The sequence below is a fragment of the Balaenoptera borealis genome, assembly GCF_965194805.1.
Source record: "Balaenoptera borealis genome assembly, contig: HAP1_SCAFFOLD_1044, whole genome shotgun sequence".
In the NCBI taxonomy this organism is placed as follows: domain Eukaryota; kingdom Metazoa; phylum Chordata; class Mammalia; order Artiodactyla; family Balaenopteridae; genus Balaenoptera; species Balaenoptera borealis.
Window position 1 is genome coordinate 172,995 of NW_028123167.1, and position 72,089 is coordinate 245,083.

General features: G+C 47.5%; 1 pseudogene across 1 annotated transcript; it reads left to right on the plus strand.

The window, feature by feature from the left end:
- Positions 1-26,352: 26,352 nt before the first annotated feature.
- On the plus strand, positions 26,353-29,779 carry LOC309621839 (thimet oligopeptidase-like; annotated as a pseudogene). Its single transcript has 7 exons — positions 26,353-26,494; positions 26,695-27,070; positions 27,150-27,438; positions 28,349-28,400; positions 28,507-28,635; positions 29,272-29,410; positions 29,624-29,779. The product of its transcript is annotated as a thimet oligopeptidase-like (transcript).
- Positions 29,780-72,089: the final 42,310 nt, after the last annotated feature.

Here is a 72,089-nt window from a genome sequence, read left to right on the forward strand (position 1 = left end):
CAATCCAACGGGGGAAGAAAACGTTTTTATCTTCAAACAAAAAAACAAACATTTTTCAGACAACTAGATAGCCACATGCAAAAAAAGATGAATTTAGACCCTTACCTCACGTTATACATGACAACTCAAAAATCAAACAAAGACCTAAGAGCTAAAATGCTAAAACACTTCTAGAAGAAAAAGAGAAAAAAATCTTTGGGGAATTCAGTTAGGCAAAAAGTTCTTAGATAAGACACTAAAATTCATTCCAAAAAGTTGTAAACTGGACTTCAAAATTAAAACCTTCTGTACTTCAAAAGTCACTATGAAGAAAATGAAAAAGAAGCCACTGACTGGGAGGAAGTATTTGTGAATTATACACATGATAAATAACATAAATAAAGACAATCAATTTTTTAAATGGGCATAAGATTTAAATAGATATTTCACCAAAGAAGATATAAGAATGGCTAATCACCACAAACATGTCCAATATCACTAACTGTTAGGGAAATGCAAATCAAGACCCCAATGAAGCACCACTTCACACCCACTAGGAAGGCTAGAATCAAAGACAACAGCAAGTGTTGATGAGGCTATGGCAAACCTGGAACTCTCATAAAATGATGGTGAGAATGTAAATGTAGTATAATTTAGAAAGCAACTAGTGATTCCTTAGAAAGTTAAACATGAATTCACCATACAGCCCAGCAATTCCACTCCTAGTTACATACCCAGGAGAAATGAAAACATACATCCACACTTGTACGTGAATGTGAACACAGCAGCATCGTTTGTAATAGACCAAAAGTGGGAATAATTCAAATGTCCATCAACTGGCGAAGGGATAAACAAAATGTGGTCTATCCACGTAATGGAATATTATTCAGCAACAAAAGGGAACGAGAGACCGGAACACACAACGTGGATCAACCTCCAAAACCTGGTGTTAAATGAAAGAAGCCATGTGCAAAAGACAAACAGTCTACAACCTGTAAGATTCCACTCATATGAAATGTTCAGAAAAGGAAAATTACTATAGAGACAGAAAGCAGATTATTGGTTGCCTGGGGATGGGAGCAGGAAGTGACTACAAGTGGGCACAGGGGGTCTCTTTGACACATGGAAATGTTTTAAAATTAGACTGTGGTGCTGGCTGCACAACTCAGAGTTTACTAAAACTCATCAAATTTACACTCATAGTGAGTGAATTTTATAACATGTAATATCATGCCTCGATAAAGCTGTTTTTCAAAGAGTAAAAGTTGCAAAATTTTGTTTTGACCAAAACCATGTTTCAAAGACACCAATTCTCACACGAATTCAAAAAGATCAATATTCAGACTCTGGATTAAGCTCTGAAGTCAGTGTGAGAAAATGAAATGTCTTCCATGGCAATAATGATGTGACGTCATAGTACTTTAACCATGATGTTCTTTATATATGAGAGTAACATTTGCATACTTTATGAATTAAGCATCTATTTTGGAGTCTCCTTATAATCGGAAACATCCTTCTCTAACAGGAGAGGGTATGCAGTCAGAGAAGTGAGTAGATTGTCAACAGACAGATGGAATTTATCAAATGTTATGTGCCCCACTTGCATATGATGAAATTATTTCAGTATATCACAGAAGAAAATGGTAGCAAAACATCTTAACCATACAAATTGATTTTAACCGACAAATTGATTTTACTGTCTATTTGATAACCAGTATCCCTTTAAAACCATTCTTTCAATGAGCCAAACCCAGGACACTTGTCAATCTCTAAATGAGTAAGTTTTACTGACAGCAAATTAGGAATCCACTTCATTGATGTCCGTTAAGACGTATGGTTTCTATGTTAGGATGAGGAAGATAAAGGCAGCTGTCATTTACTTAACCTTTTTTATTCTGGAAACCGGCAATTAAAAACAAAGAAGTTAAGCATTGATCCTGCTCTATTAGTCTTCTATTGCTGTGTAACAAACACCCACAAACTCAGTGACTTAAAAACACCGCTAATAAATACCTCCCAGTTCTGGAGGTCAGAAGTCCTGGCTGGCTCTGCTGGGTTTTCTGCCTAGGGGCTCACAAAGCCAGAATCAAGGTGCTGGCAACCTGGGTTCTTATCTAGAGGCTCCAGGGAGGAATCTGCTCCCAAACTCATTCATGCTGTTGGCAGAATGCAGGTCCGAGGGCTGTAGGACTGAGGTCCCCGTTCCCTTGCTGCCTGCCAAGGAGGAGGGGTCACCCTCAGCTCCTCGACACACTCACAATCCTTCTCATGGGGCCCCCTCCACCTGCAAAGTTGCCAAGGGTGCGTCCCACCTTTCTCCTGCTTCAATCTCTCTGACTTCTGCTGCCGGCCTGAGGACATTCTCTGCTTTTAAAGGGCTGGTGTGAGCAAATTCAACCCACCCAGAACACAACCTTAATTATATCTGCAAAATCTCTTTCAGCGGGTTACCCCTGGGAGTAACCCCTGGAGGCTTTTAAAAGTCACGGGAGACGTCGCAGAAATCTGCCAACCGCACCTGACTGTCTTTACAGGCAAATATATAGCGCAAGTGGATGAGTAAAAAGCAGTCAACGTGGAAGGAATGGCATGATTAGCAAACTCACCGCTTCCTAACTTCCTAATAAAATAATCGATTTATGCAGAGATCGTCAGTGAAAATGAAACGAATGGCAGATGACAGCTGAGTGAGGAGCCGGAGAGCTGAGCGCACCTGAGCCCACTTTAGAGAAGTGACGGACGGCAGAGCGGCCCCTACGTGTCATGTGCCTCTTGCTACAAAGTCCGAACCTAACACGCTAATCCAGCTGTTGGAGCTGGCTTTCAGCTCATAGGAAATTTAGGAAGCAGAAGTGCAATTTAAATGACACCACGAAAAAGCAAACAGAGAAATCCAGAATGTGGAACACTCTACAGCCGGCCCAGTTTCTTCAATACGTCAATTACCTGGGGGTGGGGGTGGGGGTGGGGTGGGGGGCTGTTCTGGATTAATGGGATGTTATTACCAATTACAATACAAGAACAATATTTGGATCCTGATTCAAAAAACACAAGAGTAAAAGGACATTTTAAAGTTAATCAGAAAAACCTGAATATGGACTCAGTATTAAAGTAAGAATCATCATTTTCATTGGTTGGCATAAAGGTCTTAAGGTTGTATGAGAAAACATTCAGGTTTTTTAGAGACGCACATAGGGCTGAAATGCTACGAGGGGTTTGCTAATTGCTTTAAAATATTCCGGCAACCACAAGAAGAGGGGATGGACAAAGCAGGTACACAAAATGTTGAAACATACCGAATCTGGCTGATGTATATGCATGGGGGCTCATTGTTCTGGTCCACTTTTACCCCGGACTAAACATTTTTATAATAAACGATTTCATTTAAGAGATTTCATTCATTGAGCATCTGCTGAGAATCAATCACTGTGCTCAGGGCTTCGCATCCACTTCCTGCTGGATCCTCACTACGGCCTTATGAAGCAGGTACCATTTGTATCCCCACTTTTATAGCTAAGAATATGAAACAACGACCAGTGTGGGGTGTAGCCGACAGGCCTGCCAATTGCCCGCCACCCCAGCGAAGCCTCAGAGGCCAAGGAAATGAAAGATTTCTACATTTTTTGGTTTCACAAAGCAGTCTGACAAGTCGCCTGCAGCCCGCGTTGGAGGGCGATCCCCCAAACCATGCGCCAACCGCAGCACAGGGGATGCTGGAAGGTTCGGAAGGAGACAAAAGGCGGAGACAGGTAGAGGGTGAAAGAGAAACAGAGGGACCACAGAAAAGCAACAAGGTGGAAACACAGGGAGACAGTCACGGAAAGGGGCGGAGGGAAGAGATGGGGAGACAGTGGGGAAGAGGGATGTGCTTGAAGGGGGATGTCACAGACCTAGAGTCAGACAAAGCTACTGCAACCTTGGTCCACCTTCCACTCTGCCCCACCCCTCACACCAACCAGAAAACGGGAACGCCTCGGAGCAAAGGAGGGACCAGACACGTTCAGTATAGAGCTCTGTCCACGTGTAGTTACAGATCCGTGTCAGGCACGGTTACCTTGTCCCCTCTCCCCATCCCCCAGCCCCCATCCCGTGACCTTCTCCCCAGACAGCTCACCAGCTCCAAGCTCAGAGCCAGGAGGAAGGGAAGGAGGAGTTATTTATTTATCTAAACCATGTTTCAGTTTTTTAACGGCCTAACTGAGATAAAAGTCACAGACCCTCAGTGCCCAGCAAAGCTGTTCTCAGCGGGGAAAGTCTGTGAGGCTGAAGTTAATAGCACGAGGGCCACGTTAATGCCACTAGGGGGTTCAGATCAGAGGCTCCTGGAGGCGGCTTCAGGTGACGGTTTAATCACAACGGAAAAAACGGGTCTGGGGTTTGCAACGTGTGACTGGGGGGGTGGGGGGAGTGGGGATGGCAGAAAGGGGTTACAGGAGGGAGCGTGGGGAGCAGAAAACACAAAGGAAGACAGAATCCTCAAACAGAATCCTCAATGCCTTTCAGAGACTGGAACTAGACCTGCAGAGGAGGGCAGGCCTGTCACACCGACCCCCCACCCCGCCCCGGGCATGTTAATAACACGGAACCACTTGCTCAAATTACACGTTAAAAAACACCTTCTTGGCCTTCCCTGGTGGCGCAGTGGTTACGAATCCGCCTGCCAACGCAGGGGACACGGGTTCGAGCCCTGGTCCCGGAAGATCCCACATGCCGCGGAGCAACTAAGCCTGTGCGCCACAACTACTGAGACTGCGCTCTAGAGCCCGCGAGCCACAACTACTGAGCCCGCGTGCCACAACTACTGAAGCCCGCGCACCCTAGAGCCCGTGCTCCACAATAAGAGAAGCCACCACAATGAGAGGCCTGCGCACTGTAACAAAGAGTAGCCCCCGCTCACCGCAACTAGAGGAAGCCAGTGCGCAGCAATGAAGACCCAACACAGCCAAAAATAAAATAAAATAAAAAATAAAATAAATTAAATTTAAAAAAAAAACTGTAAATGACGCCTGCCCTCAAAAAATGCCCTGGGGTAGGGCATAGGCAAGGAAATTCAACACATGACAAATTTTTCAAGAACTCAATATGAAGAGGGAAGGTGTAGTCACTCTTTAAAAAAAAAGGAAAAGAAAAAAAAGGACATGCCTAAAGTTCACTATGAGGAATTCTTAGCCATATGCAAATCCAACGTCCAAAAAGGTTTCAGCTCACACCAGTCAAATGACCATCAGCAAAAAGTCTACAAACTATAAATGCTGAAGGGCTTGTAGAGAACTGTGTACCTTCTAGCTGCTGGTGGGATGTAAAGTGGTAACAGCACTAACACAAACTGAATGGAGCTGCTTTAAAAGGTAAAAATTCAGCTACCATATGATGCGGCAGGGCACCTTTTGGGCCTATAACCTAAGGCCACCAGAATCGGAAAGACAGAGGCAGGCAAATGTGCACTGCAGCAATATTGAAATAGCCAAGATATGGAAGCAAAAAAAAGGTCCATAAACAGATGAATGGACAAAAGAAGAAGTGGTATATAGACAGAATGGAATATAAGTCACGAAAAAAAGTAAAAGAATGGCATATGCAGCACCACACATGAGCCTAGAGATAATCACACAACGTGAAGTAAATCAGAATGCGAAAGACAAATGCCTTTTGATGTCACTTATGTTATCTGAAAATTCATAAAAATGAACATATTTCCACAGAGAAAGGCAATCTCAGATTGAGAAGACAAACTTATGGTTAAGCCAAAGAAAAGGTGTGAGGAATGGATAAATTAGGATATTGGGGTTAACACACATATACTAATACATATAAAATATATAATCCCCAAAGACCTATGGAATACCAAGAGTGGTCTACTCAACACTCTGTAATAACCTACATGGAAAAGAACCCAAAGATCAATAGATATATGTATATGTGTAAATGAACAAGATTCTGTACACCTAGAAAAAAAGACATTTTTCAATCAAGTTTGCTCTGATAAAAACTACAACTTAAAGACACAGACAAGAATTAAGGAGGCTAAAACTTATGGGGGTTTGTCCTGGCACATTCCACTCTAATCTGCAACCTAAAAGCACAACTTGCAGCAAGGTTCTGTTTCCCTAGCAAGCAGAGTTGGCAACGTAGAAGTCTTCCCACCCTAAGGCCGTTTCCTCAAACAGCAGCTCAAATCTACTGCTAATGGTCACTAATAGTCACAAGGACTGCAGGGCTGTAAATGACTCATGCCCTCAAAAAATATCCTGGGGCAGGGAATGGCCAAAAAATCCAAACGCGGCAAATTTTTCAAGAAGGCAATTAGAAGTTGTAAGTTTAGCTCAATCTTAAAAAAAAATGAAAAGGACATTGATAAACGCAAAACATCAGGAATTGTCAGACGCATGGAAACCCAATCTACACAAAGGTATCACCTCACACCAGTCAGAATGACCATCAGCAAAAAGTCAACAAACAATAGATGTTGAAGAAGTTGTGGAGAACAGCATAACCTCTCGGTCTAAGTGGGATGTAAAGTGGTAACAGCCAATAATAGGAACAGAATGGCAGTGTGTTTAAAGGTAAAAAGTGAGTCACCATATGATCTGGAAGGCCCACTATTGGGCCTGTCACCTGTGAAAGCCAGAATCCAAAAGACACGGGATGGAAAATCGTGTATTGCAGCAGTATTTACAATAGGCAAGACATGGAAGCAAACAAAATGCCCATCAACAGATACATGGACAAAGAAGAAGTGGTATACGTACCGAATGGAATAGTAGCCTCGGGAAAAAAATGAACAATGCCGTTTACAGGACTACAGATGAGCCTAGAAATAATCATATTAGGTTAAGTCAGTCAAAAGGGAATGACAAATATCCTATGATATCATTTATACATGTTATCCTAAGATTGCTACCAATGAACATATTTCCACAGAAAAAGACACTCACAGACTTATAAAACAAACTAATGGTTAACCAAAATGAAAGGTGGGAGGATGGATAATTTAGGACTAAGGGGCTAACATACATAGATTAATGTATGTTAAATGTATATAAACATATAACATATAAACTATATGAATTATATAATCACGAATACATAGAAAATATATAATGACAAAACACCTACCAAATACCAAGGGAGGTCTACTCAACATTCTGTAATAACATACATGGTAACAGGATCCGAAGATGAACAGACATATGCATGAATCATTGAGCAGATTCTGTACAGCCAAACAACCACAACACTCTAATCAAATTTACTCCGATAAGAAATAGAAATTAAATTTAAAAAACAAACATAAGTAAGGAGACATAAACTTCTGGGGGCTTGTCCCAGCACATTCCACTCTAATTTACAACCTTGGAACGCTACCTCCAGGAAGACTCTGTTGCCCTAGTAACAAGAGTTGAGAACGAAATAATGCTGCCACCTTGTGGCTCTTTCCCACAACAGCAGCTTTAAACCCAGTGCTAATGGTAGCTTAATAGTCACAAGGACTGCTGGGCTGTAAATGACGCCTGCCCTCAAAAAATGCCCTGGGGTAGGGAATAGGCAAGGAAATTCAACACATGACAAATTTTTCAAGACGTCAATATGAAGAGGGAAGTTGTAGTCACTCTTTAAAAAAAAAGGGAAAAGAAAAAAAAGGACATGCCTAAAGCTCAGTATAAGGAATTATTAGCCACATGCAAATTCAACGTCAAAAAGGTTTCAGCTCACACCAGTCAAATGACCATCAGCAAACACTGCAGGATTCCACTCCCTGTGCTTTGTGGCTGCTTCCCACTAGCTATCTAGTTTACATTTGGTAGTGTATATATGTCCATGCCACTCTCTGACTTCATCCCAGATTACCCTTCCCCCTCCCTGTGTCCTCAAGTCCATTCTCTATGGCTGAGTCTTTATTCCTGTCCTGCCCCTAGGTTCTTCATAACCATTTTTTTCTTTTTTTTTAGATTCCATATATATGTGTTAGCATACGGTATTTGTTTTTCTCTTTCTGACTTACTTCACTCTGTATGACAGTCTCTAGGTCAATCCACCTCACTACAAATAACTCAATTTCATTTCTTTTTATGGCTGAGTAATAGTCCATTGTATATATGTGCCACAGCTTTATCCATTCATCTGTCGATCCTGCCAACACTTTTACTTTACTCAACTGAGACCAATGTCAGACTTGTAAGGTAATAAATTTACGATGTTTTGAGTCACTCAATTTGCGGTAATTCGTATGAAAGCAATAAAAAACAAATACAGACGTCCTACAAGAGCCAGGCTATATATTTATATTTAAGTATTTCTAAAATGAATTTAACCCTGTGATTCACAGCAGCAGCAGCTTCCAAGGGATCCCACCACACACCTGAGGCGAAAGCAGCCTAATAAAGAAGCAGTGACAGCAGCAGGTCACTGCCCCACACTTGGGGTAGAGGGGGATTTGATCTACTGTAGCAGCAGCATAGCCTGAATGGGAATGCATCCTCCTGTGGCACTAGTCCCATCAGCATTAGTCTAATCTGCTAGCATCTGCTGTGCCAACAGGCCCAACGTATACAAACCCTCCAACTCAGTAGCATTAAGTGAGCCAGGCTCAGTGTTTCCTGAAACTCATATCCAATGGCACTGGAAAGCCCAGATATCACCTACTGTTATGAAAACATAAAAAACAATAACAGAAGACTGGCAACTTCAGAAAGAAAAGGCGAACAATGGAATGGGTGAAAACAAGTGGGATAAATATAAGAGACTATCATTAGTCTCATGAGTTTCTTAAATTCCCTATGATGGTCAAACAAAAATTATGACACCGTCTGATGTGGTTCTCAATGTATATAAAGGAAATACTACAGAAAATCATACTTTAAAACTGGGGACTATTAAGAGACCTAAATGGAAGTAAAATTTTGAAACTTCACTTGAAGTAATAAAAGACAGATTCCAGTAGGCTATGATAAGTTACATATGTATAGTGTAAGGCCAAAAGCAACCACTAAGAAAACTATACAAACAGTATACACAAATGATTATAAATAAATTAGATTAAAATGGACTTACCAAAAAATGTTTAAGTAACCCACAAGAAGGCAAAATAAGAGAAACACAGGATTGAGAAACTAAGGTAAAAGACAAAACAAAAAATAAAATGGTAGACCTAATCTTTAACATAGCAATAATTACATTAACTGTAAATGATCTAAATAACCAAGTCAAAGACAGAGATTGGAAGAGTAGATGAAAAAATCACAAGCATGATCCAACTCTATACTGTCTATAAGAAGCTTACTTTAAACATCATGATATAGGTAGTTCAAAGTAAAAGGATGAAAAAGGTATATCATGTGAACATTCATCAGAAAAAGCAGGAATGGCTATATTAATATCAGATAAAGTAGATTTCAGAGCAAAGGAAATTATTAGGGGCAAAGAGGGTCATTACATAAAGATAACAGGAATAATCCACCTAGATGACCTAGTGATACTAAATGTGTGTGCACCAAACAACAGAACTTCAAAACACATGAAGCAAACACTGAAAAAGGTAAAAGGAGAGAATTTCAAATCCACAATTATTATTTGAGACTTCAACACAGCAATTTATAGAACTCCCAGAGACAAAAATCAGCAAGGGTATGGAAGAACTGAAAACATCATCAATCAACAGGATATAACTGACATTTAAAGAACACACTCAATAAAAGCAGAATACATATTCAAGTGTCCATGGAACATTCACTCATATACCATACACTGGGTGATAAAAAAAAAACATTAGCAGATTTAAAAGAATTAAAATCATAGAGAGTATGTTCTCTAGCCATAATGGAACCAGACTAGAAATCAATAACAGAAAGACAACAGGAAAATCTTCAATCACATGAAAACTAAACATCACAATTCCAAATAACTCATGGGTAAAAAGTCAAGGAAAAATTTTTAAATGCATAGAATAAAAGAAAATGGAGATATAACAGATCAACGTTTGTGGAATGAAGTGAAAGCAATGCTGAAAGGGAAGTTTATAGCACTAAATTGGGAAAGAAAATATTTCAAAGAAATAGTCTAATTTTCTATATTAAAATAGTAAAAACGGAAGAGGAAAAAACACTAAACAAGCAGAAAGAAGGAAATAATAAAGATGAAACAAAAATCCATGAAACTGAAAACAGGAAAATGGGGGGGGGGAGGAAATCAATGAAACAAAAGGCTGGTTCTTCAAAATAAACAATCTCATCAAGAAAGATGTAGCAAGACTGATCAAGATAAAAAGAGAGATGGCACAAATCACAGATATCAGAAATGCAACCAGGGATACCATGACATATCCTGCAGGTTAATAAGGGACAAGTTATTATGAACAAGTCTACACTATAAATTCAAAAATGTGGATGAAATGGACCAATGCGTCTACACCCAAAACTACCAAAACTCAGCCAAGATGAAAGAGACAATCTCAATTTTCCTGTAACTATGAGAAACACTGATTTTTCATTTAAAAACTCCCAAAAGAAATATTCAGGCTTAGATGTTTCACTTTTACCCAAGACTTAAAGAATTAACACCAATTTTACATGACTTGATAAGAAACAGAAGTAGAGGGAACAGTTCCTAATTAATTTTATGAAGCCAGTATTACCTTGATACCAAAACCAGACTGGGATAGTATAGAAAGAAGAAAACTACAGGCCAGTATTTTTTATGAAATTGGCTGTAAAAATCCTCAGCCAAATATGAGCAAATTAACTCCAGAAATATATAAAAAGAATAATATACCATGACCAAGTGGTATTTATTCCAGTTATGCAAAGTTGGTTAAATATTTGAAAATCAAACAATGTAATCTACCATATCCAATAGATTAAGGGGGAAAAGTCATGTGATCCTAATCATTAATGCAGAGAAAGCATTTGACAAAATCCAATCCCATTCATGATTTTAAAAAGAGAAGAAAAGAAACTCCAAGCAAACTAGGAGTAGAAAAGGAACATACTGAAACTCATAAAGATGATCTACAAACAACCTATACCGACATTATATTTAACTGTGAAAGACTGAACGCTTTCTCTGTAAGATCAGAAACAAGGCACCGATATCTGCTCTCACCACTTTTATTAAATATATTACTGGAGGTTCTAGTAAGAAAATAAAGCAAAAATAAATAAACAGATACATTTAAAAGTTAAATTTTTAAAAAGTTTATTTAAAAGATGAAAGAACTATTCCTACTATGTTGAATAGGAAGGAATATATCCTCCTGAATGTTGAATAGTAATATATCCTATTATATTGAATAAGGAAAACTAAAACTGTCTGTATCTGAAGATGAGATGATAATCTAAATGGAGAAAATACCAAGGAATCCACAAAAAGCTTGAGAAATAATATTAGTTTGTAAATGTTTTAGAGTACAAGATCCACACAATTTTATCAAATTATATATTAATAACAAATGTGTAGAAGCTTAAATAAAAATATGTGATGCCATTTACAACTGACCTAAATAAATACTTAAATAGAAGCCCAATAAGACATTTATAGGACCTCTATACTGAAAATTACAAAATGCTGATGAAGAAAATTTTAAAAGTCCCAAACAAATAGGGAGACATACCTTGTTCATGGATTAGAAAACACAACATAATAAAGCTGTCAATTCTCCCCAAGTTAAGAGGCTTAACACAATTACTCTTAAAATGCCCTCAAGGTTTTTGTGGATGTAGACAAGCTTATTCTAAGATTTATATGGTAGGAAGAGGCTGAAGAATAGCTAAAACAATTTGTAAAGGAAGATTAAAATGGGAGGAATTAATCTACCCAATTTCAAGATTTCACAGTAATGATGGAGGGTAGATACATAGATCAATGGAATGGAACAGAGAACCCAGCAATAGACTGACACAAATACATTTAACTTGGTTTTGACAGCAGTGCAAAAGCTATCAAGGAAGAATAGACTTTTCAAAAAATGGTACTGAAACAGTTGGACATCCCTCGACAAAAACAAACAAACAAACAATGAACCTTAACCTAAACCTTACACATCTTACACAAAAATTAAATCAAAGTGGATCATAATCTTAAATGTAAAAGCAGGACATTTTTAGAAAAAAAAAATAGGAGAAAATCTTTGGCATCTAGAACTAGGTGAATAATTCTTAGACTTGACACCGAAAGTATGATCAATAAAAGCAAAAACTGATCAATTGGATCTCATCAAAATGAGTTAAAAATGCTTCATAGAAGATCCTTTTAAGTGGATGAAAACTCAAATTACACAGTGGGAAAACATATTTGAAAATCCCATAGGAGACAAATGACTTGTATCTATAATATACAAAGAACTCTCCAAACAACTTAAAAAAATCCAACTAGAGAATAGGCAGAAGACAGGAACAGACATTTCATGGAAGAGAATAAACACATGGCAAAGAAGCACATGAAAAGATGTTCAACATCGTTAGCCATCAGGGAAATGCAAATTAAGACCATAATGAGATATCAGAGAATAACTAAAATTAAAGTATAGTGACAACATCAAATGCTAGCGAGTACGTAGAAAAATTATATCACATCACTGGTGGGAAAATAAAATGGTTTAGCCACTCTGAGAAACAGCTTGACAGTCTCTTTTAATCCTAAAAGTAGATTCACCCTACAATGCAGTAATTGTACTCTTGAGCATTTATCCAAAAGAAACAAAAACTTAATGAAGTTCCCACAGAAACTTACACATAAATGTTCATAGCAGTTTTATTTCTAATAGCCACAAACTGGCAACTCCCCAAATGTCTTTCAATGGGTGAATGTTGAAACAGATTGTGATAAAATCTTATGATAGAATACTACCGAGCAACAACAAGGAACAAATTATTAATATATGCAAAAACTGAAATGAACTTCAAGGGAATGATGCCGAGGGAAAAGTTTTTAAAAGCCAATCTCCGAAGATTAAGTAATTCATGATTATGTTTACATATTATTCTTAAAATAACAAAACTGTGGAGATGGAGAACAGATTAGAAGTTGCCAAGGGTTAGAGATGGGGGTAGAAGGTACAGCGGGGGAACTCTGTGAGGTTTTTGTGGTCCCAGTACAAATAATACAGCAATCTTGGTTTTAATCCCTAAAGATTTTTAAAAGCAATTCCTAGTAAGAGGTGTCCAGATATTTAGCAATGGCAGCAGATTAGAGGTATAGCTCCCCAACATGACAACTTCGAAAGAGATCTATACTATCAATACTAATTTAATGCATATGTTAATTTTTAAAAGGCCAGTCACAATACTTAAATGGTACATATCTTAACGATATTACTCTGGGTATCCAGCTATACCAGATGGACTAGCAGGATTTTCTGTCCATTCAATCTTATTTAAGATAGTAATCTTATAATAAGACAGTTAAAAAAAGAAAAAGAAAAACAACAAACCTCAACTACAGTTGGATATTCTCACAGCAAGATGAGGTGAAAATACGTAGCAGCGGTTCAAAAGCTTAAGCAGTGGCACCTAAATTTGGCTGCACATTAGAATCCTCTGAAGCACTTTTTAAAAACCCTCACACCGACGGTTGGTCATGCTAGACCAATACAATCATTTTAACTCTCCTCAGACGATGCCAATGTCTAGCCAGAACGGAGAACCAGCGGACTAAGCAGAAGGGGATGTTTCTACAAAGATCTCTTAACAATAAGTCCTCTCACCCAATCAAGATTTACCTCCCCGCAAAGGGGTAAAGAAGGCTAGATGTTGTCCATACTTGCTTAGCTTTAATTAGCACTTGTGACTTGCCCAAAACCTAGATCATGTTTCCCCTAAATTTCATGTTATTCCCTAAGTTTATCAAACCCAAGGCTAAGGGGTTTGCCAGGATGAGATTTTAAGTGCTCACACAGGGGAAGTCCCTGGCAAACCAGGACAGCGGTCACTCTACACTGCAATGTAAAGCATCCTAAATAACCCTGCCACTGCTCCCAGATACTAGTCTGTGCCAACCAGTGGAGAAAAGGCATTCTCCATTACTACCATGGCAAATGCTACTGTACTTACCTTGGCTAGTCCCTATCTTTTCCAGGCGCCACTCCCCTTCACCTGCTGGTGGACGCTTCGGCCAGCTGACAATGCAGATATTTTCAAACTTTAAGGTGAATAAAAATCATCTGGAGGGCCTGTTGTAACAGAGATCACTGAGCCCCACCAGAGTTGCTGATTCCATAGGGCTGGGACCGGGCCCTAAAACTTGAATATCTAACACATTATCAGGGGATGCTGGGAAAGCTGGTCAGGTAATGGTAAAGCTGGCCAGGAAAAAGAAACCCGACGTGTCAGATCATAAAGTATGGAAGGGCAAGCCCGCCGGCAGTCCAGGCCGGGGGGAGGGGGCGGACCTGGGTCCCCAGCCCTACAGGGCCAACGGCAGACCGGCTCGGGCGCCCCTCGGAAGCGCGGGGTCCCCGCTGCCGAGTCTGTGCCCCCGGCCGGCCCCGGCTCCCCTCTGCCCACCCTGCGCGCGGGGGCTGCAAACAGCCGCGGAGAACCAGGCAGGGCGGGAAGGGGGGCTCCAAAGAGGGTCTGGCGACTTGAGTCGCTCCGTTACTCGGTGGGCTCAGCGCGCCGTGGGGGAAGAGAGGTGGAGGTCCGGGAAGAGGGGACGGGCGGCACTCACGTAGACCAGCAGCAGCCATGGGTAGACGGCGGGCTCGGCCACCACGGGCGACTCCAGCCTCAGCTTCTCCCCCACGTTTTCGCGCGCGGCCCCCGCACCAGGCTAGTCTGGCGGTTGGGGGAGGGGCGGGGCGCCGCCGGCGGGGGCGGGACAGGCGGGCGGGCGGGAGGCTGAGGGGAGGGAGCCTGGCCTGGGCCTCAGCCGGCGCCGCCGCCGCCGCCGCCGCCGCCGCCGGCCTGCTCCCGTCCGGCCCCCGGCTCCCTCTTTGTGGTCACAGGCCCGGGGCCTCCAGCGCTGCTGCCAACTGGGGCCGGCGTGAGGCAAGCACAATGAGCCGGGGCCCGGCTGAACCACTCACTCGCGGCGAGCGCCTCCCGCCCCGTGGACCCGCCCCCACGCACGCACGTACGCACGTACGCACGCACGCACGTACGCACGCAAGCACGCACGCACGTCTTCAGCTGCCCCCCCCCCCCCGGCCACACCCACCGGCCCGAAGTGGAGACCCGGGGAGACCCCTCGGGGCCTGGGGTGGCGGGTTCGACTCCCGCCCTTGACGTACCGTGACACCTCCCCCCCAATATGTTTCTAGGTATTATATGTATATATGAATATACTATTATATACACACTTGCGTATGAATTTATATGTGTATGTACATGCGCATATTTACATATAGGTGTGTGTGTGTACACATTGTATATATGTATGTGTATATATCTTATATATATGATATATGTATGTATATATACGATGAATTTCTATATACAGTACATATATATTTTTATGCTATATGCTTTTATATGTAGGTGTATATGTGTGTCTATATGTATGTACGTGTATGTATTGCATATATGTGTATGTATGTATACTGTCTATATGCACACCTAAATATCTTTGTATGTGTGTATATACGTATGCTATATATGTACCTAGGTGTGTATATTGCATATGTTATACGTATGTGTACATACTGTATACATACCAACTATGCATTTTATATGTGTGTATGTATAGTGTATATGTATGTGTGTATTGTCTATATTGTGTGTATATGTGTGTATACATACTGTATATATACAAACTGCATTTTATATGTGTGTATATATGTATGTGTGTATTGTATATACTATATGTGTATATGTGTGTACGCATACTGCATATGTACACAGCTGTATATTTTTGTATGCTTGTACATATGTACGTGTGTGTGTATATACACACACACCCCATATGGATTCTGTTTGTCTGGAGAACCCTCACTGATACGGACACTTATGACAATTGAGTACCTGCTCTTTGCCAGCCAGGGAGCCAAAGGCTTGTCTTTCGGTGTCTCCCTTAAGTATCACGAGTCCCAGGAGGGAAGGTGATGCTGCTCCTACCAGTTGAGGTGCCTCAGGGTCAGTTAGGTGGACAGGGCGGGGGGCTGGAGCCTGGTGGAGCCCAGGTGGAGTTCTAGCAGCAGTACAGCCTAGCAGTCCCACTTCCCCGGGTGCTTCTCACAAAGACGCCGAGGGAGAGTCGGGACCTGAAGGAGGGAATGAGGAAGCTTCCGTGGGTCCACAAGCCCAGACCAAGGCTGACTCGTCAAGAGTGTTAGAGGTCAGGACTGTGGTTACCCTGGGGGTGGGCTTACACAGAGCCATTCATATCCTGAAAAAGTATCCATTCTGCTCTTGTTTGTATGGTTACCCCCCTCCCCCAAATCTTTTAAAAACAGATTCTCTTGGTTGCTGGGAACACACACGGGGAAGTTGTGTGTGAGGGGGTATGATCCAGGGGACAGGGAGGATAAGCCCCCCACTCGTAGGGCAAGGAGTGGCTCAGCTTTGTGAGCTGAGGATGGCCCACGAGGTTCCAGAGAGAAGGGTCCCTGCTCCGTTCCTGCTCTGTGCACCCCATTCCCAGCCTGAGAAGCCCAGAGCCACCCACCCCCCCGCAACACACGCACACCAGGGAGGAGAGCCAGTCACCCTGGCTCCCAGCCTCCGGCTCCAAGGCTCCCGGCACTAGGAGCTATTTTCAGCTTTCATGCCCTAGGACACGGCCAGAGCTATTGTCTCCGGAAACTCTCTGTCTGTCTCTCCCCCGGCCTCCCTCCCTTCCTCCCTCCCTCCTCCGCTTCTTCCCCTCCAGCTCCATCTGTCCTCCCCTCCACCCTGCATTTCTACCCAGGATGGCTCACAGACAGCTGCTCCCCGTGCCCACCTGCCACCATTCCATGGATGTCAAAGCAAGCCCTGGGGACTTCCCTGGAGGTCCAGTGATTAAGACTCCGAGCTTCCACTGCAGGGGACGCGGGTTCGATCCCTGGTCAGGGACATAAGATCCCACATGCCACACAGCACGGCCAAAACAAAATGAATAAATAAAGTTATAGTGATGAAACAGCCCTAGTGGTGCAAGGATGGGACGTATAGCTCTATGGTATAGAAAAAAGGTCCAGAAACAGATATATGAGAACTTGATATGATAGAAAGTGGGGAAATTAAGGAGTTTTCAATAAATGGCATTAGGACAATTGCATATCCATGTGGGGAAAAGTAAATTAGAAAAAAAAAAAAAGCAAGCCCTGGTCAGGTGTGACCTTGGGCCCAGGGCCATTGGCACAGGTTGTCATGTGGGATGTTCTTCCTTAGACTCCTCCCTCCCTCCTGTGTCACTGTCACTTCCTCCAGAACCTTCCTGGACTCCCCTCCACAAGCCCGGGGTGTGCCCTCACCCGCCCTGGATCACCAGAATTCCAATCCCGGCCCACCCTTCCCCGCCAGGTAGAGAACTGTGCATGGTCAATAAGACCGTAGAGGTCATTGGCCATTGCTATTGCAGCTGGAATTGTTACTGTGTTTAGATAGGGTGACCAACACCCGCCCCCAGTTTGCCCAGGACCGCTCAGGTTTGAGCGCTGGAACTCTGGGGAAACTCTCAGTCCCGGGGAACCCCAGAAGGCTGGTCAGCCTATTTAGGACAGATCTTTCACTTGATCTCCCAACCCCCGAGAGCCAGAAAGGGAATCTCCCCCCTCCTTCCATTGTAACCTTCATTCATTCATCCACTCATCCCTTTATTCAACTCCTTTATTCAGCAAGTATTTATGAAGCATCTACTACACAGCAGACACTCTTCTAGGTGCTGGGGACATAACAGCATCCCTGTCCTCAAAGAGCTCACGTTCTAGCGAGGGCAGCAAACAGTAAACTGAGAAGGTGTGATTTATTACATGGGGATGATGTCTCGGAGACCACTGCAGGGCAGGGGAGGTGGGAGAGGAAAGGGGCAGTTCTAAATGCAGGCGCTGACGGGATTGGGGCAGACCTTGCCCTGGGCCAGGCTGGTTGCTTCAACACAGCTGTCCTCGCCCAGAGCCATCCTGCCCCCGCCTCACCCAGTTCTTCCGTGATGTGTGGGGAAAATCTGTGGTTGTCACAACTGGGAGGGAGGGCCCCTGGAATCAAATGGGTGAGGCCAGGGATGCTGCTAAACCCCACACAGTGCCCAGGAGGGGCCCTCAGCAGAGGATGACCCGCCCCGAATAACCCCAGTGCCACGGGGGAGACCCTGCACTAGTATTATTCAGACCCGCTGGTGCCCCGATTCCTGCACAGGCAGGGACTCTAACCGGCTCACCTCTGTATCCCGAGGTGACCTAGAGTGGGGCAGCCACGAGGGCTGAGATGAGTATCGGGGGTGAAATGACAAACCTCTGCACCCACTCTCCCCTCCGCACCCCAGGGGCGATGGTCTCTATCTCCTCCCCGTGCAGGTAGCTTTTCCCTGAGCCATTTCTTCTTGTCAAGGTCCCTGTCGCAGGTTGGGTTCCCCGAAGATGACGTTGAGAGCAAGGATTGGAGTGCAGGTGGTTGATGTGAGGCGTGCAGGAACAGATACAGCTGCCATAGGGTCCCACAATTCCACTCCCGGGCATAGATCCGGAGAAAACTCTAATTCAAAACTATACATACACCCCTGGCATTTCCCTGGTGGTCCAGTGGTTAAGAATCCATGCTTCCAGTGCAGGGGGCGTGGGTTCCATCTCTGGTCAGGGAACTAAGATCTCACATGCCGTGTGACAATAAAAGAAGAAAGAAAAAAGAAAGAAAGAAAGAGAGAGAAAGAAAGAAAGAAAGAAAGAGAAAGAGAGAGAAAGAAAGAAAGGAAGAAAGGAAGAAGGAAAGAAGAAAGAAAGAAAGATACATGCACCCCAACGTTCATTGCAGCACTATTTACAGTAGCCAAGACATGGAAGCTACCTAAATGTCCACTGATGGATGAATGGATAAAGAAGATGTGGTACATATATACAATGGAATATTATTCAGCCATAAAAAGAATGAAATAATGCTATTTGCAGCAACGTGGATGGACCTAGAGATTATCATACTAAGTGAAGTAAGTCAGAAGAGAAAGACAAATATCATATGATCTCACTTATATGTGAAATCTAAAATACGACACAAATGAACGCGTCTACAAAACAAAAACAGACTCACAGACATAGAGAACAGACTTGTGGTTGCCAAGGGGGAGAAACAGTGAGGGAGGGTTGGATTGGGAGTTTGGGGTTAGCAGATGCAAACTATTAAATATAGGATGGATAAACTACAACGTCCTACTGTCTAGCACAGGGAACTATATTCAGTATCCTGTGATAAGCCATAACGGAAAAGAAAAAAGTTTTATTTATAGGTTCCATCCCTAACTGAGCTGGCCCATCCCCTCCCATGTTTCTAAGTGCAGCCCGAGGCTGCAGACTTCCCACCGTGGTCTTCAGCTCCAGAGCAAGCCACCTGCGAACCACCCACATCTTCCCAGGGGCTGGCAACTCTCCTTTGCTACTGATTCCAAGACACATCCAAATAGCAAAAATGTGACCATGAAAAGAAACTCAGGCATGTTCAAATCAGGGAAATAACATTCTTAGCTCTGTTCAGTACTCGCTTAATTTTACAAGAGCTTAGAGTTACAAAAAAGTTGCAAAGATCTGTACAGAGTGTACAGAGTGCCGTGGACCCTGACCCAGTACCCCTATTTCCAACTCATTAGTACCTTAGTGTGACATGTTTATCCAACTAAGGAACCAAGATGGATACATTGTTATTAACTAAAGTCCACACTTTATTAGAATTTCCCTAGTGTTCCCCTAACATCCTTTTTCTGTCCCAGTCTCCTCTGGGCTGTGACATTTCTCAGACGTCGCTGGGTTTTGATACCTTGAAAGTTTTGAGGAGGACTGGTCAGGTGTTTTGTCCCTCAATTTGTTAGTCTGTTTGTTTTCTGATGTTTTCTTATGGTTGGTCTGGAGTTATGGGGTTTGGGGCGGAAGACCCAGACAGAGATAAAAATGCCATTCTCCTCAGGTCACATCAAGGATACACACCATCAACGGGACTTATGACAAACGATTTTACCCTTGATCACCTGGCCAGTATCGTCTTTTTTTTCTTGCTGCGTTGGGTCTTCGTTGCGTGTGGGCTTCTGTAGTTGTGGCACAGGGGCTCAGTAGTTCTGGCTCCCAGGATCTAGAGTGCAGGCTCAGTAGTTGTGGCCCACGGGCTTAGTTGATCTGCGGCACCTGGGATCTTCCCGGACCAGGGCTTGAACCTGTGTCCCCTGCATTGGCAGGCGGATTCTTTTCTTTTCTTTTTTTCTTTTGCAACCAAAACGTTAATCCCAAGGATTCTCACAAAACATATTACAAATGACAGCCTGAAAAAAAAAATTGCACAGTAACTCAAAGTTCAGCTCTACAATATACTCTTAATCTGGCAGGACATTGGTATCTTGATAATCTCAAATTTCCAAAAAATATTACAAAGAGCTATGTATTCATGTACAGCAATCACAGAGGGGACGTATGACCTAACTCAAAGGTAAACTAACTTCCTTGAAACTTCTTAGATTTTAAACTCCCTGGACAATCTCTTGTCCGGTGTGAAGACTAGTGGAATTTTTAAACCTCTAATCTAGGGTAAGGGTGCGGCTTTCATTTTTACCTGCTGGCTTGGGTTCACAGCACCTTTTAAAGACTGCTTGCTTAACTACAGCTGCATACCATATCCCAGCTACAGAAAGTCTTTTCAATGTTTGCCAGTGTTGTTTCCATAATAGTAAACATCACACTTTAGGTGGGCAGGAGTTAGAGTTTTATTATCAGTCTAGGCAAGACCAAAAATTCAAAGCAAGTTCAATTTTGCTTAAGGGAACATTGTAAGGTAACAATTCTTCATATTACATGCCTCCCAGGACCCATTTCAAACCATAGAGAATGACACCTTTATGTGTCACTGTCCCAAGAGACAAACAAATGTGAACAACTAAAACATTTAAAAAGTGCACCAAGCTTCGGAAGTCTCAAACAAAACTTGAATTTTCTGTACATACTCCTGCCAAATGAAGTTATTGCCTGTACACCACTCCTCTTGCAAAGTGGTCTTCTATTTCCTTTCATCTGACCTAGATCGGCTAGGAGACCTAGAGAAAGATCAGGACGGCTTGTGATTTCTCTCTTGGGACAGGGATCTCTCTCTTCTCCTATATCTAGAAAGGGACCTGCTCTGGCTGACGGAGAAGGCTCTCCATCTTGGAGATGTGCGGGAGGTGGAGGACTCCTCCTCCCATAATCATCTCGAGGGCGACGACCCCAAGAAGGAGGCGGTCACGATTTCGACTTCTCTTTTCCCCATTCGACAGGTCCACTCTTACTCGGCAGCCACATAGTGTTCTCCCATCTAGTTCTCGGACAGCATCGGCTGCATCTCGGGGATCTTCACATTCAACGAGAGCGAAGCCGGGAGGGTTTTTAGCACCCCACACACTTCAGAGTGGTCCATAATAGCCTAAAGCTCGTTCCAATTCAGCCTTGTTACCACTGTTTCCAAGATTCCCTACATAAACTTTACAGTCCAACGGACAGGAATCACGTTGCAAGACCCTCGTGGCTCCTGGGTTTCACGGGCCACAGGGTGGTCCCGGGCCTCTAGAATCTGGTAGCTGAATCTGCTCGCACAAGCTGTCCTGTGGGGATGCGTTTTCCCCTATGTGTCCAGCCCGGGGCCCTGCTCTCTTGGCCCGGCCTCCCGGGTGAGAGGGTGAACCCCAGCTCCCTGGAGCAGACACTCAGAGCCCTGGTGACCGGACTCACGGCTGACGGGGCTGGAGCGGCGGCTGGACACGTGTGGCCAGCCTGGTGGTGTTTGGCCCCGTCTGCAGTTCCAGTTCCAGCTGAGAAAGAGCCTCCCTGTGTTACTTTCTCCTGGTTGTGTAAGGATCCCCGGTGTCATTTGACAGAAATGTAGACGGTGTGTTCTTTCTCTCTTTTCTCCCTGCTTCCTCTCCTCCCTCGCTGCCTCCCTCTCTCCCTGTACCTCTTTCCCTGTTCCGCTCTCCCTCTACCTCTTTCCCACTCCCTCTCTCGCTCTCCCTCTGTCTCTTCCTCTCTCCCTCCCTCTCTCCCTCTCCCTCCCTCTCCCTCTCTCTTTCCTCTCCCTATCTCCCTCTCTCCTCTCTCCCTCTTCCCTCTTCCTCTCCCTCTTCCCTCTGCCTCTTTCCTCTGCCTCTTTCCTCTCCCTCTTCCCTCTCCTCTTTCCCTCTCCTTCTCTCCCTCCCCCTCTCTCCCTCTCCCTCTCTCCCCCCTCTCTCTCCCTCTTCCTCTCTCCCTCTCCCCTGTCTCTGCCTCTCCCTCCGTCTCTCCCTCTGGGAGGGAGTGAGGGAGATGGAGAGATGGAGGGAGCGGGAGAGTTGGAGGGAGAGGGAGAGGGAGAGGGAGAAGAGGGAGGAGAGGGAGGGAGGAGACGTCTCTCCCTCCCTCCCTCCCTCTGCCTCCCTCCCTCTCCTCTCTTTCCCTCTCCCTCCGTCTCTCCGTCTCCCTCACTCCCTCTCAGAGAGGGAGAGACGGAGGGAGAGGCAAAGACAAGGGAGAGGGGGAGAGGGAGAGAGGGAGGGGGAGAGAGAGGGGGGAGAGAGGGAGAGCTCTCTTCCTCCCTCCCTCTCCCTCTCTCCTCCTTCTCTCCCTCTCTCCCTCACCCTCTCTCCCTCTCCCTCCCTCCATCACTTTCCCTCCTTCTCCCTCTCCCTCTCTCCCTCCCAGAGAGGGAGAGACAGAGGGAGAGGGAGAGGGGGGAGACAGGGACACGGAGAGGGAGGGAGGGAGGGAGGGAGGGAGACAGAGAGGGAAGCAGGCACCCTCTCGCCTTCTCCCTCTCCCTACCTCCTTCTCCGACTCCCCCTCTCCTCTCCCTCTGTCTCTCCCTCTCCCTCCCTCCCTCTAGGAGAGGGAGAGGGAGAGGAAGGGAGGGAGAGGGAGAGAGGGAGGGGAAGGGAGACGGAGAGGGAGAGACGTCTCGCCCTCCTTCCCTCTCCCTCCCTCGCCCTTTCCCTTCCTCTCTCCCTCTCCCTCCCTCTGTCTCACCCTCTCCCTCCCTCTGTCTCTCCCTCTCCCTGACTCCCTCCCAGAGAGGGAGAGATGGAGGGAGAGGGAGAGACGAGGGAGAGGGGGAGAGGGAGAGAGGGAGGGGGGAGAGAGGGAGAGGGAAGAGGGAGAGTGGGAGAGAGGGAGAGAAGGAGGAGAGAGGGAAAGGGAGGAAGAGACCTCTCTCTTTCTCCCTCTCTCCGTCTCTCCCTCTCTCCCCCTCTCTCTCCCTCTCCCTCTCTCCCTCTTCCCTCTCTGCCTCTTCCCTCTGCCTCTTTCCTCTCCCTCTTCCCTCTCCTCTTTCCCTCTCCTTCTCTCCCTCCCCTCTCCCTCTGGGAGGGAGTGAGGGAGATGGAGAGATGGAGGGAGCGGGAGAGTTAGATGGAGAGGGAGAGGGAGAGGGAGAAGAGGGAGGAAAGGGAGGGAGGAAACGTCTCTCCCTCCCTCCCTCCCTCTCCTCCCTCTCCCTCTCCCTCCGTCTCTCCGTCTCCCTCACTCCCTCTCAGAGAGGGAGAGACGGAGGGAGAGGCAAAGACAAGGGAGAGGGGGAGAGGGAGAGAGGGAGGGGGAGAGAGAGGGGGGAGAGAGGGAGAGCTCTCTTCCTCCCTCCCTCTCCCTCTCTCCTCCTTCTCTCCCTCTCCCTCCCTCCATCACTTTCCCTCCTTCTCCCTCTCCCTCTCTCCCTCCCAGAGAGGGAGAGACAGAGGGAGAGGGAGAGGGGGGAGACAGGGACACGGAGAGGGAGGGAGGGAGGGAGGGAGACAGAGAGGGAAGCAGGCACCCTCTCGCCTTCTCCCTCTCCCTACCTCCTTCTCCGACTCCCCCTCTCCTCTCCCTCTGTCTCTCCCTCTCCCTCCCTCCCTCTAGGAGAGGGAGAGGGAGAGGAAGGGAGGGAGAGGGAGAGAGGGAGGGGGAGGGAGACGGAGAGGGAGAGACGTCTCGTCCTCCTTCCCTCTCCCTCCCTCGCCCTTTCCCTTCCTCCCTCCCTCTCCCTCCCTCTGTCTCACCCTCTCCCTCCCTCTGTCTCTCCCTCTCCCTCACTCCCTCCCAGAGAGGGAGAGATGGAGGGAGAGGGAGAGACGAGGGAGAGGGGGAGAGGGAGAGAGGGAGGGGGGAGGGAGGGAGAGGGAAGAGGGAGAGTGGGAGAGAGGGAGAGAAGGAGGAGAGAGGGAAAGGGAGGAAGAGACCTCTCTCTCTCTCCCTCTCTCCGTCTCTCCCTCTCTCCCCCTCTCTCTCCCTCTCCCTCTCTCCCTCTCCCTTGTCTCTGCCTCTTCGTCTCTCTGTCTCTGGGAGGGAGTGAGGGAGATGGAGAGACGGAGGGAGAGGGAGGAGAGGGAGCGAGGAAGAGGGAGAGAGGGAGGGAGAGAGGGAGGGAGAGAGGGAGGGAGGGAGGGAGGGAGAGATGTCTTTGTCTTTCCCTCCCTCCCTCTATCACTCTCTCCCTCTTCCCCCTCCCTCTCCTGCTCCCTGTCCCTCTCCCTCCCTCTATCCCTCTCTCCCTCTCCCCCCTCCCTCTCCTGCTCCCTGTCCCTCTCCCTCCACCTCCTTCCCTCTCTGGAGAGGGAAGGAGGTGGAGGGAGAGGGAGAGGGAGAGGGAGCACGAGAGGGAGAGAGGGAGAGGGAAAGAGGTATAGGAAGAGCGGAACAGGGAAACAGGGACAGGGAAAGGGGGACAGGGAGAGAGGGAGAGGGAAAGAGGGAGAGGGAGAGGGAGAGCAGAGCAGGGAAACAGGGACAGGGAAAGAGGGAGGCAGAGAGGGAGATGGAAACGGGGAAAGGGAGGGGGGACGGATAGAGGGAGAGGGAGAGAGGGACAGGGAAAGAGAGACAGGGATGGAGGGAGGGAGAGAGGGACAGGACAGGGCAAGAGGGACAGGGAGAGAGGGAGGGAGAGAGGGAGGGAGAGAGGCAGAGGGAGAGATGGAGGGAGAGTGAGAGGCAGGGAGGTAGAGGGAGGGAGGGAGGGAGGGAGACAGAGAGGGAGACAGGGAGAAGGGCTGATGGGGGCTCCCTCCCCCTCCCATCCTCTGCCCACTGCTTTCTCTTTTTTCTGCTTCAACAAACACCAGGCGCCTTTCAGATCAGCCCTGAAGTCAACGTTGATGCTTGGGACGGCCTGACCTCCCCGCTGCCTTCCAGCCCAGGACCACAGCTGGGAGATGAAGTCTGCGGGGCCCTGGGGGGGGGCAGCGGCGGCGGAGGTGGTGGAGGCAGGCACCTCCTCTGACGCCCAATCTCTCCTCCTTTACGAGGCAGCCGCCAGCTCCCCTCCCTGACTCCCCAAGATTTGGGGCCATTTTAATATGTGTCGATAATGCCATGAGCTACTATTTAACTTTTCCACGAGGACCCATCTCCCGAAATGCAGTGGTTTTCAGGCTTGGCTGCACTAGAGAACCCCCAGGGAAAGGAGAGACGTCTGTACCTCCCTCTCTCTCCCTCTCCCTCCGTATCTCCTTCTGGCTCTCTCCCTCTCCTTCTGGGGTGATGCCCGATGAGCTCAGATTCGCAGATGTTCCCCCCATCCCCTCTCTGTGCCTTGCGTGGGGCCTGGGCCTTCTCACTGTGGCCCGGGAACAGCCTCGACATTCAGACATCGGTTCCTGCAAGGACACTTGCGTTTGGTCCATACCGCATGTGGCTGCAGTCTGTGCTTCTCCCGTTTAGCATCTTCAGTAGATGGGGGCTGTGCATGAGCCCTTCATCTTCCCCGCAGACACCACTGGTGCTTGCTCGGCCTCGTGGGTGATGTCCACGGGGGACAGACCTGTGTCCCCACCTTCTTGGGCTGCAGACAGGCCACGTTGGTCCTGTGGTGACTGGGGGCTCCCAGGAGAACCCCACCGCAGACCCAGAGAGGTGGCCCCAGAGAAGGTGGCGTACGCCTGGGGCCAGGCCTCACCAGCCAACCACGGGCCACCTGCAGCAACAGGTCTCTCGCCGTCCAGGGGCTGGGTGTTCGGGCGCCGTGGGGATGAGCTGCTGTCTGCACGGCAGCCAAGTTTGTATTGTTGAGCCCGGGGAGGCCCCTGGGTGGCTCCTGGAGAGCCTGGTCACATTTCTTCCTGCCCTTGGCCTTAGAGCTCATCATGGTTCACGCCGTTTCTGGTTCCAAAAGGACCTGTGTTCATAAAGACCACATGTTAGGACAGCACCAAAGTGTCTAGAAATCCAGGCCAGGAGGAGGAGGGAGGGGGTTTGGCTGTGCCTGCCAGTGGCCTGAGAGCCCTCCCACCCACAGAGACCTGGCCCGGGGCCTGTGGGGAGGGCGTGGCCCACGGTCCCCAGCGCTGGCTGTCTCTGGGTTCCAGGAGAACTGCGCGATCCTCGGGGAGCTGGTAAGGCTGCAGGCTCAGAAGTCCCGCCTGCTGGGATTCAGCACGCGTGCCGACTCTGTGCTGGAGATGAACATGGCCAAGACCAGCCAGGTGGTGGCCACTTTCCTAGGTAACCCCGCCTCCCCGAGTCCCAGTGGGGACGGGGGTCAGGTGGACCTTGACTGGACGTGGTGCTGCCTGAGACCCCACTGTGTCAGCCCTTGGGGGTCGCCTTCCCCAACCCTTCATTCTGCCTCGAGGGGCGTGGGGTGGGGGGCGGCTGGGCGGCTGCCACAGGGACATAGCTGAGCCTCTCCCCTCCGCCCGCAGATGAGCTGGCCCAGAAGCTGAAGCCCCTCGGGGAGCAGGAGCGGCCCTGATCCTGGAGCTAAAGAAGGCTGAGTGCCAGAGGCGGGGCCTGCACTTTGATGGGCCCATCAACGTCTAGGACCTGCGCTACTACATGAACCAGGGGGAGGAGACGCGCTACCACGTGGACCAGTACCTGCTCAATGAGTCCTTCCCCATGCAGGTGGTCACGCGCGGGCGGCTGGGCATCTCCCAGGAGCTGCTGGGGCTGACCTTCGACCTGGAGGAAGGCGCCAACATGCGTCACGAAGATGAAGATGTGAGGCTCTACACGGTCCGGGACGTGGCCTCGGGCAAGGTCATCCATCAGCAAGTTCTACCTGGACCTCTACCCTCGGTGCATGCGTGGGGGAACCTGTCGGCCGTGGGCCGGGGCTCCTCTGTGGTAGCGGGGCCTCACCCGCGTCCCTCCCCAGGGAAGGGAAGTCCGGGCACATGGCCTGCTTTGGCCTGCAGCCGGGCTGCCTGCAGCAGGACGGGAGGCGCCAGATTGCCATCGCGGCCATGGTGGCCAACTTCACCAAGCCTACGCCCAACCCGCCCTCCCTGTTGCAGCATGATGAGCTGGAGACCTACTTCCATGAGTTCTGGCAAGCGATGCACCAGCTCCGCTCCCAGGAGGGTGCGGGCGAGGGGCTGAAGGCAGGGGGCGGGGAGGGCCCGGGCTCTCCCGTGGTCCTCAGGCAGGCCCTCGCCACGGGATTCTTCCGCTGATGTCACCCCGCACGAGGAGACGCCCTCGGTGTCAGTTTCCATCATCAAACCCCACGCACTGGGCGCGTAAACAACGGAAGTGGATGTCCTCGAGACTCTGGAGGCTGGAAGTCCCAGACCAAGGAGTCAGGACTGGTTCCCTGCATGTTAAATACAGGTATTCAAGAGTTGCCTTTAAAAAAGACAAAATAGAAGAAAGGAACGTTGCATGCAAGGCTGGTGACAGGCGGTGATGAGAACCAGAGGTTAGGCTCTGGGGCCGGGAGCACCACGCCCTGTGAGGCCCTGGGGCTGCTGCCAGTCTCGGTGGAGGCTCAGCAAGTCCCAGTGACTTCCCAATGTGGGGGGGGTCCCCAGATGAGCGTCTGGGCCCAGGACCCAGTGCTCGTTCAGTCTTCCTGCAGTCAGCCCTTCGTCCTGAGAGCGATGCTCTCACAGACTGCAACCGGAGCGCGTGGGGACACTTTACTGAGCTGTGCAGCCGTCACTACTGCCCTGTTCTGGAACATTTCCCTCACCCCAAAAAGGTCCCTCACGCCCTTAGTTATCATTCCCTCCCCTCCCCTGTCCCTGACAACCAGGAACCCACTCTGACTCTGTGGATCTACCTGTTCTGGACGTTTCCCCTCAGTGGGGTCACACCCTGTGTGTCCTTCTGTGTCTGACTTCTCTCGCTGAGCACCGTGTTCTCACGGTGCATCCACGTGGCAGCGAGTGGCAGGGCTTCACACCTTTGCGTGGTCGAGGGCCGGAAAAAAGACAAACGAAAAGAAGGGCACGTTGCCTGCGACTCTGGTGACAGCCGGGGATGAGAACCAGAGGGTAGGCTCTGGGGCCGGGAGCGCCGCGCCCTGTGAAGCCCTGGCGCTGCTGCCAGTCTCGGCGGGGCACGAGCAGCGCCGTCCCCCAGGAGCTGCTGGACAAGCTCATCAAGTCCCGGCTGGCCAACCCCCGTGCGGCCGGGCCGAGGGAAAGGAAAGGGGCTCCCGGACCGCCCGGCTGGAAAGCGCGGCCTGGACACAGTGCCAGCGCCCCCGTCTCCTTCCTCCCGCCCTCCAGGCCTCTTCAACCTGCGCCAGATCGTCCTGGCCAAGGTGGACCAGGCCCTGCACACGCAGACGCCCTCGGACCCGGCCTAGGACAATGCCCGCCTCTGCCAGGAGATCCTCGGGGTCCCAGCCACGCCAGGTACCCAAGCGCACGCCGGGCCCACCTTAGCGGTCGGTTGGCGGCTACTGCCCAGGTCAAGAGGATCCTCTGGTGGTGTGTGAAGGGGGACCGACTGACGGGCTCTGGTCGAGGCTCGCTGACCTCTGGCCTCTTCCTGCCTGGGTTCCTGGGCTGGTCCCTCCAGCTGTGGCCCGCGGAGTCCGAGGGTGGGCTGGGCGTATCTGCACGTGCTTTCTGGAGAGCCTGGAAGAGGCAGGAGAGGGCTTCATACCCCGGACGGAACGCGTCGACGAGGTTTGCCCGTGCGTGTCGGTGCGGAGACGCAGTTCACTCCCTCGTGAGCGCTTTAACCCGCGCTCTCCCCGTGCTGGAGGGCGAGCCCTGACTCATCCCTCGGAGCCTCGGGCAGCTGTCCCTGTAAGAGGCTTAGGGGTGAACCCTCGTGAGCTTCAGCAGAAAGTCGGCAAAGATTGATTTGTGTCCCTCCACTGAGTTGCCCGCAAGGTCCCCGTTTTCTAGAAGTGTTGGGCCAATACTCCCTCTAGTGGCAGGGGACTCAGACAGGGCTGCTTTGAGGCCCCAAGCTCTGGGCTCTGGGGAAGGGGCACGGAGCGGCCAGGGGGCCGGGCAGGAGCCTCTCCGCGTGTGTCCCAGGGACCCACCTGCCTGCGACCTTCGGCCACCTGGCAGGAAGCTACGACGCCCAGTCCTATGGCTACCTGTGCAGCGAGGTGTACTCCGCGGACACGGTCCACACACTCGTTTCAAGCAGGAGGGCGTCCTGAGTGGCAAGGTGAGAGGCCGGCCTGCCGTGCAGACCAACACGGAGGTCCTTGGCCTGGGCCTAGATGCTTGTGCCGCCCGCCTGGGCCTGCCAGGCTCTGAGGGCCCTGCCCAGAACCCCCTGCTCCCCTGCCCTTTGTTGAGTCACAGCAGAGGTGGCCACACCCACACCCTCCGTGAAGGGGGTGCTCCACCCTCCTGCAGCCCCGCCCCCTCTCCTCAGGTTGCCATGGACTACAGAAGCTGCATTCTGAGGCCAGGGGGCTCCGAGGATGCCAAGGGCATGGTGAAGCTCTTCCTGGGTTGTGACCCCATGCAGGACGCCTTCCTCCTGAGCAAAGGGCTGCAGGTTGAGGGCTGCAAGCCGCCGGCCTGCTGATGGCACGGGGTTTTGCCCCCCCGGGCGGGCCGGGTGCCTTAGCGCCCCGTCGGGGCGGGGGAGGGGCCGTGTGTCCTCCCAGCCCCCGAGTCCCCGGCGGCCGGCCTAGGCCAAAAGTCTCCACCTGGAAGTGTCTGGAAAGCCTGGCATCAAGGCTCCCCCTTGTTGCACTAATGCAATCCCTTCCTGGGGAGCTTTCCTGGTAACAAAACGGTTCTTTGAAAACGCAGCCATTAATAAAAAAGACTCTACTCCTGGTCTCTGCCTGCCGTCCCTTCCACCACAGGAGTGGCATGGGGGCCGTCACACTGGGGGGAGTTCTGACCTTGGTCGGGGATCAGCCCTGGGGCCGTGGTGACGCGTCTGGGTCACTGGGAGACGGCTGAGCTGTGGGGTGAGTTCAGACGGGGATGGTGCCCCGCACCCCGACCGGGCAGGCTCTCCAGTGAGGGGGTGTCAGTTTCCTGCCGGCCTCTCGCCCGTCACTGTTTGGCATCTCGGGGGCTGTGACTGGCTGGAGCTGGTTCTGGCGGTGGGCACAGCTGCGGGAAGCCCGGCTGTGGCTGTCCCTGTCCCCGTGTCCTGTCCTCCTGCTCACGGCTGGCCGGCTGGCTCCCTCTGGTCATCGGCAGCTGCTGAAGTCTGGACCACAGCAAGGGGCCGCCTTCCTGGGTCCTAGCAATTCTTCCCAAAGGCCTTAGGGATGTGTTTTGGTGGCAGTAGGAATTCAGAGAGGGTGCTGCACCACTGGAGCGGTAGGGTGGCTCTGGACCGTCCCGTGTGTCCTTCCCTGGCCTTTGAGCTCCTTGGGAGCCCTGCCTCCACAAAGGACGCCAGGCAGCGGAACGAGGGCGCGGGCGGCGCCCCGACCTTCTCCCCGTGGCCCAGGCGGGCAGGCCGTGCCACGCTCTGTCCTCCCCTCAGCCTGCCCGCCCGTTCTGTTGTTATTTTACCGAAGAGGACACAGACATTCAGAGAGGCTAGGGTCCATGCCTGAGGTCTCATATCCAGTAAGTGTCAGAGCCGGGGTTTGAACCCAGACAGCCTGTCCCGGAGACCGCGCCCTTACCTCTACACAAACCACCTCCTGGTTCCCTTTATTAGCACAAGACTCATTTCCCTGACAAGCCCAGGCCCCATAAAGGCAACCCTGCCTCCCCCACGTGACCAGCCCTTGCCAACTACTCACCCCAGTGGCAGAGGGACGAGCCACACAGGGGACCCGCCCATCTTGGCCATGGGGACACAGACACCCACTCACACCCAGAAGGACCTCCTCTTTACCTTAGGCCACACGCCCATGCCGAAGGAGCTGCTGTCTGCCAGCTGGTGCAGGTACAGTTCTGTCCTGGAAACAGAGAAGGGACCAGAAGTAAGGGAGGACCCACCCACACCAGTGGCCTGGCAGGGCAGGTGGGCATCATGGCACGGGGCTCCACAGAGTGCCCCAGGTGGCCCCGGGGTCTGCCTCAGGCCCTGGCCCTGCCTCCCGAATATTCCTCACTTGCTGCCCTCAATGGGCCCTTCTTAAGTGAAGGCCTTCCAGAAGCTTCCTTACTCCTCAGTTACCCTGCTCTGAAAACTGGGAGTTTCCTCCCTAATCTGCCCTCTCTCCAAAGGGTAAGGTGCCCCTCTGGCCTTAGCCAGGAGGCTCAGGACAGGTTGGGCCTGCCCTTCAGACGGGGGTGGAAGGCAGGAGACAAATGATGGGGGACGCAGAGGCAAATTGAAAATTATCACCCCTCGCCTGGGGTGAGCACTCCCTGGAGCTTCACTAGATAGAACCTTACTCATTCGTTCAACAGATGAGGAAACCAAGGCTCAGAGACAGGGAGCCACATGTCCAAGAATTCCCAGGAGTCAGCGAGGGGCAGAGATGACTCCCTGGGCCACCTCCCCCAGAAGGCCCTCCCAGATGAGTCTTGTGGCTTCTCTGCTGTTCCACCTGGTGCCTCCTCGCCCTGAGCTACCTCAGGTGCACCCAAGGCTCTCACAGAGTTTAGGAGCTTCTGGAAGATTTGGGGTCTGCTGTTCCTTGCCCACCTCCCACGCTGCTGTCAGAACCTGTACCAAAATGTCACCGTCACAGCAGACACCCACCACCACCCCCCAGCGTGTATAAAGAGCCATATGTGAATTATCTCACTTAATCCTGTAAGGTCAGCAGTCAAGGTACTATTTCCACTTTACAGAGGAAGAAACGGAGGTTCAGAGCAGGTGACACCTGGCCAGGTTCACCCAGCCCAGGAGCAGTACCAGGCAGCAAGAATCAGAGGCCAGATTCCTAACCACTGGGCTCCACTGCCTCTCACCTCTGGGCAGAGGCAGGGCTGGGGCCCTGGAGAGCGGAGGCCCTTTGTCTCACTGCCCTCGGCTGTCCCTGCTCAGCCCAGTCGCTCACCTGAGAGCCAGGTCCAATCCGGATAGCATCTGGGAGAAAACCTCGAAATTGCCTTCCCCTTCCAGCTGCGGGGCCACGTGGCTCTTCTCCAACAGCATCGTCTGCCAGGGGAGAGGACAGGCGCCGGTCAGCACGAGGCCCCGCTAGGCTGCCCGCACACCCCCACCAACCCCCAGGCCCACTCTTCGAGGCAGCACCTCAGGCCCCAACTTGGCTGGACGCCTCCAAATCAAAACGTGCCAGGCCTTTGTCTCACTGATTCAGAGTCCACGCAGGCAATCAACGAATGCAACGGGCTCATTCCGATGAAGGAATCCAAGGGTACTAACAATTAACCCAGAGCCGCCCTCCAACACACTCTTATGCAACCGAAGCCCTTAATAACTTGACCCACATGGTGATGCACGGTAGACTTTCAGGGCCGGGACAGAAAGGGATTTATCGTGCACCAGCGAGTCTGGGTATTCTCCTAGCTCCACATACAAACAACCCTTCTAATAACCTAATCCTGTTTTCTGTTCAAACAGAATGTTGGTGGGGGCGGGGGGGGGGGGGAAGGGGAGGAGCCAGGTGATTTCAGAGAGAGGAACAAACAGGCCATGTGCCTGTCACACACGGGCTGCCGCAGAAGGCCAGCGAGCGCCTGTTTAATTTCAGCTTACGCTTTTAAGACCCAGCTAATGAGCGGCTGAATTATGTATCTACTCATGAATATTTCATCCCTGTGATACTCCGAGGCACAGACGAGCTGGCCTGCTCCAGGAGGAGATGTCTGGGCACTGAGTGAGGTGGGGAGGAGCTGGCCTTGGCCTGGGGAGCGATGACCATTTAGACACATTCCAGGGTCCCAGCTGGAGGCGTGGGCCCTGCTGAGTGGGGCTGAGGCTACTGCAGCCCTAAAGAGCCCCCTCTCCCTCCCACCCAGAGGCCTCACCTGGAGCTGGGCGGCCGTGACTCGGCCTGTGGCGTTCAAGTCCAGTGACATCACCATGGAGCACCGGGTGGCATGGCGGCTGTGGCCGGTGAACACGGAGCCAAAGGCCCGGAGGACAGTGAAGGTGGCTCGAATCTTCTCCACTGGTGGGGCACAGACAGGGCATCACCCGTGGCCCAGGTGCTGCCACCCCCACCTCTCACAGGACCCCATTCTGGCCCCAGGCCCCAGCAGGGGCCCCTCCACTCCCCCAACTCAGCTCTAAGCCACACCTCTTCCGCTGCTGGGCTGGCCCTGTGCTGCAAGCAGGGGTGCGGGGTGAGCAAGAGTGAGCCCAGAAGGGGAGATACACACACCTAGGATTGGTACGATCTGAGTGACAAGGGCTGCCCTAGGGCCTCCTGGGCCTGGTGGAGTCTAGGAGGAGGGCAGAGCATTAACATTCTTGGACCTGCTCTCGGGGAACGCCCATCACAGCCAGCTCAAAAAGCCCAGCAGTCCCAAGCTTTTTAACATAACTATTTAACAAGCACCCACTATGTGCTAGGCACCTGGATACAGCCTAGCCTGACTCCCACTCCCCCAACACACACTTTCAGCAGATCTACATTCTGGGAGGGCCTCTCCTTGCTGTATCCCCAGCTCCTCACAGGGCTCTAACCTGGGCCAGGTGCAGAACAGGTGATCAATAAAGCATTGGAATAAGCCCAGTGGAGAAGCAGGATAGTACAATGGTTAAACAAGCTTGAATATGGCCTCTCCCCGTTGTTAGTCACCTGATTTGGAGCGAATAAATTAACCCCCCTGTGCCTCAGATACCCCATCTATAAGATGGGGGTAATAATAGTACTTACTTACCTCATGTGGTTGCCACAAAGACTAAAAGCTTTAATAATGTAAAGTGCTCAGAACATGCTCCAAATGTGGTGGTGTTAGTATTGTTTGTTATTATTAGAAAAGCAATACTGCCTGGGCCATATATTCTCAGCAGGGGGAATACTGCCCCCAAGAGGGCAGAAACTGATTCTTGAGGATGGGGGCAGTTTTCCTTTCTTATGTATAGAATAGAGCACAGATACACACACACACACACACGTCTGTGTGTGTCTGTATATATATACACACATACACACACACTGCATAAACAAATATATGGTGAATCTATGGCATTAACTTTTCATGGTGGGAGACGATTAGGAGAAAGAACAACTAAAAAGGCTCCTCAGAGGGGCAACAATACATTGAGAACACTGGCCCAGGGGTAACAGCTCTGGAGCCAAACTGTCTGTGTTTGAATCTCGGTGCTAGGATGTATGAGCTGTGTGGCCTTGGGCAAGCTGGTTAACCTCCCTGCGTTTTAATGGCCTCATCTATAAAATTCAAATAATAATAATGTCTACCTTATAGGGATGTTTTAAATAATAAATAAGTTAACCTGCTTGGAATAGAGCCTGGCGCGTAAGTCCTCAGCAAGCATTTACCACGATCCCCATCAATATTGTAATTATTATCACCAACTGACACTATTTTTTATTGAAGTATAGTTGATTTACAATGTTGAAACTCTTTCTTTAATGCCCAGCTCAAACATCATTTCCTCAAGGAAGCCCCCCGGCCCCTTCTCTGTGCTCCCTCCGCCTCTCCCCTCCCCAGCTCGGCCAGCAAGCGGTGCAGAGCACTGGAGTCTGGCACAGATGAGCAGCTGAGTCTCCCTTCCGGCTGTCAGTGCCTCCTTGTCTTTGTTTTTACTTATCGGGTCCTCTGCACAGTCCAGTGGGCTGTGCGCTGCACAAGGACACCACACCTAAGGGCACAGCATTTATATCAGATAGCCATAGGCCTGTATACTTATTAGGATGATGGCCCAGAACGTGGTGGTCAAGTGTTTGGTTCTAACAATGTCAATGCGTGACGACGGTTCCACATGTGGCAGTGAGTGTCTTAGGCAAGGAGTACCTGTTTCTAATTCACACAAAAGTACCCAACAGACTAGGGGTGGCCCTGCCCAGAAGCCAGCACAGGGTCTGCACACAGGTGCTCAGTGAACGCTAGCTGAGCAGATATAAGAAAGAGCCGCCCAGCACCCCCTCTGACTCTCCCTTCCCTTCCCCCACGCCACCGCCCCCACCACGTCCCAGCTGCACGTCACCTGGAGACCACTGTACCTGAGACCCTGCCATCCACACTGCCTGCCATCCCCACCAGGTGCTCCAGGACCTGCTCGCAGCAGGTGGTCTTGCCAGCACCGCTCTGGCCCAGGGCCACGATGCTCTGGTCCCTCTGCTGGCTCAGCAGAGCCCAGTACGCCCGCTGGGCCAGGGAGCCAACGTGGGCGGGTAGGCCATCCCAGCAGCTCCTGGGCACCTGCAGGAAGAGCGCCGGCATCAGCCTTCCCACCCGGCCGGGGCCCAGGGAGCACTCCACAATGCTCCAACCCGGCCTCAAGCCCAGATCCACGTCCATGCCTCCCATCCTACTCCAGCCTTGTCAGAGACGTCGTGCATTTTTCTGGGGAGAGCCCAGCCTGGAGATCTAGTCCTGCCACTGGCTCGCTGTGAGTCCTTGGGCAGCCTTGGACCCTGCTCTGAGCCTGGCCTCTTCTTCAGCCAATGAGAGGCTTGAACTAAAGCTGCATTAGCTCATGGGGCTCATCTCACTTGCTACACAAAGGACTGGATCGTACCTGTCTGAAATGAAGCAGGTGGATAAAATGGCTCAATTGATGAGTGACGTCTGCCATGGAAACAGAATGGGGCATGGGGGAATTGGCGGTACGTGTGCTATGTATTTGCTATAACAGATTTAGATACCGGAAGCCCCTTTGACTTCATTCATTCATCCATCCATACATCCATTCACTCAGTAAAAAAAAAAAAATTCATTGAGTGTCTACTACATAGCAGGCACTAACCCAGGCACTGGGGGCACAACACTACTCAAGGCGAATAAAGGAAATCTCTGCCAACCGTGAGGAGATATCATTATACAACTATTAAGATGGCTAAAAAACCGGTTTTTAATTTTTTTTGACACACTACCAAGTTCTGGTTAAGATGCAGAGCAAGTGGAATTCTCCCACAATGCTACACAATACAGCCACTCTGGAGAACAGCTTGGCAGCCTCTTTTACAGTGATACGTACACTCGTCATACAACTGAGCAACCCCACTCCTAGGTATTTACCCAAGAGAAATGGACATTTGTGTTCACCAAAAAACCCTCTGTCACTGGTTATATTGAGTAGGTATTCAAAATCATCAACAACCTAGAAACAACCCAAATGTCCCTCAACTAAAGAACTAAGATAACCAACCACCCTGGTTTTAGCACTGAAAGTCCCATGTCCCAGAAAAACCATTCCCTCCCACGGAAACCAGGACAACTGGTCCCCCTCCGAACAGATAAACAAAGCTGTGCAATAAAATACAATAGAATAAAAGAACTAATGGCTCACAGCTGCAACAATATGGGTGAATCTCAAATGCGCTGTGCATTGTGATAAGTGGAAGAAGCCGATTCCAAAGGTTACACGCAGTACAATCCCATTTATATGACTTTTCAGAAAAGGCACAACTAGGGAAAAGGGACAAAAGAACAGATTAGTGGCTGCCCAGGGCGGGACATGGGGGAGGGGATGACCACAAGGGTATGGAGAACTTTTGGGGGTGATGGGAACTGTCCTGTAATTGACGGCAGAGACAGTTTCACAACTATACGTGTTTGTCAAAAACTTACAGAAGTGAACACTAAAAAGGGTGACATTAACTGTATGTAAATTATACCTTAATAAACCTGACTTAAGACAAAAAAAGCCCTGCCTGTAGAGCTTGCTTTCCTTTGGGAGAAGACAGATGATAAAAAACCAACTAATTAAATTATACTCAACGGGAGTCATTTGAAAGCCATGAGCTTGGATGAGATCACCAAGGAAGTGGGCGTTTAAAGAGGGAGACAGAAGAGGTGTAGGGATGGGGCACCCAGACTTGGAGAGATCAGGGACCAGCAAAGGAGGCTGAGAGGGAGGGCCAGCGGGACAGAAGGAAAACCAGGAGAGCGGAATTCCTGAGCTGCGGAAGGGAGTGATGGCAGGAGGAGGGAAGGACCAGCCCCTGAAGTGCTGCTGAGGGTCAAGTCAGAGGAGGCCGGAGAATTGTCCACTGGGCTTGGCAGCATGGAGGTCACTGTGACCTTGACAAATGTCTGCTTAGCGTGGTTTTCAGGGAGAACGGAAGAGGGCGGTGGAGGTAGTGAGGGCAGTAGAAAGGCACCAAAGGGAGCAGGGAAACGGGCCTGGCTGGAGGAGGACCTTGGAAGCCCAGGATGCTAAGCGGGTGACAAGTGGGCTAGCATCCACCCTCCCAGTGGCTTGGCAGGACCAGGGGCACAAACTCCGGTGTGGCGGCCCTCCCCCTCCCCGAACCCCCAGCCTGGGGCTAAGGAGCACCCCCAGTGCACTGTTGGCCTTTCCTACCCCGAGGCCCCCAGGAACAGCAATGAGTCCCCATCCTGACACAAATCAAAAGGCTCACAGACCTACTAGAGAATGGACCTGAGGATATGGGGAGGGGGAAGGGTAAGATGTGACAAAGTGAGACAGTGGCATGGACATATATACACTATCAAACGTCAAACAGAGAGCTAGTGGGAAGCAGCCGCAGAGCACAGGGAGATCAGCTTGGTGCTTTGTGACCACCTAGAGGGGTGGGATAGGGAGGGTGGGAGGGAGGGAGATGCAAGAGGGAAGAGATATGGGAACATACGTATATGTATAACTGATTCACTTTGTTACACAGCAGAAACTAACACACCATTGTAAAGCAAGTATACTCCAATAAAGATGTTAAAATAAATAAATAAATAAAAAAGGCTCAGCAGGACCCCAAACCTGGCAAAGTAGGACAAGCCGCCACACTGGCTGGACACAGCCTAAGGGAACGCAGCGGGCAGGGGGTCCTGAGGTCCGAGCCTCGGAGCCACCTGCCGCTTTGGAAACATAAAGTTCAAGGGCCAGGCTATCCCAATCGTCAGCCTTCTCAGGCCTGCAGGGGAACAGGGAGGATTCTGCAGACCCAGGCCCCACAGTCACACACAGGTACCCCCTGCATGCTTGCACACGGGCATGCTCAAGGGCACACGCACCCAACAGCTGCAGAGGCCTCTGCACACAGGTGTGCCCATCTACACCCCACGCAGTCACAGCACACTCACCCCAAAAGAGGCCTGCACCCCCAGGCACGCACCCAGCTCCCAGCCACCCGGCAAGCCCAGACCCCCAGTGAGAGAGGCCCCCAGCCCTGCCTGGAGCCCTCCTAGCCCATCTTCAAGGAGGCCTCAGTCCCAGCCTCACCGCAGGTCTCTGCTCCCACCTGGTGGCCATTTGAGGAACCAGAGGGGACTCAGCCAAAGACAGAAGGAAGCTGTGGGTGTGGGAGGCAGCGTGACTTGAGGGGGACCCACGCCCACCGCAGGGTTACAGGGGCTTAGGGGGATCACGGGACTCAAGTTCCTCCTACCAGGTTGGGTCCCAATCCCCGCACTTTTAGGCTCTTTGACCCAGGCCGTGTAGCAGACGCCGCAATCGAGGACAGTCACGGTCGAGAGAACTGGGCTTGCGGAGAGACCTGTGACAAACACCCCTCCCAGGGGCCCCTAAGGAACCAGAGCAGGCTCTCGGGGCCTTGGGCTGCAGTAACAGAAGCACAGCCTGCCTGGCAACGGAGGGGAGAGTGCAGCGTCGCCCTTCCAGGCTAATGAGAACCTACTGTATAGCACAGGGAACTCTACTCAATGCTCTGTGGTGACCTAAATGGGAAGGAAATCCAAAAAAGAGGGGATATATGTATATGTATAGCTGATTCACTTTGCTGTACAGCAGAACTACGCTCAAATAAAATTAATTTTTTAAAAAAGGTGCCTTTTGTTATGTTAATGAGGTGACTTTTGGAAAGCCAAATATATATGAGATGACCAAATATATATATATATATATAATATTTTTTTTTCCTTTCTAGATTACCAGTTTATTATAAAAAGATCTAACTCAGGAACAGCCATATGGAAGAGACGCACAGGGCAAGGTATGGGGAAAGGGGTGCAAAGCTTCCATGCTGTCCCACCTGGCACCTCCCTGGGTACACCAATCCAGAAGCTCTCCAAACTCCATTCTTTTTTTTTTTTTTTTAATAATTTTGAAGAACGTTTTTTTAAAAATTATTTATTTATTTATTTATTTTAGTTGTGTTGGGTCTTCGTTTCTGTGCAAGGGCTTTCTCTAGTTGTGGCAAGCAGGGGCCACTCTTCATCGCGATGCGCGGGTCTCTCACCATCGCGGCCTCTCTTGTTGCGGAGCACAGGCTCCAGACGCGCAGGCTCAGCAGTTGTGGCTCACGGGCCCACTTGCTCCGTGTCATGTGGCATCTTCCCAGACCAGGGCTCGAGCCCGCGTCCCCTGCATTGGCAGGCAGACTCTCAACCACTGCGCCACCAGGGAAGCCCCAAACTCCATTCTTTTAATTTCACTGAAGCTTCGTTATGTAGACAGGATTAACTGATTCAACCTCAAGCCCCTCTCCCCTTCAAGGGGGTGGGGGGGAGGGTGGAAGAGACTGAAAGTTCCAATCCTCTAATTCTGGTTGGTTCCCCTGGCAACCAGCCCCTTCCTTAGGGGCTTTCCAAAAGTCACCTCATTAACACAAACTCAGGTGTGGTTGAAAGGGTTTTGTTATGAATATCAAAAGACACTCCTATCTGGAAATTCCACGGGGTTTAGAAGTTTTGTGCCAGGAATGAGGGACAAAGACCAAATATATATTTTATTATACCTACTGCCTAATACTAAATCTTACTGCTAATAAGGTAAGTACAATTAAAACGATAGTGAAATACCATTTTCACCTATCCAATTGGCCACATGGAAAAGTTTGATATTACTCTGTGTTGGTGAGGATACTGGGGAACAGGCAATCTCATACACTGCTAGCTAGTGCAAGTATGAAGGGCAGCATCTGCTGAAATTTTCAATGCATATTTCCTTTAATCCAGCAAGTCCACTTTTGTGGGCAATTCAGAACCCTCTCTAGAATAAGGGTCCGCAAATTTTTTTTTTCCAAAAAGGGCGAAAATATAAATATTTTAAGGTTTGGGCCACGTGGGAGATGGCCAAATATATATTTTTGGTCTGAATGACCAAATATGTATTTTTCTTCATAAATCACAATATTGCACCCAGCTCAATAAAAATCTCCAAATGCTTTGCACATCAGCTGGCTTTGACAAGTCTTCACCTCTCCCCCCACCCCCTTCCTCTCTCCCTAAATCATGCTCTGAGTGTTTCTTGAAGAAATAGAAAAATCTTGGCTCCTCCAGCACATTGCCTCTCCACTCTCCATATTTGTGGTTGCCTCACTGACCCAGGTTGGCCACACGTCCCTTGCCAGCCACCTTACAGCCTGGTGAGATCCTGGACCTCCCAGATGGGCCTCCTGGCCTAGGGATGACCAGTAATATTTCTCTCAAATGCTAGCATCTACTGATCTGTAGTTGGGGACTGCCTGGAGTGTTGTATTGAGAAGGATCCTGAGCTATGGCTGAACTAGCAAGAAAGTGTGTGGTGATTGACTAGCAGTGTCTGCCATGGGCGCAGGAATGGTTCGGAGTGGTGCCTGTGCCAAGTATTTGCCATTTCCAGCCTGGGGCTTCCCCTGCCACAGTGAGGCAAGAGGCTGGTCAGTCTTTTGCTGGGAGGCTCCCCTGACTGCTCCATCACAGGGCTGTCTTTCTACCCCTGCTCCCTTGCTACCTGGAGTTTTGCTGTCTAATACGGCAGCCACTAGCCACATGGGGCTATTTCAATTTAAATGAATTAAAATTAAATTAAAACCTCAGGGGCTTCCCTGGTGGCACAGTGGTTAAGAATCCGCCTGTCAATGCAGGGGACACGGGTTTAAGCCCTGGTCCGGGAAGATCCCACATGCCTCGGAGCAACTAAGCCCGTGCACTACAACTACTGAGCCTGCGCTCTAGAGCCGGTGAGCCACAACTACTGAAGCCCACGCACCACAACTACTGAAGCCCGCGTGCTACAGCCCGTGCTCTGCAACAAGAGAAGCTACCACAGTGAGAAGCCCTCACACCACAACGAAGAGCAGCCCCCGCTCGCCGCAACTAGAGAAAACCCGTGCACAGCAACGAAGACTCAACGCAGCCAAAAATAAATAAATAAATAATTTAAAAAACACACACGTAAGATGATTTTTTTTAAAAAAGATCTGTATGTAGAACACTGAGCACCTAAGGGCTCGATTATGGGCTGTTATCATTCAAACGGGACTGATACAGAACTTTTCAAAGCTTCTGCTTCTGAGGTTTACACGTGCTGCTATGCCTAAGCCGGAAACTGATCATCACCATCTTTACATCACTTTGTGAAGTCATAACAATGGTGTTATGCATCTAGGGTTTTACAGGCAGTCCCAATTTCACATATTTAACACATTCTCCTGCCAAGAACCAAATACTTTATTTCAAAAATAAAATTACACTTCAGAACATAATATGGTAACCAGAGCCGAACCTAAGCTCCCACAATAACAACCAGAAAACTGGACAAAGTATATGAAGTAACTGTTTTCAGACACAGAAGGGGCTAGAGTCCCTGAAAGAAGGGAAGCAAGCTAGGAGGACCCCAGGCTGCGTCAGCTCTTCGCCTGGAGGCACTTTCTGAAATGTGGTGCTGGGAGGGGGACCCAAGCAGACCATGGTGGTCCTGCCGAGGCAAAGGCACCAGGAGTTCACGGAAGACGAGGTGCCTGGAAACACCAGAAAAATAAATGAAATGAAGAGCTATATAGCTATTATAAGCCAGTGGTGATGACAACTTACTAGGATATACTCAATCCAAAAGAAGACTGGAGAAGAAAAAAGCAACAAGGAAACAAATAATACATACGAGATTTAAATCCAACTAAACTGGTAATTATTCAAGTGTAAATGGTCTAAATAGTCTAATTACAAGGCAGAGGTCAGAGAACAGACATACCATGCAAACACCAATATCAAGAAAGCTCGAGTGATTATAACAATATTAGACAAAGTAGACGTCAGAACAAATATATTATTACCAGGACAGACTTCTCATCATGATAAAAGTGGTAGATTCATCAAGATGACATAACAATCATAATGTGTGTGTACTGGGAATTCCCTGGCGGTAAGTGGTTAGGGGTCCATGCTTCCACTGCAGGGGGCACAGGTTCAATCTCTGGTCGGGGGACTAAGATCCCGCAAGCTGCATGGTACGACCAAAAAACAAAAAAATACCGTGTGTACCTATCACAGGAGATGCAACAATGCCTCTCCTAGGCACTTACCAAAGAGAAATGACAGCATTTGTTCACAACAAGACTTGATGAAAAATATCCATAGCAGCTTTACTCATAATTTCCCTGAACTGGAAACAACCCGATGTCCATGAAAAGTGAAGTGTGTTAGTAAGTCCATACATTGGAATACTATTCAGCAATAAAAGAAACAAAAATCCCAACACAAGCAACATGATAATGAACCTCAAGGAAGAACATGGTGCTGAGGCAAAGGGGCCAGACCCAAAAGAGTGCATAGGATTTGATTCTATTGATAGGATGTTCTAGAAAAGGCAAATATAATCTATTGTGACTGGAAGCAGAAGCAGATCAGTGTTTGCCTGGGGCTGGGTGGGATGAGCTATTTAGAAACGGGCCCAGAGTGTACTTTTTAAAGTGATGGAAATGGTCCATATATGGATCGTGGTAACAGGTACGCGGGTGCACACTTTTGTCAAAACTCAAACTCTATACTTAAATTGGATGTATTTTATTGTGAGTGTTTTATACCTCAATAAAATTGCTTTTTAAAAGAACAAAAGCATACAGCATATTTATCAGTAAACAAAGAAAAATTAAGTAACAACTGGATCCTTAGACATGTGGTATCTCACGAGAAGGAAATCAGGCATATTCTGAAAGAGATAAGCTAAAAAGTTAACACTAGAAGAAAAGGGCCCAAATCAATGTTCCCAATAAGCTATCCTATTTCAAGTTCTCTTCCATCACCAATTCTGAACCCACTTCTTGGTTTAAAAGTAGAAGCCACAAAACAAACCTAATTTCAATCTTCTGAAATAGTCATAGATTATATGGTAAGCAAATGAATTCTGAAAGAGCAAACTTTGAAGACAATGAATTAAAAAATAAAATCAAAGCAGTGAAATATTTCCAGTAAGGAAAAAAAAAAAAAGATTTCTTTGGAGAGTAAGTGCCTCTTACAAGGGAAGAAAGAATATGTGCTTCTTGAAGAAGCTGTCCTAGTTGCTCTCACTGTGTTCTACTGTTATAAACAGTCTCTTTGAGGGACTAAAGCAATTCTCTCTGCCCCCACCTCCATCCACACTTTGCTGGGATTTCTCTTGGAAACCACCAAATCACAAGAATCTTCTCTGTTCATCAGCGAGCAGAGTTGGGACAAAGCTCTGAACTCTAAGGCTGACCTAAAAGCATCACGCAGAACACAGAGCGGGTGTGACAATACTCTTCAGCAGACGGCCCACTGTGCAAAGCAAGCAAGTCACCTTAATTCCGAGATGCATGAACACAGTCATCGCCCTACACCCTCAGGCTCTTGCCTGAGCCTTTCTTTCACCTTCTGACCCCAGCTGAACCCAAGCACATGGTACCCTGCAAGCCCCTGTGCCTCCCACCCGCTTTTGTACCACAGCACAATTCACTGCAAATCTATCCTCCCATCTTCAGATGACTTCTCACCACCTCCACTGCTGGCCGCTGGTCCCAAAGCCGGGATCATCTCTTGCTGAGCGCTGCAGCATCTCCTGCTTCTTGCTTCCACAGCACCGAGACGATGCTGCATGAGCACTTGAGTCAGGGTGTGCCGCCCCAGTGCTCAAACTTTCCTGTGCCCCATCCCAGGACCAGTAAAAGTGGAGATCCTCGTGATTGCCTAAAAAGCCTCGCCAACCACCCCCCACCTGTCTCGCGGTCCCTCGCACTCAGCCCCTTGGCTGCAGCCACCTTGCTCTTCCTCCACCACGTGGTTCCAGTCTTAGGGTCTCTGCCCTGCTGAGCCCTCTGCCTGGACCCACTTCCCCCCAGTACACAGGGGCTCAGCCCTCACACCTCCCCAGGACGCTGTTCAACCGTCCCTTTATAAGTGGTGCCTTCTCCAAACACCCTTTTGAAACTGCCGCACATACCGGCAAGCCCTGCCCCCCTCTGGCCTCTACAATTCTCCACAACATTTACTACTGTGCGGACAGTGTGTATTCGTTGGTCTGTCTCCCGCCCCCCCCCACAACCCCCCGGTAGAATGTTAGCTCCAGGGACTTCCCTGGTGGTCCAGTGGCTAAGTGCAGGGGGGCCCGGGTTCGATCCCTGGTCAGGGCACTAGATCCCACATGCCACAACTAAGAGTTCGCATGCTGCAACTAAAAGATCCCACGTGCCACAACTAAGACCCAGCGCAGCCAAATAAATAATTAAATAAATATATTAAACAAAGAATGTCAGCTCCATAGGGGCACCCATAGCAGTACTACTCACGGATGCATGGTACACAGTGAAAGTCACTGAACGAATGACGGAATTTTTAGTAGATTTCAAACAAAGCCCGAGAACCACCTCATAGCATATCTCTACATTTCCTGGTCTTGACTTTGACTAGAAGTAGGAATACTAAAATAAATCAAAAATAATGTATAAAACCCTCAGAAAAGGTATCTCCCAAAGAGCTAAAACCAGGGGATATTAATGACAGTGCACTGCCACCTGGAATTTCAGGCGTTTGGGGCTCCTAAAGTCCTAAACCCGCCCAATCATCCCTCTACTGTCAGTTCAAAAAGCTGACGGTCAACTTTTCCAGTAGAGGTGATGTTTCCTGGGTCCTTAGAACTCTCTAGGAATATATATTAAGACCCCAGCTTTGCTAATATTGCTAGAGCATGTAGCATTTTCCCTTAATTATGTGGACCCAGGCAACGAGACAGCTACAAAGTTGAGTCAGTTGCAGATGTTGGCTGATTGGCTAGACTTTCCTTTTGGCTAAGAGTGGTTTCCCCACACTTGCCGTGGGATCTAAACTCATGGCGCTGAAACATCACCAGTAGCCCCTTCCAAGAATTTCGGAGACTTCTGGGCAGTAGTAAACACTCCTTACAGCTGTCTGATACTGGCATGCCAGAGGTCTGTGGGTTTCACATCCATCCTTTTGCAGAGTGAGCTGGTGGCAGGTGGAAAGTCCTCTGTGGCCTGACGCTGTTCTAGTCTCCCCTATGTGCTGTTTTGTTTAATAAGACATTTCCAGTGGAGCACTTAATATATATTAGATTCTCAATGTCTCATTCAACAAAGCACATAAAGCAGAGACCTGTGCACTGCCCCCAAATTCTGGATTTTAGTATCATGATATATTAACTAGGAATTGTATAGTTTATATGCTTTTTTAAAAAACAAACTCCAGCACTACTTACAATAGCCAAGACATGGAAGCAGCCTAAATGTCCGTCCACAGATGAATGGATAAAGATGATGTGGTATATATCAATATATACACAATGGTATATTATGCAGCCATAAAAAAGAATGAAATAATGCCATTTGCAGCAACATGGACGGACCTAGAGATGATCATACTAAGTGAAGTGAGTCAGACAGAGAAAGACAAATATTACATGGTATCACTTATACATGGAATCTAAAAAAAATGATACAAATGAACTGATTTACAAAACAGAAATAGACTCACAGACATAGAGAACAAACTTATGGCTACCGAAGGAGAAACGTGGGGAGGGATAAATTAGGAGTTTGGGATTAACAGATACACACCATTATATATAAAATAGATAAACACAAGGACCTACTGTATGGCACAGGGAACTACATTCAGTATCTTGTAATAACCTATAATGGAAAAGAATCTGAAAAACAATACATATATGTATAGCTGAATCACTTTGCTGTACACCTGAAACTAACACAACATTCTATCAACTATACTTCAATTAAAAAAAAACCCAGGGCTTCCCTGGTGGCGCAGTGGTTGAGAATCTGCCTGCCAATGCAGGGGACACGGGTTCGAGCCCTGGTCTGGGAAGATCCCACATGCCGCGGAGCAACTAGGCCCGTGAGCCACAACTACTGAGCCTGCGCGTCTGGAGCCTGTGCTCCGCAACGAAAGGCCACGATAGTGAGGCCCACGCACCGCGATGAAGAGTGGCCCCCACTTGCCGCAGCTAGAGGAAGCCCTCGCACAGAAACGAAGACCCAACACAGCCAAAACTAAATAAATAAATAAATAAATAAATAATAATTTAAAAAAAAGAACTTTGTAAGGTAGCAATTTCTGTCTTTCCAATGTATCCTTTTTATAATGAAACATACATTTTTTTTTCAAAGTCCATGGCAAGTATATTTCTTATGCCTTAGCCCCAAACGCCAAATATAATTTATGCATTCTTTCAACCCGAATGTTCTTTGAAAGCATGCTAAATATGTTTGAGACCAACGTTAATAAATATTTAAGAAATTAAAGTGAAAAGTAAAAATCGAAAAGAAAAGGCACCAGTCTGGAAAGAAAGGAGTACATTTGTTTTTATTCAGAGACAGGATCTTACATGTAGAAAATCCTGAAGAACTCACACACATACACACATACACAAATCTACTAGAACTAATAAATTAGTTCAGCAAGATTGTAGGATACAAGATCACCATACAAAATCCAATTCTATTTCCATGTACTAGCAATGAACAACCAAAAATGAAATTAAAGAAACAATTTCATCCATAATAGCATCAAAAACATTAAAATATTTGTGAATAAATTTAAGAAGACACATAAGACTGAAAACTACAAAGCACTGCTGAGAGAAATTAGGGACGACGTAAACAACTGTAGAGACATTTCATTCATGGATTGGAAGACTTAATGTTGTTAAAATGACAGTTGTCTCCAAATCTATACATTCAACAAAATCCCTACCAAAATCTGAGTAGGCTTTTTTTTGAGGGGGGGCAGAAATTGAAAAACTGATGCTAAAATTCATATGGAAATGCAAAGGATCCAGAAGAGCCAAACACAAGTTTGAAAAAAAAAAGAAAGAAAAGAATAAAGTGAGAAGATTTTTATTTCCTGATTTCAAAACTTACTATAAAGCTACAGTAATCAAGACACTGTGGGACCAGCATAAGGACAGACATATACATCCACAGAACAAAACTAAGAGTCCAGAAATAAGTCCTTAAGTTTATGGTCAATCAATTTTCAACAAAGGTGCCAAGACAATCCAACGGGGGAAGAAAACGTTTTTATCTTCAAACAAAAAAACAAACATTTTTCAGACAACTAGATAGCCACATGCAAAAAAAGATGAATTTAGACTCTTACCTCACGTTATACATAACAACTCAAAAATCAAACAAAGACCTAAGAGCTAAAATGCTAAAACACTTCTAGAAGAAAAAGAGAAAAAAATCTTTGGGGAATTCAGTTAGGCAAAAAGTTCTTAGATAAGACACTAAAATTCATTCCAAAAAGTTGTAAACTGGACTTCAAAATTAAAACCTTCTGTACTTCAAAAGTCACTATGAAGAAAATGAAAAAGAAGCCACTGACTGGGAGGAAGTATTTGTGAATTATACACATGATAAATAACATAAATAAAGACAATCAATTTTTTAAATGGGCATAAGATTTAAATAGATATTTCACCAAAGAAGATATAAGAATGGCTAATCACCACAAACATGTCCAATATCACTAACTGTTAGGGAAATGCAAATCAAGACCCCAATGAAGCACCACTTCACACCCACTAGGAAGGCTAGAATCAAAGACAACAGCAAGTGTTGATGAGGCTATGGCAAACCCGGAACTCTCATAAAATGATGGTGAGAATGTAAATGTAGTATAATTTAGAAAGCAACTAGTGATTCCTTAGAAAGTTAAACATGAATTCACCATACAGCCCAGCAATTCCACTCCTAGTTACATACCCAGGAGAAATGAAAACATACATCCACACTTGTACGTGAATGTGAACACAGCAGCATCGTTTGTAATAGACCAAAAGTGGGAATAATTCAAATGTCCATCAACTGGCGAAGGGATAAACAAAATGTGGTCTATCCACGTAATGGAATATTATTCAGCAACAAAAGGGAACGAGAGACCGGAACACACAACGTGGATCAACCTCCAAAACCTGGTGTTAAATGAAAGAAGCCATGTGCAAAAGACAAACAGTCTACAACCTGTAAGATTCCACTCATATGAAATGTTCAGAAAAGGAAAATTACTATAGAGACAGAAAGCAGATTATTGGTTGCCTGGGGATGGGAGCAGGAAGTGACTACAAGTGGGCACAGGGGGTCTCTTTGACACATGGAAATGTTTTAAAATTAGACTGTGGTGCTGGCTGCACAACTCAGAGTTTACTAAAACTCATCAAATTTACACTCATAGTGAGTGAATTTTATAACATGTAATATCATGCCTCGATAAAGCTGTTTTTCAAAGAGTAAAAGTTGCAAAATTTTGTTTTGACCAAAACCATGTTTCAAAGACACCAATTCTCACACGAATTCAAAAAGATCAATATTCAGACTCTGGATTAAGCTCTGAAGTCAGTGTGAGAAAATGAAATGTCTTCCATGGCAATAATGATGTGACGTCATAGTACTTTAACCATGATGTTCTTTATATATGAGAGTAACATTTGCATACTTTATGAATTAAGCATCTATTTTGGAGTCTCCTTATAATCGGAAACATCCTTCTCTAACAGGAGAGGGTATGCAGTCAGAGAAGTGAGTAGATTGTCAACAGACAGATGGAATTTATCAAATGTTATGTGCCCCACTTGCATATGATGAAATTATTTCAGTATATCACAGAAGAAAATGGTAGCAAAACATCTTAACCATACAAATTGATTTTAACCGACAAATTGATTTTACTGTCTATTTGATAACCAGTATCCCTTTAAAACCATTCTTTCAATGAGCCAAACCCAGGACACTTGTCAATCTCTAAATGAGTAAGTTTTACTGACAGCAAATTAGGAATCCACTTCATTGATGTCCGTTAAGACGTATGGTTTCTATGTAAGGATGAGGAAGATAAAGGCAGCTGTCATTTACTTAACCTTTTTTATTCTGGAAACCGGCAATTAAAAACAAAGAAGTTAAGCATTGATCCTGCTCTATTAGTCTTCTATTGCTGTGTAACAAATATCCACAAACTCAGTGACTTAAAAACACCACTAATAAATACCTCCCAGTTCTGGAGGTCAGAAGTCCTGGCTGGCTCTGCTGGGTTTTCTGCCTAGGGGCTCACAAAGCCAGAATCAAGGTGCTGGCAACCTGGGTTCTTATCTAGAGGCTCCAGGGAGGAATCTGCTCCCAAACTCATTCATGCTGTTGGCAGAATGCAGTTCCGAGGGCTGTAGGACTGAGGTCCCCGTTCCCTTGCTGCCTGCCAAGGAGGAGGGGTCACCCTCAGCTCCTCGACACACTCACAATCCTTCTCATGGGGCCCCCTCCACCTGCAAAGTTGCCAAGGGTGCGTCCCACCTTTCTCCTGCTTCAATCTCTCTGACTTCTGCTGCCGGCCTGAGGACATTCTCTGCTTTTAAAGGGCTGGTGTGAGCAAATTCAACCCACCCAGAACACAACCTTAATTATATCTGCAAAATCTCTTTCAGCGGGTTACCCCTGGGAGTAACCCCTGGAGGCTTTTAAAAGTCACGGGAGACGTCGCAGAAATCTGCCAACCGCACCTGACTGTCTTTACAGGCAAATATATAGCGCAAGTGGATGAGTAAAAAGCAGTCAACGTGGAAGGAATGGCATGATTAGCAAACTCACTGCTTCCTAACTTCCTAATAAAATAATCGATTTATGCAGAGATCGTCAGTGAAAATGAAACGAATGGCAGATGACAGCTGAATGAGGAGCCGGAGAGCTGAGCGCACCTGAGCCCACTTTAGAGAAGTGACGGACGGCAGAGCGGCCCCTACGTGTCATGTGCCTCTTGCTACAAAGTCCGAACCTAACACGCTAATCCAGCTGTTGGAGCTGGCTTTCAGCTCATAGGAAATTTAGGAAGCAGAAGTGCAATTTAAATGACACCACGAAAAAGCAAACAGAGAAATCCAGAATGTGGAACACTCTACAGCCGGCCCAGTTTCTTCAATACGTCAATTACCTGGGGGTGGGGGTGGGGTGGGGGGCTGTTCTGGATTAATGGGATGTTATTACCAATTACAATACAAGAACAATATTTGGATCCTGATTCAAAAAACACAAGAGTAAAAGGACATTTTAAAGTTAATCAGAAAAACCTGAATATGGACTCAGTATTAAAGTAAGAATCATCATTTTCATTGGTTGGCATAAAGGTCTTAAGGTTGTATGAGAAAACATTCAGGTTTTTTAGAGACGCACATAGGGCTGAAATGCTACGAGGGGTTTGCTAATTGCTTTAAAATATTCCGGCAACCACAAGAAGAGGGGATGGACAAAGCAGGTACACAAAATGTTGAAACATACCGAATCTGGCTGATGTATATGCATGGGGGCTCATTGTTCTGGTCCACTTTTACCCCGGACTAAACATTTTTATAATAAACGATTTCATTTAAGAGATTTCATTCATTGAGCATCTGCTGAGAATCAATCACTGTGCTCAGGGCTTCGCATCCACTTCCTGCTGGATCCTCACTACGGCCTTATGAAGCAGGTACCATTTGTATCCCCACTTTTATAGCTAAGAATATGAAACGACGACCAGTGTGGGGTGTAGCCGACAGGCCTGCCAATTGCCCGCCACCCCAGCGAAGCCTCAGAGGCCAAGGAAATGAAAGATTTCTACATTTTTTGGTTTCACAAAGCAGTCTGACAAGTCGCCTGCAGCCCGCGTTGGAGGGCGATCCCCCAAACCATGCGCCAGCCGCAGCACAGGGGATGCTGGAAGGTTCGGAAGGAGACAAAAGGCGGAGACAGGTAGAGGGTGAAAGAGAAACAGAGGGACCACAGAAAAGCAACAAGGTGGAAACACAGGGAGACAGTCACGGAAAGGGGTGGAGGGAAGAGATGGGGAGACAGTGGGGAAGAGGGATGTGCTTGAAGGGGGATGTCACAGACCTAGAGTCAGACAAAGCTACTGCAACCTTGGTCCACCTTCCACTCTGCCCCACCCCTCACACCAACCAGAAAACGGGAACGCCTCGGAGCAAAGGAGGGACCAGACACGTTCAGTATAGAGCTCTGTCCACGTGTAGTTACAGATCCCTGTCAGGCACGGTTACCTTGTCCTCTCTCCCCATCCCCCAGCCCCCATCCCGTGACCTTCTCCCCAGACAGCTCACCAGCTCCAAGCTCAGAGCCAGGAGGAAGGGAAGGAGGAGTTATTTATTTATCTAAACCATGTTTCAGTTTTTTAACGGCCTAACTGAGATAAAAGTCACAGACCCTCAGTGCCCAGCAAAGCTGTTCTCAGCGGGGAAAGTCTGTGAGGCTGAAGTTAATAGCACGAGGGCCACGTTAATGCCACTAGGGGGTTCAGATCAGAGGCTCCTGGAGGCGGCTTCAGGTGACGGTTTAATCACAACGGAAAAAACAGGTCTGGGGTTTGCAACGTGTGACTGGGGGGGTGGGGGGAGTGGGGATGGCAGAAAGGGGTTACAGGAGGGAGCGTGGGGAGCAGAAAACACAAAGGAAGACAGAATCCTCAAACAGAATCCTCAATGCCTTTCAGAGACTGGAACTAGACCTGCAGAGGAGGGCAGCCCTGTCACACCGACCCCCCACCCCGCCCCGGGCATGTTAATAACACGGAACCACTTGCTCAAATTACACGTTAAAAAACACCTTCTTGGCCTTCCCTGGTGGCACAGTGGTTACGAATCCGCCTGCCAACGCAGGGGACACGGGTTCGAGCCCTGGTCCCGGAAGATCCCACATGCCGCGGAGCAACTAAGCCTGTGCGCCACAACTACTGAGACTGCGCTCTAGAGCCCGCGAGCCACAACTACTGAGCCCGCGTGCCACAACTACTGAAGCCCGCGCACCCTAGAGCCCGTGCTCCACAATAAGAGAAGCCACCACAATGAGAGGCCTGCGCACTGTAACAAAGAGTAGCCCCCGCTCACCGCAACTAGAGGAAGCCAGTGCGCAGCAATGAAGACCCAACACAGCCAAAAATAAAATAAAATAAAAAACAAAATAAATTAAATTTAAAAAAAAAACTGTAAATGACGCCTGCCCTCAAAAAATGCCCTGGGGTAGGGCATAGGCAAGGAAATTCAACACATGACAAATTTTTCAAGAACTCAATATGAAGAGGGAAGGTGTAGTCACTCTTTAAAAAAAAAAGGAAAAGAAAAAAAAGGACATGCCTAAAGTTCACTATAAGGAATTCTTAGCCATATGCAAATCCAACGTCCAAAAAGGTTTCAGCTCACACCAGTCAAATGACCATCAGCAAAAAGTCTACAAACTATAAATGCTGAAGGGCTTGTAGAGAACTGTGTACCTTCTAGCTGCTGGTGGGATGTAAAGTGGTAACAGCACTAACACAAACTGAATGGAGCTGCTTTAAAAGGTAAAAATTCAGCTACCATATGATGCGGCAGGGCACCTTTTGGGCCTATAACCTAAGGCCACCAGAATCGGAAAGACAGAGGCAGGCAAATGTGCACTGCAGCAATATTGAAATAGCCAAGATATGGAAGCAAAAAAAAGGTCCATAAACAGATGAATGGACAAAGAAGAAGTGGTATATAGACAGAATGGAATATAAGTCACGAAAAAAAGTAAAAGAATGGCATATGCAGCACCACACATGAGCCTAGAGATAATCACACAACGTGAAGTAAATCAGAATGCGAAAGACAAATGCCTTTTGATATCACTTATGTTATCTGAAAATTCATAAAAATGAACATATTTCCACAGAGAAAGGCAATCTCAGATTGAGAAGACAAACTTATGGTTAAGCCAAAGAAAAGGTGTGAGGAATGGATAAATTAGGATATTGGGGTTAACACACATATACTAATACGTATAAAATATATAATCCCCAAAGACCTATGGAATACCAAGAGTGGTCTACTCAACACTCTGTAATAACCTACATGGAAAAGAACCCAAAGATCAATAGATATATGTATATGTGTAAATGAACAAGATTCTGTACACCTAGAAAAAAAGACATTTTTCAATCAAGTTTGCTCTGATAAAAACTACAACTTAAAGACACAGACAAGAATTAAGGAGGCTAAAACTTATGGGGGTTTGTCCTGGCACATTCCACTCTAATCTGCAACCTAAAAGCACAACTTGCAGCAAGGTTCTGTTTCCCTAGCAAGCAGAGTTGGCAACGTAGAAGTCTTCCCACCCTAAGGCCGTTTCCTCAAACAGCAGCTCAAATCTACTGCTAATGGTCACTAATAGTCACAAGGACTGCAGGGCTGTAAATGACTCATGCCCTCAAAAAATATCCTGGGGCAGGGAATGGCCAAAAAATCCAAACGCGGCAAATTTTTCAAGAAGGCAATTAGAAGTTGTAAGTTTAGCTCAATCTTAAAAAAAAATGAAAAGGACATTGATAAACGCAAAACATCAGGAATTCTCAGACGCATGGAAACCCAATCTACACAAAGGTATCACCTCACACCAGTCAGAATGACCATCAGCAAAAAGTCAACAAACAATAGATGTTGAAGAAGTTGTGGAGAACAGCATAACCTCTCGGTCTAAGTGGGATGTAAACTGGTAACAGCCAATAATAGGAACAGAATGGCAGTGTGTTTAAAGGTAAAAAGTGAGTCACCATATGATCTGGAAGGCCCACTATTGGGCCTGTCACCTGTGAAAGCCAGAATCCAAAAGACACGGGATGGAAAATCGTGTATTGCAGCAGTATTTACAATAGGCAAGACATGGAAGCAAACAAAATGCCCATCAACAGATAAATGGACAAAGAAGAAGTGGTATACGTACCGAATGGAATAGTAGCCTCGGGAAAAAAATGAACAATGCCGTTTACAGGACTACAGATGAGCCTAGAAATAATCATATTAGGTTAAGTCAGTCAAAAGGGAATGACAAATATCCTATGATATCATTTATACATGTTATCCTAAGATTGCTACCAATGAACATATTTCCACAGAAAAAGACACTCACAGACTTATAAAACAAACTAATGGTTAACCAAAATGAAAGGTGGGAGGATGGATAATTTAGGACTAAGGGGCTAACATACATAGATTAATGTATGTTAAATGTATATAAACATATAACATATAAACTATATGAATTATATAATCACTAATACATAGAAAATATATAATGACAAAACACCTACCAAATACCAAGGGAGGTCTACTCAACATTCTGTAATAACATACATGGTAACAGGATCCGAAGATGAACAGACATATGCATGAATCATTGAGCAGATTCTGTACAGCCAAACAATCACAACACTCTAATCAAATTTACTCCGATAAGAAATAGAAATTAAATTTAAAAAACAAACATAAGTAAGGAGACATAAACTTCTGGGGGCTTGTCCCAGCACATTCCACTCTAATTTACAACCTTGGAACGCTACCTCCAGGAAGACTCTGTTGCCCTAGTAACAAGAGTTGAGAACGAAATAATGCTGCCACCTTGTGGCTCTTTCCCACAACAGCAGCTTTAAACCCAGTGCTAATGGTAGCTTAATAGTCACAAGGACTGCTGGGCTGTAAATGACGCCTGCCCTCAAAAAATGCCCTGGGGTAGGGAATAGGCAAGGAAATTCAACACATGACAAATTTTTCAAGACGTCAATATGAAGAGGGAAGTTGTAGTCACTCTTTAAAAAAAAGGAAAAGAAAAAAAAGGACATGCCTGAAGCTCAGTATAAGGAATTATTAGCCACATGCAAATTCAACGTCAAAAAGGTTTCAGCTCACACCAGTCAAATGACCATCAGCAAACACTGCAGGATTCCACTCCCTGTGCTTTGTGGCTGCTTCCCAATAGCTATCTAGTTTACATTTGGTAGTGTATATATGTCCATGCCACTCTCTCACTTCATCCCAGATTACCCTTCCCCCTCCCTGTGTCCTCAAGTCCATTCTCTATGGCTGAGTCTTTATTCCTGTCCTGCCCCTAGGTTCTTCATAACCATTTTTTTCTTTTTTTTTAGATTCCATATATATGTGTTAGCATACGGTATTTGTTTTTCTCTTTCTGACTTACTTCACTCTGTATGACAGTCTCTAGGTCAATCCACCTCACTACAAATAACTCAATTTCATTTCTTTTTATGGCTGAGTAATAGTCCATTGTATATATGTGCCACAGCTTTATCCATTCATCTGTCGATCCTGCCAACACTTTTACTTTACTCAACTGAGACCAATGTCAGACTTGTAAGGTAATAAATTTACGATGTTTTGAGTCACTCAATTTGCGGTAATTCGTATGAAAGCAATAAAAAACAAATACAGACGTCCTACAAGAGCCAGGCTATATATTTATATTTAAGTATTTCTAAAATGAATTTAACCCTGTGATTCACAGCAGCAGCAGCTTCCAAGGGATCCCACCACACACCTGAGGCGAAAGCAGCCTAATAAAGAAGCAGTGACAGCAGCAGGTCACTGCCCCACACTTGGGGTAGAGGGGGATTTGATCTACTGTAGCAGCAGCATAGCCTGAATGGGAATGCATCCTCCTGTGGCACTAGTCCCATCAGCATTAGTCTAATCTGCTAGCATCTGCTGTGCCAACAGGCCCAACATATACAAACCCTCCAACTCAGTAGCATTAAGTGAGCCAGGCTCAGTGTTTCCTGAAACTCATATCCAATGGCACTGGAAAGCCCAGATATCACCTACTGTTATGAAAACATAAAAAACAATAACAGAAGACTGGCAACTTCAGAAAGAAAAGGCGAACAATGGAATGGGTGAAAACAAGTGGGATAAATATAAGAGACTATCATTAGTCTCATGAGTTTCTTAAATTCCCTATGATGGTCAAACAAAAATTATGACACCATCTGATGTGGTTCTCAATGTATATAAAGGAAATACTACAGAAAATCATACTTTAAAACTGGGGACTATTAAGAGACCTAAATGGAAGTAAAATTTTGAAACTTCACTTGAAGTAATAAAAGACAGATTCCAGTAGGCTATGATAAGTTACATATGTATAGTGTAAGGCCAAAAGCAACCACTAAGAAAACTATACAAACAGTATACACAAATGATTATAAATAAATTAGATTAAAATGGACTTACCAAAAAATGTTTAAGTAACCCACAAGAAGGCAAAATAAGAGAAACACAGGATTGAGAAACTAAGGTAAAAGACAAAACAAAAAATAAAATGGTAGACCTAATCTTTAACATAGCAATAATTACATTAACTGTAAACGATCTAAATAACCAAGTCAAAGACAGAGATTGGAAGAGTAGATGAAAAAATCACAAGCATGATCCAACTCTATACTGTCTATAAGAAGCTTACTTTAAACATCATGATATAGGTAGTTCAAAGTAAAAGGATGAAAAAGGTATATCATGTGAACATTCATCAGAAAAAGCAGGAATGGCTATATTAATATCAGATAAAGTAGATTTCAGAGCAAAGGAAATTATTAGGGGCAAAGAGGGTCATTACATAAAGATAACAGGAATAATCCACCTAGATGACCTAGTGATACTAAATGTGTGTGCACCAAACAACAGAACTTCAAAACACATGAAGCAAACACTGAAAAAGGTAAAAGGAGAGAATTTCAAATCCACAATTATTATTTGAGACTTCAACACAGCAATTTATAGAACTCCCAGAGAGAAAAATCAGCAAGGGTATGGAAGAACTGAAAACATCATCAATCAACAGGATATAACTGACATTTAAAGAACACACTCAATAAAAGCAGAATACATATTCAAGTGTCCATGGAACATTCACTCATATACCATACACTGGGTGATAAAAAAAAACATTAGCAGATTTAAAAGAATTAAAATCATAGAGAGTATATTCTCTAGCCATAATGGAACCAGACTAGAAATCAATAACAGAAAGACAACAGGAAAATCTTCAATCACATGAAAACTAAACATCACAATTCCAAATAACTCATGGGTAAAAAGTCAAGGAAAAATTTTTAAATGCATAGAATAAAAGAAAATGGAGATATAACAGATCAACATTTGTGGAATGAAGTGAAAGCAATGCTGAAAGGGAAGTCTATAGCACTAAATTGGGAAAGAAAATATTTCAAAGAAATAGTCTAATTTTCTATATTAAAATAGTAAAAACGGAAGAGGAAAAAACACTAAACAAGCAGAAAGAAGGAAATAATAAAGATGAAACAAAAATCCATGAAACTGAAAACAGGAAAATGGGGGGGGGGAGGAAATCAATGAAACAAAAGGCTGGTTCTTCAAAATAAACAATCTCATCAAGAAAGATGTAGCAAGACTGATCAAGATAAAAAGAGAGATGGCACAAATCACAGATATCAGAAATGCAACCAAGGATACCATGACATATCCTGCAGGTTAATAAGGGACAAGTTATTATGAACAAGTCTACACTATAAATTCAAAAATGTGGATGAAATGGACCAATGCGTCTACACCCAAAACTACCAAAACTCAGCCAAGATGAAAGAGACAATCTCAATTTTCCTGTAACTATGAGAAACACTGATTTTTCATTTAAAAACTCCCAAAAGAAATATTCAGGCTTAGATGTTTCACTTTTACCCAAGACTTAAAGAATTAACACCAATTTTACATGACTTGATAAGAAACAGAAGTAGAGGGAACAGTTCCTAATTAATTTTATGAAGCCAGTATTACCTTGATACCAAAACCAGACTGGGATAGTATAGAAAGAAGAAAACTACAGGCCAGTATTTTTTATGAAATTGGCTGTAAAAATCTTCAGCCAAATATGAGCAAATTAACTCCAGAAATATATAAAAAGAATAATATACCATGACCAAGTGGTATTTATTCCAGTTATGCAAAGTTGGTTAAATATTTGAAAATCAAACAATGTAATCTACCATATCCAATAGATTAAGGGGGAAAAGTCATGTGATCCTAATCATTAATGCAGAGAAAGCATTTGACAAAATCCAATCCCATTCATGATTTAAAAAAAAAGAAGAAAAGAAACTCCAAGCAAACTAGGAATAGAAAAGGAACATACAGAAACTCATAAAGATGATCTACAAACAACCTATACCGACATTATATTTAACTGTGAAAGACTGAACGCTTTCTCTGTAAGATCAGAAACAAGGCACCGATATCTGCTCTCACCACTTTTATTAAATATATTACTGGGGGTTCTAGTAAGAAAATAAAGCAAAAATAAATAAATAGATAAATTTAAAAGTTAAATTTTTAAAAAGTTTATTTAAAAGATGAAAGAACTATTCCTACTATGTTGAATAGGAAGGAATATATCCTCCTGAATGTTGAATAGTAATATATCCTATTATATTGAATAAGGAAAACTAAAACTGTCTATATCTGAAGATGAGATGATAATCTAAATGGAGAAAATACCAAGGAATCCACATAAAGCTTGAGAAATAATATTAGTTTGTAAATGTTTTAGAGTACAAGATCCACACAATTTTATCAAATTATATATTAATAACAAATGTGTAGAAGCTTAAATAAAAATATGTGATGCCATTTACAACTGACCTAAATAAATACTTAAATAGAAGCCCAATAAGACATTTATAGGACCTCTATACTGAAAATTACAAAATGCTGATGAAGAAAATTTTAAAAGTCCCAAACAAAGAGGGAGACATACCTTGTTCACGGATTAGAAAACACAACATAATAAAGCTGTCAATTCTCCCCAAGTTAAGAGGCTTAACACAATTACTCTTAAAATGCCCTCAAGGTTTTTGTGGATATAGACAAGCTTATTCTAAGATTTATATGGTAGGAAGAGGCTGAAGAACAGCTAAAACAATTTGTAAAGGAAGATTAAAATGGGAGGAATTAATCTACCCAATTTCAAGATTTCGCAGTAGTGATGGAGGGTAGATACATAGATCAATGGAATGGAACAGAGAACCCAGCAATAGACTGACACAAATACATTTAACTTGGTTTTGACAGCAGTGCAAAAGCTATCAAGGAAGAATAGACTTTTCAAAAAATGGTACTGAAACAGTTGGACATCCCTCGACAAAAACAAACAAACAAACAATGAACCTTAACCTAAACCTTACACATCTTACACAAAAATTAAATCAAAGTGGATCATAATCTTAAATGTAAAAGCAGGACATTTTTAGAAAAAAAAAATAGGAGAAAATCTTTGGCATCTACAACTAGGTGAATAATTCTTAGACTTGACACCGAAAGTATGATCAATAAAAGCAAAAACTGATCAATTGGATCTCATCAAAATGAGTTTAAAATGCTTCATAGAAGATCCTTTTAAGTGGATGAAAACTCAAATTACACAGTGGGAAAACATATTTGAAAATCCCATAGGAGACAAATGACTTGTATCTATAATATACAAAGAACTCTCCAAACAACTTAAAAAAATCCAACTAGAGAATAGGCAGAAGACAGGAACAGACATTTCATGGAAGAGAATATACACATGGCAAAGAAGCACATGAAAAGATGTTCAACATCGTTAGCCATCAGGGAAATGCAAATTAAGACCATAATGAGATATCAGAGAATAACTAAAATTAAAGTATAGTGACAACATCAAATGCTAGCGAGTACGTAGAAAAATTATATCACATCACTGGTGGGAAAATAAAATGGTTTAGCCACTCTGAGAAACAGCTTGACAGTCTCTTTTAATCCTAAAAGTAGATTCACCCTACAATGCAGTAATTGTACTCTTGAGCATTTATCCAAAAGAAACAAAAACTTAATGAAGTTCCCACAGAAACTTACACATAAATGTTCATAGCAGTTTTATTTCTAATAGCCACAAACTGGCAACTCCCCAAATGTCTTTCAATGGGTGAATGTTGAAACAGATTGTGATAAAATCTTATGATAGAATACTACCGAGCAACAACAAGGAACAAATTATTAATATATGCAAAAATTGAAATGAACTTCAAGGGAATGATGCCGAGGGAAAAGTTTTTAAAAGCCAATCTCCGAAGATTAAGTAATTCATGATTATGTTTACATATTATTCTTAAAATAACAAAACTGTGGAGATGGAGAACAGATTAGAAGTTGCCAAGGGTTAGAGATGGGGGTAGAAGGTACAGCGGGGGAACTCTGTGAGGTTTTTGTGGTCCCAGTACAAATAATACAGCAATCTTGGTTTTAATCCCTAAAGATTTTTAAAAGCAATTCCTAGTAAGAGGTGTCCAGATATTTAGCAATGGCAGCAGATTAGAGGTATAGCTCCCCAACATGACAACTTCGAAAGAGATCTATACTATCAATACTAATTTAATGCATATGTTAATTTTTAAAAGGCCAGTCACAATACTTAAATGGTACATATCTTAACGATATTACTCTGGGTATCCAGCTATACCAGATGGACTAGCAGGATTTTCTGTCCATTCAATCTTATTTAAGACAGTAAATCTTATAATAAGACAGTTAAAAAAAGAAAAAGAAAAACAACAAACCTCAACTACAGTTGGATATTCTCACAGCAAGATGAGGTGAAAATACGTAGCAGCGGTTCAAAAGCTTAAGCAGTGGCACCTAAATTTGGCTGCACATTAGAATCCTCTGAAGCACTTTTTAAAAACCCTCACACCGACGGTTGGTCATACTAGACCAATACAATCCTTTTAACTCTCCTCAGACGATGCCAATGTCTAGCCAGAACGGAGAACCAGCGGACTAAGCAGAAGGGGATGTTTCTACAAAGATCTCTTAACAGTAAGTCCTCTCACCCAATCAAGATTTACCTCCCCGCAAAGGGGTAAAGAAGGCTAGATGTTGTCCATACTTGCTTAGCTTTAATTAGCACTTGTGACTTGCCCAAAACCTAGATCATGTTTCCCCTAAATTTCACGTTATTCCCTAAGTTTATCAAACCCAAGGCTAAGGGGTTTGCCAGGATGAGATTTTAAGTGCTCACACAGGGGAAGTCCCTGGCAAACCAGGACAGCGGTCACTCTACACTGCAATGTAAAGCATCCTAAATAACCCTGCCACTGCTCCCAGATACTAGTCTGTGCCAACCAGTGGAGAAAAGGCATTCTCCATTACTACCATGGCAAATGCTACTGTACTTACCTTGGCTAGTCCCTATCTTTTCCAGGCGCCACTCCCCTTCACCTGCTGGTGGACGCTTCGGCCAGCTGACAATGCAGATATTTTCAAACTTTAAGGTGAATAAAAATCATCTGGAGGGCCTGTTGTAACAGAGATCACTGAGCCCCACCAGAGTTGCTGATTCCATAGGGCTGGGACCGGGCCCTAAAACTTGAATATCTAACACATTATCAGGGGATGCTGGGAAAGCTGGTCAGGTAATGGTAAAGCTGGCCAGGAAAAAGAAACCCGACGTGTCAGATCATAAAGTATGGAAGGGCAAGCCCGCCGGCAGTCCAGGACGGGGGGCGGGGGGGCGGACCTGGGTCCCCAGCCCTACAGGGCCAACGGCAGACCGGCTCGGGCGCCCCTCGGAAGCGCGGGGTCCCCGCTGCCGAGTCTGTGCCCCCGGCCGGCCCCGGCTCCCCTCTGCCCACCCTGCGCGCGGGGGCTGGAAACGGCCGCGGAGAACCAGGCAGGGCGGGAAGGGGGGCTCCAAAGAGGGTCTGGCGACTCGAGTCGCTCCGTTACTCGGTGGGCTCAGCGCGCGCCGTGGGGGAAGAGAGGTGGAGGTCCGGGAAGAGGGGACGGGCGGCACTCACGTAGACCAGCAGCAGCCATGGGTAGACGGCGGGCTCGGCCACCACGGGCGACTCCAGCCTCAGCTTCTCCCCCACGTTTTCGCGCGCGGCCCCCGCACCAGGCTAGTCTGGCGGTTGGGGGAGGGGCGGGGCGCCGCCGGCGGGGGCGGGACAGGCGGGCGGGCGGGCGGGAGGCTGAGGGGAGGGAGCCTGGCCTGGGCCTCAGCCGGCGCCGCCGCCGCCGCCGCCGCCGGCCTGCTCCCGTCCGGCCCCCGGCTCCCTCTTTGTGGTCACAGGCCCGGGGCCTCCAGCGCTGCTGCCAACTGGGGCCGGCGTGAGGCAAGCACAATGAGCCGGGGCCCGGCTGAACCACTCACTCGCGGCGAGCGCCTCCCGCCCCGTGGACCCGCCCCCACGCACGCACGTACGCACGTACGCACGTACGCAAGTACGCACGTACGCACGCACGCACGTACGCACGCAAGCACGCACGCACGTCTTCAGCTGCCCCCCCCCCGGCCACACCCACCGGCCCGAAGTGGAGACCCGGGGAGACCCCTCGGGACCTGGGGTGGCGGGTTCGACTCCCCCCCTTGACGTACCGTGACACCTCCCCCCCCAATATGTTTCTAGGTATTATATGTATATATGAATATACTATTATATACACACTTGCGTATGAATTTATATGTGTATGTACATGCGCATATTTACATATAGGTGTGTGTGTGTACACATTGTATATATGTATGTGTATATATCTTATATATATGATATATGTATGTATATATACGATGAATTTCTATATACAGTACATATATATTTTTATGCTATATGCTTTTATATGTAGGTGTATATGTGTGTCTATATGTATGTACGTGTATGTATTGCATATATTATATGTGTATGTATGTATACTGTCTATATGCACACCTAAATATCTTTGTATGTGTGTATATACGTATGCTATATATGTACCTAGGTGTGTATATTGCATATGTTATACGTATGTGTACATACTGTATACAAACTATGCATTTTATATGTGTGTATGTATAGTGTATATGTATGTGTGTATTGTCTATATTGTGTGTATATGTGTGTATACATACTGTATATATACGAACTGCATTTTATATGTGTGTATATATGTATGTGTGTATTGTATATACTATGTGTGTATATGTGTGTACGCATACTGCATATGTACACAGCTGTATATTTTTGTATGCTTGTACATATGTACGTGTGTGTGTATATACACACACACCCCATATGGATTCTGTTTGTCTGGAGAACCCTCACTGATACGGACACTTATGACAATTGAGTACCTGCTCTTTGCCAGCCAGGGAGCCAAAGGCTTGTCTTTCGGTGTCTCCCTTAAGTATCACGAGTCCCAGGAGGGAAGGTGATGCTGCTCCTACCAGTTGAGGTGCCTCAGGGTCAGTTAGGTGGACAGGGCGGGGGGCTGGAGCCTGGTGGAGCCCAGGTGGAGTTCTAGCAGCAGTACAGCCTAGCAGTCCCACTTCCCCGGGTGCTTCTCACAAAGACGCCGAGGGAGAGTCGGGACCTGAAGGAGGGAATGAGGAAGCTTCCGTGGGTCCGCAAGCCCAGACCAAGGCTGACTCGTCAAGAGTGTTAGAGGTCAGGACTGTGGTTACCCTGGGGGTGGGCTTACACAGAGCCATTCATATCCTGAAAAAGTATCCATTCTGCTCTTGTTTGTATGGTTACCCCCCTCCCCCAAATCTTTTAAAAACAGATTCTCTTGGTTGCTGGGAACACACACGGGGAAGTTGTGTGTGAGGGGGTATGATCCAGGGGACAGGGAGGATAAGCCCCCCACTCGTAGGGCAAGGAGTGGCTCAGCTTTGTGAGCTGAGGATGGCCCACGAGGTTCCAGAGAGAAGGGTCCCTGCTCCGTTCCTGCTCTGTGCACCCCATTCCCAGCCTGAGAAGCCCAGAGCCACCCACCCCCCCCGCAACACACACACACCAGGGAGGAGAGCCAGTCACCCTGGCTCCCAGCCTCCGGCTCCAAGGCTCCCGGCACTAGGAGCTATTTTCAGCTTTCATGCCCTAGGACACGGCCAGAGCTATTGTCTCCGGAAACTCTCTGTCTGTCTCTCCCCCGGCCTCCCTCCCTTCCTCCCTCCCTCCTCCGCTTCTTCCCCTCCAGCTCCATCTGTCCTCCCCTCCACCCTGCATTTCTACCCAGGATGGCTCACAGACAGCTGCTCCCCGTGCCCACCTGCCACCATTCCATGGATGTCAAAGCAAGCCCTGGGGACTTCCCTGGAGGTCCAGTGATTAAGACTCCGAGCTTCCACTGCAGGGGACGCGGGTTCGATCCCTGGTCAGGGACATAAGATCCCACATGCCACATAGCACGGCCAAAACAAAATGAATAAATAAAGTTATAGTGATGAAACAGCCCTAGTGGTGCAAGGATGGGACGTATAGCTCTATGGTATAGAAAAAAGGTACAGAAACAGATATATGAGAACTTGATATGATAGAAAGTGGGGAAATTAAGGAGTTTTCAATAAATGGCATTAGGACAATTGCATATCCATGTGGGGAAAAGTAAATTAGAAAAAAAAAAAAAGCAAGCCCTGGTCAGGTGTGACCTTGGGCCCAGGGCCATTGGCACAGGTTGTCATGTGGGATGTTCTTCCTTAGACTCCTCCCTCCCTCCTGTGTCACTGTCACTTCCTCCAGAACCTTCCTGGACTCCCCTCCACAAGCCCGGGGTGTGCCCTCACCCGCCCTGGATCACCAGAATTCCAATCCCGGCCCACCCTTCCCCGCCAGGTAGAGAACTGTGCATGGTCAATAAGACCGTAGAGGTCATTGGCCATTGCTATTGCAGCTGGAATTGTTACTGTGTTTAGATAGGGTGACCAACACCCGCCCCCAGTTTGCCCAGGACCGCTCAGGTTTGAGCGCTGGAACTCTGGGGAAACTCTCAGTCCCGGGGAACCCCAGAAGGCTGGTCAGCCTATTTAGGACAGATCTTTCACTTGATCTCCCAACCCCCGAGAGCCAGAAAGGGAATCTCCCCCCTCCTTCCATTGTAACCTTCATTCATTCATCCACTCATCCCTTTATTCAACTCCTTTATTCAGCAAGTATTTATGAAGCATCTACTACACAGCAGACACTCTTCTAGGTGCTGGGGACATAACAGCATCCCTGTCCTCAAAGAGCTCACGTTCTAGCGAGGGCAGCAAACAGTAAACTGAGAAGGTGTGATTTATTACATGGGGATGATGTCTCGGAGACCACTGCAGGGCAGGGGAGGTGGGAGAGGAAAGGGGCAGTTCTAAATGCAGGCGCTGACGGGATTGGGGCAGACCTTGCCCTGGGCCAGGCTGGTTGCTTCAACACAGCTGTCCTCGCCCAGAGCCATCCTGCCCCCGCCTCACCCAGTTCTTCCGTGATGTGTGGGGAAAATCTGTGGTTGTCACAACTGGGAGGGAGGGCCCCTGGAATCAAATGGGTGAGGCCAGGGATGCTGCTAAACCCCACACAGTGCCCAGGAGGGGCCCTCAGCAGAGGATGACCCGCCCCGAATAACCCCAGTGCCACGGGGGAGACCCTGCACTAGTATTATTCAGACCCGCTGGTGCCCCGATTCCTGCACAGGCAGGGACTCTAACCGGCTCACCTCTGTATCCCGAGGTGACCTAGAGTGGGGCAGCCACGAGGGCTGAGATGAGTATCGGGGGTGAAATGACAAACCTCTGCACCCACTCTCCCCTCCGCACCCCAGGGGCGATGGTCTCTATCTCCTCCCCGTGCAGGTAGCTTTTCCCTGAGCCATTTCTTCTTGTCAAGGTCCCTGTCGCAGGTTGGGTTCCCCGAAGATGACGTTGAGAGCAAGGATTGGAGTGCAGGTGGTTGATGTGAGGCGTGCAGGAACAGATACAGCTGCCATAGGGTCCCACAATTACACTCCCGGGCATAGATCAGGAGAAAACTCTAATTCAAAACTATACATACACCCCTGGCATTTCCCTGGTGGTCCAGTGGTTAAGAATCCATGCTTCCAGTGCAGGGGGCGTGGGTTCCATCTCTGGTCAGGGAACTAAGATCTCACATGCCGTGTGACAATAAAAGAAGAAAGAAAGAAAGAGAGAAAGAGAGAAAGAGAGAGAAAGAAAGAAAGAAAGAAAGAGAAAGAGAGAGAGAGAAAGAAAGAAAGGAAGAAAGGAAGAAGGAAAGAAGAAAGAAAGAAAGATACATGCACCCCAACGTTCATTGCAGCACTATTTACAGTAGCCAAGACATGGAAGCTACCTAAATGTCCACTGATGGATGAATGGATAAAGAAGATGTGGTACATATATACAATGGAATATTATTCAGCCATAAAAAGAATGAAATAATGCTATTTGCAGCAACGTGGATGGACCTAGAGATTATCATACTAAGTGAAGTAAGTCAGAAGAGAAAGACAAATATCATATGATCTCACTTATATGTGAAATCTAAAATACGACACAAATGAACGCGTCTACAAAACAAAAACAGACTCACAGACATAGAGAACAGACTTGTGGTTGCCAAGGGGGAGAAACAGTGAGGGAGGGTTGGATTGGGAGTTTGGGATTAGCAGATGCAAACTATTAAATATAGGATGGATAAACTACAACGTCCTACTGTCTAGCACAGGGAACTATATTCAGTATCCTGTGATAAGCCATAACGGAAAAGAAAAAAGTTTTATTTATAGGTTCCATCCCTAACTGAGCTGGCCCATCCCCTCCCATGTTTCTAAGTGCAGCCCGAGGCTGCAGACTTCCCACCGTGGTCTTCAGCTCCAGAGCAAGCCACCTGCGAACCACCCACATCTTCCCAGGGGCTGGCAACTCTCCTTTGCTACTGATTCCAAGACACATCCAAATAGCAAAAATGTGACCATGAAAAGAAACTCAGGCATGTTCAAATCAGGGAAATAACATTCTTAGCTCTGTTCAGTACTCGCTTAATTTTACAAGAGCTTAGAGTTACAAAAAAGTTGCAAAGATCTGTACAGAGTGTACAGAGTGCCGTGGACCCTGACCCAGTACCCCTATTTCCAACTCATTAGTACCTTAGTGTGACATGTTTATCCAACTAAGGAACCAAGATGGATACATTGTTATTAACTAAAGTCCACACTTTATTAGAATTTCCCTAGTGTTCCCCTAACATCCTTTTTCTGTCCCAGTCTCCTCTGGGCTGTGACATTTCTCAGACGTCGCTGGGTTTTGATACCTTGAAAGTTTTGAGGAGGACTGGTCAGGTGTTTTGTCCCTCAATTTGTTAGTCTGTTTGTTTTCTGATGTTTTCTTATGGTTGGTCTGGAGCTATGGGGTTTGGGGCGGAAGACCCAGACAGAGATAAAAATGCCATTCTCCTCAGGTCACATCAAGGATACACACCATCAACGGGACTTATGACAAACGATTTTACCCTTGATCACCTGGCCAGTATCGTCTTTTTTTTCTTGCTGCGTTGGGTCTTCGTTGCGTGTGGGCTTCTGTAGTTGTGGCACGGGGGCTCAGTAGTTCTGGCTCCCAGGATCTAGAGTGCAGGCTCAGTAGTTGTGGCCCACGGGCTTAGTTGATCTGCGGCACCTGGGATCTTCCCGGACCAGGGCTTGAACCTGTGTCCCCTGCATTGGCAGGCGGATTCTTTTCTTTTTTTCTTTTGCAACCAAAACGTTAATCCCAAGGATTCTCACAAAACATATTACAAATGACAGCATGAAAAAAAAAAATTGCACAGTAACTCAAAGTTCAGCTCTACAATATACTCTTAATCTGGCAGGACATTGGTATCTTGATAATCTCAAATTTCCAAAAAATATTACAAAGAGCTATGTATTCATGTACAGCAATCACAGAGGGGACGTATGACCTAACTCAAAGGTAAACTAACTTCCTTGAAACTTCTTAGATTTTAAACTCCCTGGACAATCTCTTGTCCGGTGTGAAGACTAGTGGAATTTTTAAACCTCTAATCTAGGGTAAGGGTGCGGCTTTCATTTTTACCTGCTGGCTTGGGTTCACAGCACCTTTTAAAGACTGCTTGCTTAACTACAGCTGCATACCATATCCCAGCTACAGAAAGTCTTTTCAATGTTTGCCAGTGTTGTTTCCATAATAGTAAACATCACACTTTAGGTGGGCAGGAGTTAGAGTTTTATTATCAGTCTAGGCAAGACCAAAAATTCAAAGCAAGTTCAATTTTGCTTAAGGGAACATTGTAAGGTAACAATTCTTCATATTACATGCCTCCCAGGACCCATTTCAAACCATAGAGAATGACACCTTTATGTGTCACTGTCCCAAGAGACAAACAAATGTGAACAACTAAAACATTTAAAAAGTGCACCAAGCTTCGGAAGTCTCAAACAAAACTTGAATTTTCTGTACATACTCCTGCCAAATGAAGTTATTGCCTGTACACCACTCCTCTTGCAAAGTGGTCTTCTATTTCCTTTCATCTGACCTAGATCGGCTAGGAGACCTAGAGAAAGATCAGGACGGCTTGTGATTTCTCTCTTGGGACAGGGATCTCTCTCTTCTCCTATATCTAGAAAGGGACCTGCTCTGGCTGACGGAGAAGGCTCTCCATCTTGGAGATGTGCGGGAGGTGGAGGACTCCTCCTCCCATAATCATCTCGAGGGCGACGACCCCAAGAAGGAGGCGGTCACGATTTCGACTTCTCTTTTCCCCATTCGACAGGTCCACTCTTACTCGGCAGCCACATAGTGTTCTCCCATCTAGTTCTCGGACAGCATCGGCTGCATCTCGGGGATCTTCACATTCAACGAGAGCGAAGCCGGGAGGGTTTTTAGCACCCCACACACTTCAGAGTGGTCCATAATAGCCTAAAGCTCGTTCCAATTCAGCCTTGTTACCACTGTTTCCAAGATTCCCTACACAAACTTTACAGTCCAACGGACAGGAATCACGTTGCAAGACCCTCGTGGCTCCTGGGTTTCACGGGCCACAGGGTGGTCCCGGGCCTCTAGAATCTGGTAGCTGAATCTGCTCGCACAAGCTGTCCTGTGGGGATGCGTTTTCCCCTATGTGTCCAGCCCGGGGCCCTGCTCTCTTGGCCCGGCCTCCCGGGTGAGAGGGTGAACCCCAGCTCCCTGGAGCAGACACTCAGAGCCCTGGTGACCGGACTCACGGCTGACAGGGCTGGAGCGGCGGCTGGACACGTGTGGCCAGCCTGGTGGTGTTTGGCCCCGTCTGCAGTTCCAGTTCCAGCTGAGAAAGAGCCTCCCTGTGTTACTTTCTCCTGGTTGTGTAAGGATCCCCGGTGTCATTTGACAGAAATGTAGACGGTGTGTTCTTTCTCTCTTTTCTCCCTGCTTCCTCTCCTCCCTCTCTGCCTCCCTCTCTCCCTGTACCTCTTTCCCTGTTCCGCTCTCCCTCTACCTCTTTCCCACTCCCTCTCTGTCTCTCCCTCTGTCGCTTCCTCTCTCCCTCCCTCTCTCCCTCTCCCTCCCTCTCCCTCTCTCTTTCCTCTCCCTATCTCCCTCTCTCCTCTCTCCCTCTTCCCTCTTCCTCTCCCTCTTCCCTCTGCCTCTTTCCTCTGCCTCTTTCCTCTCCCTCTTCCCTCTCCCTCTTCCCTCTCCTCTTTCCCTCTCCTTCTCTCCCTCCCCCTCTCTCCCTCTCCCTCTCTCCCCCCTCTCTCTCCCTCTTCCTCTCTCCCTCTCCCCTGTCTCTGCCTCTCCCTCCGTCTCTCCCTCTGGGAGGGAGTGAGGGAGATGGAGAGATGGAGGGAGCGGGAGAGTTGGAGGGAGAGGGAGAGGGAGAGGGAGAAGAGGGAGGAGAGGGAGGGAGGAGACGTCTCTCCCTCGCTCCCTCCCTCTGCCTCCCTCCCTCTCCTCTCTTTCCCTCTCCCTCCGTCTCTCCGTCTCCCTCACTCCCTCTCAGAGAGGGAGAGACGGAGGGAGAGGCAAAGACAAGGGAGAGGGGGAGAGGGAGAGAGGGAGGGGGAGAGAGAGGGGGGAGAGAGGGAGAGCTCTCTTCCTCCCTCCCTCTCCCTCTCTCCTCCTTCTCTCCCTCTCTCCCTCACCCTCTCTCCCTCTCCCTCCCTCCATCACTTTCCCTCCTTCTCCCTCTCCCTCTCTCCCTCCCAGAGAGGGAGAGACAGAGGGAGAGGGAGAGGGGGGAGACAGGGACACGGAGAGGGAGGGAGGGAGGGAGGGAGACAGAGAGGGAAGCAGGCACCCTCTCGCCTTCTCCCTCTCCCTACCTCCTTCTCCGACTCCCCCTCTCCTCTCCCTCTGTCTCTCCCTCTCCCTCCCTCCCTCTAGGAGAGGGAGAGGGAGAGGAAGGGAGGGAGAGGGAGAGAGGGAGGGGGAGGGAGACGGAGAGGGAGAGACGTCTCGCCCTCCTTCCCTCTCCCTCCCTCGCCCTTTCCCTTCCTCTCTCCCTCTCCCTCCCTCTGTCTCACCCTCTCCCTCCCTCTCTCTCTCCCTCTCCCTCACTCCCTCCCAGAGAGGGAGAGATGGAGGGAGAGGGAGAGACGAGGGAGAGGGGGAGAGGGAGAGAGGGAGGGGGGAGAGAGGGAGAGGGAAGAGGGAGAGTGGGAGAGAGGGAGAGAAGGAGGAGAGAGGGAAAGGGAGGAATAGACCTCTCTCTTTCTCCCTCTCTCCGTCTCTCCCTCTCTCCCCCTCTCTCTCCCTCTCCCTCTCTCCCTCTTCCCTCTCTGCCTCTTCCCTCTGCTTCTTTCCTCTGCCTCTTTCCTCTCCCTCTTCCCTCTCCTCTTTCCCTCTCCTTCTCTCCCTCCCCTCTCCCTCTGGGAGGGAGTGAGGGAGATGGAGAGATGGAGGGAGCGGGAGAGTTAGACGGAGAGGGAGAGGGAGAGGGAGAAGAGGGAGGAAAGGGAGGGAGGAAACGTCTCTCCCTCCCTCCCTCCCTCTCCTCCCTTTCCCTCTCCCTCCATCTCTCCGTCTCCCTCACTCCCTCTCAGAGAGGGAGAGACGGAGGGAGAGGCAAAGGCAAGGGAGAGGGGGAGAGGGAGAGAGGGAGGGGGAGAGAGAGGGGGGAGAGAGGGAGAGCTCTCTTCCTCCCTCCCTCTCCCTCTCTCCTCCTTCTCTCCCTCTCTCCCTCACCCTCTCTCCCTCTCCCTCCCTCCATCACTTTCCCTCCTTCTCCCTCTCCCTCTCTCCCTCCCAGAGAGGGAGAGACAGAGGGAGAGGGAGAGGGGGGAGACAGGGACACGGAGAGGGAGGGAGGGAGGGAGGGAGACAGAGAGGGAAGCAGGCACCCTCTCGCCTTCTCCCTCTCCCTACCTCCTTCTCCGACTCCCCCTCTCCTCTCCCTCTGTCTCTCCCTCTCCCTCCCTCCCTCTAGGAGAGGGAGAGGGAGAGGGAGAGGAAGGGAGGGAGAGGGAGAGGAAGGGAGGGAGAGGGAGAGAGGGAGGGGGAGGGAGACGGAGAGGGAGAGACGTCTCGTCCTCCTTCCCTCTCCCTCCCTCGCCCTTTCTCTTCCTCTCTCCCTCTCCCTCCCTCTGTCTCACCCCCTCCCTCCCTCTGTCTCTCCCTCTCCCTCACTCCCTCCCAGAGAGGGAGAGATGGAGGGAGAGGGAGAGACGAGGGAGAGGGGGAGAGGGAGAGAGGGAGGGGGGAGGGAGGGAGAGGGAAGAGGGAGAGTGGGAGAGAGGGAGAGAAGGAGGAGAGAGGGAAAGGGAGGAAGAGACCTCTCTCTCTCTCCCTCTCTCCGTCTCTCCCTCTCTCCCCCTCTCTCTCCCTCTCCCTCTCTCCCTCTCCCTTGTCTCTGCCTCTTCGTCTCTCTGTCTCTGGGAGGGAGTGAGGGAGATGGAGAGACGGAGGGAGAGGGAGGAGAGGGAGCGAGGAAGAGGGAGAGAGGGAGGGAGAGAGGGAGGGAGAGAGGGATAGAGGGAGGGAGGGAGAGATGTCTTTGTCTTTCCCTCCCTTCCTCTATCACTCTCTCCCTCTTCCCCCTCCCTCTCCTGCTCCCTGTCCCTCTCCCTCCCTCTATCCCTCTCTTCCTCTCCC